The 72089-nt window shown below is 48.2% G+C and overlaps 1 protein-coding gene and 2 pseudogenes across 1 annotated transcript; all 3 read right to left on the bottom strand.

Moving 5' to 3' along the window:
- Positions 1 to 16661: 16661 nt before the first annotated feature.
- On the bottom strand, positions 16662 to 18287 carry LOC125539725 (anthocyanidin 5,3-O-glucosyltransferase pseudogene; annotated as a pseudogene).
- An 11478-nt stretch (positions 18288 to 29765) lies between these two features.
- On the bottom strand, positions 29766 to 55060 carry LOC147986727 (uncharacterized; annotated as a pseudogene).
- A 784-nt stretch (positions 55061 to 55844) lies between these two features.
- On the bottom strand, positions 55845 to 57783 carry LOC125537872 (desmethyl-deoxy-podophyllotoxin synthase-like). Its single transcript, XM_087544920.1, has 2 exons — positions 56810 to 57783; positions 55845 to 56707 (listed from the first exon to the last, which is right to left on the bottom strand). The coding sequence occupies exons 1-2, from the start codon at positions 57710 to 57712 to the stop codon at positions 56084 to 56086; spliced, it is 1527 nt and encodes a 508-aa protein (XP_087401046.1). The 5' UTR covers positions 57713 to 57783; the 3' UTR covers positions 55845 to 56083.
- Positions 57784 to 72089: the final 14306 nt, after the last annotated feature.

Genomic DNA, 72089 nt, shown 5'->3' with positions numbered 1-72089 from the left:
TAGTGCTAAGCTAACAGATGGGTCTTGTCCATCACATCATTCTCTAATGATGTGATCCCGTTCATCAAATGACGACACATGTCTATGGCTAGGAAACTTAACCATCTTTGATTAACGAGCTAGTCAAGTAGAGGCATACTAGGGACACTCTGTTTGTCTATGTATTCACACATGTATCATGTTTCCAGTTAATACAATTCTAGCATGAATAATAAACATTTATCATGATATAAGGAAATATAAATAACAACTTTATTATTGCCTCTAGGGCATATTTCCTTCAGAAACGAGGGGATGAGGAAGACGAGACGAGGTTGATCGCTGACTCGGCACCCCCACCGGGCTTTCGCGCCAAAAATGCTTCCCCTGGTGCCTCGGGCGCCCCCAGCGTGCCGGGTTCGACCTAGGTCCGCTGGCGCCAAAATTGGGTCAAATCGGTGAAAATTGGGCTTCTGGGGGCGCGATTGGGCCTTTTTTGGTGCGAGCGATAAAAAGGGCGTTGGGGCCTGTTGGGGGGGGGAGTGGAGATTCTCTAAGGCCAACTCCAATGCACAACCCCATTTCATCCGGTCGCGTCCGTCTGGATCAAAATGGACGTAGGCAGAGCTGGCTAAACGGGCCAGCCCACCATAATCGGGCCTGGCACGGCACGACCCGCCAAGGCACTATTATTAGTCGTGTCAGCCCACGTGTTGTGTTCTCCAGCCCAGGCACGGCCTTAGCTAATAAGCGGGCTGACCCATGGCACGTTTAGCACATTGGGCTGCATATTTTCAACCTGTTGGCTGTTTTTTTGCCTATTGGACTGTATTTTCGAACATATGTATATAAAAAATCTAAAATAATAATAAATAAATAAACGGGCCATGACGTGTCGGCCCGCGTGCCTAGCCTCCAAGCCCAGGCATGTCCCAAGGCATGCCGCGGGTCGTGCCGGCGTGCTCACGGGCTGGCCTGATTGGCCCGACCCATTTGGCAAACTATAGACGTAAGTCATGGCCCAATGCACGAGAGCAACCGTAAATAATGTTCATCCAGTGTCTGTCTTGACTGAAAACTTGTGCAATTTTGGGCCAGATTCGCGTACATACGGACACTGGATGAACACACGCGTGTCGCCCACCCCGACCCCACCTATTGGTTGTCTAATTGTTTCCCACCAGACTCATTTAATCCGCACGCCCAGCGTGTCTCGCAAGTCAGCCACCCAGCTGCCCCAGACGCGTCCTTTTTAATGTGGAAGACGTGGACCAGCCAGTCCACACACTTCCATCGACACGTGCCTCCTCGAGCCCCGACACCCAAACCCTAGCTCTGGCCTCCGCTTCACCACCTAACGCCGGCCGCCTCCCGCCTCCTGCCATGGTGTGGAAGTGGGTCCCCGGCAGGGGGAAGCACAACCACGAGGCTGGTTCGTCGTTCGGCGGTCGCCGCAGCTCCATCACATCCTCGACGCCCATATTCAGCATCTCCCTGCCAGCGGCCTCACCTTTCATGTGGTTGTACGTGAAGGTCGAGACTCGCTAGCGCTATCGGGAGACTAGCACGCCGATGCTGTGGAATGACGTCCATCTCCCCAACAATTGGCACCTGTCGGCAGATGCGGTGCCCGTGTTGTCGGTCCCGGTGAGCAGCCGCGCCTACCTGCCACCGGACCTTGTCAACAATGCCAGGTACACCGTTGATTGCCCGCTCTAGGACACGTGGTTTCGGGAAGATCACTGCCCGCGGCGGCAATCCTTGCCACGGGCGTGCTCTACCAGCCTCGCGCACTCCAATCTCACACCAGTCGCCCGGTCATGCGCGGGGGCACGGGCTAACACCGACGCCCTCCCCCTTGCCGTTCCCACCACCACCACCTCCCACCATGTCTGTAGAGTAGGAAGAAGAGCTGGTGAGGAGGATGCTTGAGGACTCCGTCCGGGAGAATGACCGCGCCCAATGGGAGGGCCTCGACGAGATGATGGCTCTGTCGGCCGCCAGGGACGTCGCCATCCCGGGGCTGCAGGTCAAGGAGGAGCCCATGAAGGAGGTGCATGACGAGGTGTTCAAGGAGCCACCTGCCGCAGCCTTGGTGCGCAATCAAGGAACATGGAGGAACATGGTGCCCTGCATGCCGGAGTATGTGTCTATGTGTCCTCCCGGGTGGTCGCCGAAACATGGTCACCGTCCCCGCCATGGCCAGTAGTGATGCAGGCACCTCCCGCCTGGTAGCCGCCGCAGGGGCCGCCAGCCCACCTATGGAAACCACCGCCCTACATCAACCTCATGAAGGACGACGAGGACTGAAGACAACAACGACCCTAAATCTAGGTTTTATGTTTTTTAAAGTTTTATGTTTAGTTTGAACGTGCAGCCTAAGGACTTTGTGGACGTTTATGTAATATATATATATATATATATATATATAGTTTTTAAATATTTGCAATGTCTATTTGGGTCGAAATTTAAAAGTCCAAAAGCGAACAAATTTTTTGAGATGCGGCAGCAAGTTGGGCGCATCGGCGGCTGGACGACCACATGTTCGTTTTGCTTATGCAAATGGATACAATCCAGACAAATGGGTGTCTATTTGCTCCCGTGCGTTGGAGTTGGCCTAACAAGTTTGAAATCCCACAAACCAGAAGCTAAGTTGAGGGAGATTTGTTGGCCTTTGGATCTCCGCCACGTAGGCCTCGACAAATATTTTCCACACAAAACCTTATCTCTTGTTCTGCTCCAACCGACACTTCGCTCTTAGCGCCAAATTGATGCCCGTCCAGAGTGGACGTGACATGGCAGTCCAGCCGAATAACGTTGCATTCACATCGCTTCTGCGACCGAGCAACCTGCTCTGCACCATGTTAATGTTGATTTAGCGCGTGCGTGACTGGACGGGATGATGGGATGGCTTTCTACCACATTCACATCGGTGCGACGACCGAGCAACCTGCTTTGCGCCATGTTAATGTTGGTTTAGAGCTGGCGTGACTGAAACGGGATGATGAGATGACTTCCTAACATAATCAAGTGATCTGACCGTCCATCCTCCTACCAGGCATTCACGCCATCGCGGCGAGCGAGAAGCCATCTTCGTCCGAACGTATTAAAGTCTATGCTCCACCTGTTCAGGCGCACGCTACTATTTAAAGAATGTCAACCACAACACAATCCCTACCACCTTTGATCCCCATCTTGTTCTATCCGAGCTATCGATACACCACCCATTCCCTCCCTTCCTATTCGACTGCCGCGAGTAATGTCCGGGACCCATTGTGGGTTCGCCTCCTAGGAGGGTGATGTCTGCTAGAATTACATCGGTATTTCCCCAGAGGAAGGGATGATGCAGCACAACAATGGTATGTATTTCCCTCAGTGATGAGATCAAGGTTATCGAACCAGTAGGAGAACCAAGCAACACTATGTAAACAACACCTGCACACAAATAACAAATACTCATAACCCGACGTGTTAAAGGGGTTGTCAATCCCTTCGGGTAACGGTGCCACAAATTGGCAAACAGACGTGATAAAAATATGATAGATGGGATAAATAGATCTCAAATAAAATAAATTGCACCAAGCTATTTTTGTTTTTTTATTTAATAAATCTGAAAATAAAAGCAAAGGAAAATAGATCGCAAAGGCAAATATATTAAGGAAGAGACCCGGGGTCCGTAGTTTTCACTAGTGGCTTCTCTCGAGAAAAATACCAAACGGTGGATAAATGAATTACTGTTGGGCAATTGATAGAAATTTAAATAATCATGACGATATCCAGGCAATGATCATTATATAGGCATCACGTCCAAGATTAGTAGACCGACTCCTGCCTGCATCTACTACTATTACTGCACACATCGACCGCTATCCAGCATGCATCTAGTGTGTGAAACGGAGTAATGCAATAAGAACGATGACATAATGTAGACAAGACAAGATCTATTTATGTAGAAATAGACCCTATCTTGTTATCCTTAATGGCAACGATACATACGTGTCGGTTCCCCTTCTGTCACTAGGATCAAGCACCGTAAGATCGAACCCATCACAAAGCACCTCTTCCCACTGCAAGATAAATAGATCAAGTTGGCTAAACAAAACCTAAATATCGGAGAAGAAATACGAGGCTATAAGAAATCATGCATATAAGAGATCGAAGAAGACTCAAATAACTTTCATGGATAAAAACATAGATTTGATCGTAAACTCAAAGTTCACCGGATCCCAACAAACACACTGCAAAAGAATTACATCATATGGATCTCCAAGAGACCTTTGTATTGAGAATCAAACGAGAGAGAGGAAGTCATCTAGCTACTAAGTACGGACCCAAAGGTCTACAAAAGACTACTCACGCATCATCGGAGAGGCACCAATGGGCATGATGAACCCCTCCGTGATGGTGTCTAGATTGGATCTGGTGGTTCTGGACTCTGCGGCGGCTGGAATTGATTTTCGTCGAATCCCGTAGCGTTTCTAGAATATTGGGGTATTTATAGAGTAAAGAGTCGGTTAGGGAGGCACCCGAGGTGGGCACAACCCATCAGGGCGTGCCTGGGACTCTAGGCACGGCCTGGTGGGTTGTGCTCCTCTCGGAGCACCCCCCAGGCGCTTCTCTGGCCCACTGGATGTCTTCTGGTCCAAAAAAATCCACAAAAAGTTTCGCTGCGTTTGGACTCCGTTTGGTATTGATTTCCTGCAATGTAAAAATCATGCAAAAAACAACAACTGGCACTTGGCACTATGTCAATAGGTTAGTACCAAAAAATGATATAAAATGACTATAAAATTATTATAAAACATCCAAAAATGATAATATAACATCATGGAACAATCAAAAATTATAGATATGTTGGAGACGTATCAGAGGGCTAGGAGGAGGATGCGACAATGGAAGTGGCGGAGGTGGAGAAGGCAAACGTGACAATGGAGGAGGAGGCGCCCGCGACGATGGTTGGTTTCACCATGCAACAAGCGGAGGCGCACTACACCGCATCATGGCGGACTAGGCGCTGCATGTGTCCGTGTTTCAGATGCTGATGGAGGAGCAACAATACAACCTGCAACTCCTCTTGAATAACTGGTGGGCGGAGGGCCATATCGAAGGCGAGCAGGCGTTTAATCGGGTTGTCTTGACCATAGCCGCGGAGGATCTGGGCTTTGTGGAAGAGCAGTGGACGATGCTCGGGTCCGTACACAGCGCCCACATCATTTGCAATGAGCGGTGGTAGGTTAACATTCGATCCAGCCTAATAATAAGCAATCCGCCAAAAGCAACCAAAAAATTCCTTGGTGAATTGGTCGAAAACTTGAGGCGGAGTGCAACCGCCTCTTCGACGAGATCGCGAGGGAGACGGAGGGGGAAGAGACACTTTGTTGACGGACGCGACTAATGTCAACGTTGGCACGACCGCGTCGTTTGTGCCGGCCCCTAATGACATGGGGCCAGACTGTCCGTCTCGATCATCAATCTCACCTTCACTGGCTCGATGATCAACCTCATCTCCACTGGCGACGTGTAAGGCTTGGCAAACTCCGATGAAGAGTATACTAGGTTTGAGTCCTTTTTCTATGTAAGAAAGACGCAACTATTTATGAAAACCACATGTCCGTTATTTTTTTTGGTGCACTGCATTGGATGACGCCTGTATTCTCTATTCGTCGACACATGTCCACGATCATTTGATGTGTCCATTTTATCTCGAATACGCATGAGTGTCTGTGTCATATATTGATAGGAGGGAAAGAGGGGAAGAGCCCCATTTGCAAATATTCACATGGCATTTACACAACACGATCCACCGCATAGGCTTTAGGTGGATTACTCACCGTACACTCGCCCATCTACCCCTACATCTACAGGGAAAAGGTTATGGTCAGCGTGCAGGATGCCTGCCTGCTTCCATATTACACCCTATGATTGTATCCTTCCTAGCACATGTCGCATGTCCGAACACTTTCCGTCAAACACAATCGAGTTCCGATGCTTCCACAGCTCCCAGAGGACCAATACCTGGATGGCGCGAGCAGTCTTTGTATATCTCCCAAGCTGTGTTGCCCGAGTGCTCCACGTCCGTTGGTCCTCTCCGTGTGATGGTGCAAGGCCGATCATGCCCACAATGAGGCCTACCTTTACCCACACTTCTCGCGCAAAGACACATTCGGTCAGGAGGTGGTTAATAGTTTCGGTCATCTTGGGCACATAAAGGGCAAGTGTCCTGATGTGGGAGCCCTCGCCGTGCCAGCCTGTCCGATGTCCACACTCTACCCATAAGTGCAAGCCATGTAAAGAAGCGGCACCACAAGGGGGCCTTTGATGCCCATGTGAAGCTAGCCGTGGGTGAAATGTGGTGTGTGGCAAACTTAGCCGCATATGCAAATCGGACCGAGAACTGACCGTCCTTCTCCCACGACCACATTAGTTGGTCCGGCCGCTGTGCATCCAAGTTCGTTCCGTCCACCTGTGTCCAGAGCTGCAGGAATTGGTCTAGCTCGCCCTCGTTCATGTCCGGTCCAACATCTCTTGCCCATGTTGCGTGTTGTATTGCATCCTCCACTGTTCTTATGCTCCTCACCTTCTTTGATACTTTTGCATATATCTCTGGCGCCAACTCCTCTAGTCGGTGGCCATTGCACCACCTATCCTCCCAAAATAAGGCCGTCCTGCTATCACCGAGGTGCGTTCTTACCGCCGCTTGAAATAGAGCTCTGGCCTCATGAGGTATGCTGAACTTGAACTCAGCCCAAGGTCTGGTCGCGTCTGCCCGCTAAAGCCACAGCCACTTCGCTTGGAGTGCAATATTTTTTTTCAAAACGGAGGCAAAAGATTTGCCTCATCTCATTAATTAAGAAGAGTTTTGAATTACATGACTGACCGCCCATAACAGCCCGAAACCGATAAGCCTACTCTCGCGGCATAAGAGAACTCAGGCGTTTGGCCCCTGCCAACCCCCAAAGTCTAACCTCCGACTTGATTCTAGATGTGATTACATTTGGCATGGCGGACACCATACTAAATACTCTCGCATTCCGCTCGTTCCAAATCTCCCATGAAACCAACATGACGAGAGATGCGAGACCCTTTCTCACATTGCCATTGACGCCTACCATGTGGTGCCACCAATCATTGACGCTGTTGAAGCTACTCCAGTCGGTGATGTCCACACCGGTCAAACCCATCCAAGTCTTGATCTCCATCCAAATGTGTACCATGTATCGACAGCGGAAGATGATGTGTGCAGCCGTCTTTGGCTCCCTCTTGCATAACTGGCATAGGCCGCAATTTGGCCATCCTCTCCGTTGAAGCCTGTCCGCCGTCCAAACACGGTCTTGAATGATAAGCCAAGCAAAGAATTTGTGCTTTGCCGGCGCCCAATTGTTCCACACTGCAGACTTCATTTCGATGCAGTGGAGTCGTCGAGTTGAGCTTTGTAAGCCGACGATGCCGTGTACTCACCGGAAGGCGAAAGCTTCCAAACAATCTCATCATCCACCCCCTCATCAAGGAAGACCTCTCGTAATCCAACCCGTGCTGATTGTGAGGCCAGAATTTGTGTTGATGTTGGCAATCCACTTGTTGAGATCGAAAGCCCTATGGATGGTGTCATTCTTGTGTTTGGAAATTGCAAAAATGGAGGGAGCGATGTCTTTTGGCTTGCGACCCCCAAGCCAAGGGGAGTGCCAGAAAGAGGCCTTTGCCCATTGCCAATAGTGATGGAAGTGCACTCATAAAACAACGCCATGTCCTCTTCATCGCACGGGTGCCCCAAATCAACCCAAGCTCTTTCCGCGTCCTTCCAAACCAACCAAGGCCATCTAAGCCGTAAGGCACGTGTGAATTTTTCCATGTCCAGGATGCCTAGGCCACCCATGTCCTTGGGCGTACAAACTTTCTCCCATCTTATCTTAAATTTTCCTCCAGAAACTTTATCCGTGCCTTCCCAAAGAAAAGCCCGCTGCAACTTGATGATGGACGCCATCATTCCTTTGGGCACCACAAGCGAAGTGAGGTGGTGGATGGCCTGCGAAGTGATAACTGACTTTACCCACGTGCTCCTCCCAGCCATCGTAATGTACTTTCCCTGGCCAATCATGATCTTTCCAGCAATCTTATCAAGCAAATGTTGGAAGTCCACAACCCGCAAACGATGAATGGATAGCGGAAGGCCGAGGTACTGCAAGGGGAACTGAGCTCTGACCGCTGGGAAGGCACCTAGAATCATGTCAAGGTCGATATTGGAGCATCTAATAGGGGCCACCAAACTCTTGTTAATGTTCGTAACTAGGCCGGTGACGTTTCCAAAGCTTTGAAGTATGGTGGCAAGCATATCCACATCCTCCTTGATAGGCGCCAAGAATATGGCAGCGTCGTCCGCGTATAGGGAGGTGCGAAGGCGGGCACCACGGCCACGTAATCTATGTAGGTCTCCATTCTCTGTTGCCACGTCCAAGATTTGCTGAAGGGGGTCAATAGCAAGGACAAACAGAAGAGGAGACACTGGGTCCCCCTGCCGGAGGCCCTGCCCATGTTGGATAGGATTGCCAGGAACACCGTTGAGAAGAACCCTCGATGTAGACGTCCGAATAAGGGCCGTGATCCACTCACGAAACCTCGAAGGAAAACCTCTCCTCTGTAACAGGTCGAGAAGATATTCCCATCTAATTGAATCAAAAGCCTTCTTGATGTCCAACTTGAGCAGGAGTGATGGCGTGTTTGTTCGTTGGAGTCGGCAAGCATAGTTGCGAACATACATGAAGTTGTCGTGGATGCACCGAGATTTGATGAAGGCACTCTGAGCACGGGATACGAGGATATTCATAAAAGGGGTGAGCCTCATCGCCATCACCTTGGCGACGACATGGATCAAACTGATAGGCCTAAAGTCCGTGATCGCCTCAGCCCCCTCCTTCTTTGGCAAGAGAACCACATTTGCGGAGTTGAGCCAGTGAAAGTTGTCCGCATGCAAACTCGAGAAGGCGGAGATGACCTTCATAAGATCGTCCTTTATAATTGGCCAGCAGCTCTTGAAGAATGCCCCAGTAAAGCCGTCAGGCCCGGGAGCCTTGTCGCTAGGCATAGCCTTGATGGCTGCAATCACCTCCTCGTCCGTCATCTCATCCCCAAGACTGGAAATATCACAATCTATGAAGTGGAGGAGTTGCCAATTGAAGTCTGTGGTTCTGCATGGCCCTTTGTTCAAAGCGGTGGTGAAGTGCTGGTATATAATATTCTCCTTATCCTCATGCTTCGTAACCCAACCAACCCCGTTGCTCAACTTGTGTATGAAATTCTTGCGCCTCCTCCCATTAATCTTCAAGTGAAAAAATTTGGTGTTGGCATCCCCTTCCTTCAAGTTACGGATGTGGGCACACTGCCTTTTCCTAGCCCTCTCAAGAACCGCCAAACTGATGACGCACCTCTTAAGCCGCTTACGAAGATCAAACTCCTCCGGCGAGAGGGAGCGCGACTCCTGAGCGATGTCCAATCTGAGAATAATTTGAAGTGCCATGTGAAGGTGCAGCCTTGCATTTGAGGAGAAGGATTGACTCCATTTTCTCAACCGGACAGCGGTTGACCGAAGCTTATGGAAGAGGATTTGACAAGGCTCGTAGTGGGGTGTCGAAGCAGCCCAAGCATCAGAGACAGTCTCTTGAAAACCCGGTATCTTGATCCAAAAGTTCTCGAACTTGAAGCTTCTAGGCTTTTTGGGGCCAATTATAGATGCCAACAGTATGGGACAATGGTCAGACAGGGACGAATATAAGGCATGCAAGATGTGATTTTGGAATTCAATGTCCCATTCGGCGTTGCAAAACACACTGTCAAGTTTGCTCATGGTGGGATTTTGCCGCTCATTACTCCAAGTGAAACGACGATTTTGAAGGTGAACCTCGCGTGGATCACAACCATGAAGCGTGGCGTGGAACCGGTTGATACGATTGCGGTTGACGTTCCTCTTATTCTTGTCTCTTGCACGGTAAATTTGATTAAAATCCCCATTTATAAGACACTTTCCTCCATGCCTCGGCTTGTGAGCCACAAGCTCCTCGAAAAAAAAAATTCTCTTTTTGATTGCTCTCAGTTGGGCAATATTCATCCACTTGAGATTAGTCACTCCAAGTCCACCTGCCCATCTTGGCCGGCATAGTTGATGTGTCCATTTTAACACACGGCATAGAGTTGCTCTTCATTTTCAACAATATAGTTCACGCTGGCCGGCGTCTCTGTCTGGCCGCTGCCACCGGCATTTCCACGTCGACGGCGTTGGCGTCGCCGGCTGTTGGGACGGAGCGGTCTAGATAGAGCAAAGTAGTTGAGCTTAGGCCATGACGGGCGGCGAGAGGTGATGTGGTCACGAGAAGACGAGACCGAGGCAATGGGCGGCACCACCACAACAGCAACAAGGCGACCGAGGCAAAAGCAACGCAACACCACGACAGCAACAACAGCTCGTCAGTCAACTGCTACCGCATCCACAGCTCCTACGTGAGCCAATCCATGCTGGTAGAGTACTACACTTCTTTTTCTTTCTCAATCTTCGTACGGCACGGTCTTGTCCTGCCGTCCACCTTGGGTTCATCGAGAAGGCACATCGGTCCGTCACGCACTTCGTCCTTCTTGCTGCCTACCCTGCCCTGCCCTGCAGGATGCGGCGGCAGCATGGCCGGCCGTGGCCGCGTCCAGACACGGCAGCTGCGTGGCGTGACGTTGGCGTTGTCAAGTCCGGCCAGCCGTAGCGACGCGTCGTGTGCGGCTGTGGGCACCGGCGTCGGCATGGACCCCCGTCCGCACCTTTCCTCCCGTCGCGGAATCCCCCAGGTCAGGTCCCCGGCTCCATGCGCGAGCAGGCGCAGCCACCGGAGAGAAGAGAAGCGTCCCGTCCGTGTCAAGCACAAAACAGCGGGTGCTCGTGTCGTGTACCCCTCTGCGCGCACTCGCCAGCTTTGCGGATGATGCAACTTGACATTTTTTTGGCCACGATGCAGACATGTTTGGATACAACAAAGGTTGAGACGGCCTCTGTGGTGTCCAGTTAGAGCAACGGAACAGAAACCGTATCTAAACCTGTATAATTTGAAAAAACATTTTCATGAAAAAAATTACACAAACATAGTTGATCACATACTACATAAATTTTACATGATCAACAAATTACAAACATAGTTCATACTACATACTATGTTAACTACTTCGGATCTGACAGCGGTGAGATCACGGCAAATGGACGGCGCCGTGGAGAAGGACGCTCAATCCTCCTCGCGGAGCTGCACAGGTCGATGTACTTCGCTGCTTGCTCCTCGCGGATGCGGCGCCACTCCTCGGCCTTCTCCTTGGCGGCGAGGTTTGCGGTGACCGCCTGCCGCCACTGGAGGTCTTCGAGCTCCTCGGCGTGGCGCCAATGCTCCGCCTTCTCGCGCACGCTCCGCTCGGCGATGTCGGCCAGAACAACGTCGACGTCAGCGACGTAGTCTTCTGGCCCGACGACTCCGCGGCGGCCGAGCGGAGTGGGCTCCTCGGGCTCCTCCTTCACGGGGACGAAGGCGAACTCGTCCGGCTCCTTCTTGTCCTCCGGCCACTCCCTCTTCACGGGGAGAAGGCCCACGCCGGGGGAGGAGGAGCTCCCGGCGTACGAAGACCTTGCGGAGGAGAAGGACGCGCGCCGGCGGTCATACTCCTCCGTCTCGCTTCGCTGGAAGCTCGCCGGCAGCGACATGCCGCGGTTGGTGCACTTCCGGGCCCCACACTTCCTCGCGCCGTCCGATCGGACGCACAGCTCGTGCTCCGGGTCCCTTCCACCGCCGGATTTACTACCGGAGCCGCGTCCGGAGCTCCACATTTGGCCCCACATGGCGGCTGGAGGCGGGGCGGGTGATCGCCGGCAGCGAGAAATGTGGAGAGGGGGAAGGGGAATCGCATGGCTGGACGGTAAACGAGTCGCGGAACCGCAGATATAGCGGTAAAGGCGTGAGGTTTGCAGGCCGCGGCAAAAAATTTTATGGGCCGGGTGAGTATGCGGGTACTATTCTGACCGAAAAAATTAGACCAGACCCGCGTACTTGCCGAAATGGGTCTGTGTGTTTTGCAGGATCTGCTAGAGTTGCTCTTAGTACTCCCTTCGTTCCATGGATATAAGAGTGTTTTTGATATTATAGGACGTAGGGAGTCGAAATGATGCTATTGCTGGGACGCGGGAGTGTTCCGGTTGAGTCTTGAGACTGTCTCGGGTATATGCATGATTCGCCTGAAAAAAAAAGGCTAAAACTGGTCGTCGCTGAAAACATTGCGACGACTTAATAAAACTATGCATGATTGTCTCAACAAAAATACATGAGTTTCTTTTCTATTTTCTATAAAACATTTGATGCATCTTTAGAAAAAATATACTTCGCATGAATAGATGTATTAATAATAAATTCAATAGACAAATAAGATGTTCGGCGTGTGAATTTTCTTTTGGTTCGTACAATTTGTGAGATTCATGTATGTATACCAACTTTAAAAAAAATCATGTTGCTAGTGAAATATATTCCATAGGATCACCAAAAAAATATGTAATTTGTTTCCATGTTACACAAAAATATGTTCTTTTGCCGGCATATGAAAAATATGTTTCGCTCTAATTTGAGACTTTCTTCGTGCATTTCAAACCACAATGTTCATGACTATAAATAATGTCTACATACACTAGAAAAGGTTTTTTAGCAAAAAATATTCACATATATAGAATATTAATATTCATGAACTAAAACAATTCTCGCCTACTTAAAAAGCCTTCATGTGTTTCGCAGCAGATTTTTTTTGAAAATTAAAATATAAACATACAAATTGTAGAAGATAATAAATGAAGGCTGCATTTTTTAAAAGGGCAACACATGAAGAAATGTCTAAAATCTCAAAAAGGTTCTTTTTTCAAAAAAGAAGAAATTATGAAAATAGGTGATTTTAAAATATAATAAAAATTGTCTGTTTACAAAAATGAAGGCTGCATTTTTTAAAAGGGCATGAAGAAAAAAACGGACCTTTTAGAGATTTGAAAAAAATCCCCTATATTTCGTGCATTTTTTAAATAATGTTATACAAAAGAAGCGAAGAAAAAGTAAGGAAATATATAAATGCAAATAATTTTTTCAAAGTAAAATACACATATAAGATACCCTGCAAAAAAAGTACACATAGAAGATAATAACATTATTTTAAAAAGGAAAACAACTGAAGAGTATCCCATTATTGTGATACTCTTTATTGTGCTGGCCCAACTATTCCGAGCACCTTCTTATCACTCACTTAAGTCAAGCGCTTGCCTAAAAGAACCTTAAGTGGAGCGTGAATCTGGCATCCCCTCTTTGACGTTTATTGCGCAAACTGAGGCACAAAACGCACAGGAAAGCGTTAGGATTTGCCAGTCCAATTAGTGTTACAAGAATCCTTCTCTAAATTTTGGAAACTTCTAGAAGGTTGTGTCCTAATTATTACTGGTATTGGGAACCTTCTAGAAGGTTCTTTTTGTTTTTCCCTTTTTCTGTTTTTATTTCAAAATAGTTCATAGTTTCAATGAATATTTATAAAAACTAAAAATATTAATAAGTTTTTAAAAAATGTTCAATATTTTTAAAACAGTCATCAAAAATTGGAGATCAGTAAATAAAATATTAAAATGTCTCAAATATAAAAAAGAATCGTTTTTTCAAAAAAGAAGAAATTATGAAAATAGGGGATTTTAAAATATAATAAAAATCGTCTGTTTACAAAAATGCTCTCAATTTTTCTAAAAGGGCAACCTTTCTAAAATATATTCATTTTTATTAAAAATGTTCAAGTTTTTAAAACTAAATGAAAAACTACAAAGAAAAAAAACCATGCAACCGAAGTAGACCAAAAACATAGCAATGCTCGCTTCGTTAAAACGGGCTGGCCCAGTTACGATGGCCGGTATATTTATCCTCCTATTTGACGCAGTCACGCACTTGCATCATGTGGGAGGTCCTAGCGAATCTATGTTGGACAACGCTACATCTACGTAAATTCTTTTACGTATCTTACGTACAAGTTTAGGTGGAAACGTTTGATTGGAAAAGAAAACGGAGGGGGCCCCACCCCCTGAAAATCAGGAGGGGGGGGGGGGGCGATTAGTTATGGATGAAAGGTTTTACGTAGCTTTTCATAAGTTAATATGTAGGTGTAGCATTTTTGATCTATGTTGAGGGATGTCTCGGAGGAAGACTAATGCTACACGTACGTAAGGGATCTTACGTAATTAATGTAATGGATTAAGTGGCATCTTTTGGTTGGATCAAATCAGGGAAAAGGGGCCCACTCAGTTGAAGTCGGGGGTGGGGGGGGGGGGGGGGTTGTTATTGGTTAGGGATGGAAAATCGCATAGCATTTTCGCTCGGAGTAACTACCTATTAAATGTGTATGGTCTTGATGACGAGTTGATGGTTTTTTCCATAAAGACTAAGGTGAGGTGTCTCAATTTTTCTTGTGCTTGGTGCCGTTTTTTTAATCCTTTCCCCTTTTAAGTGTTTTTTGTCTACTTTGTATATTCTTTTCAATATAGCCATACCAATTTGATATCTTGCAAAACACATTAACTGAGCAATTTTTTTGTCAAAGACTCGTTTGACCAAAACAAAATACACCTTGCTGTTTGAAATTGATATCACTAGATTTAAAAATATATTATAATATCTGAAAGGCCAAGAGTACATCGTTACATGTTCATCACCTAGTCTCGTTTGAAAAGAGACAACGTTAATGTGCTAGCTAGAGCACCATGAAATGAATTTTTACAGGAAATTTGACCATTCTTTCTCACATGGATATGTTGGTCAAAGTTTTTAAATTACAATATTAAAAGAAAATGTTTTCCATGATAAATTCAATGATATTGTTTCCACCCACACAATCCTAATATTTCTATACACATTTGTCAGTCATAGTTGGTGAAGCTCATACTTTAGGACTGCATATATTTCAAAAGGAGGTTATATTATCTTGTTAGTTTAAAACAATTTGCACAATGTCCAGTACAATAATGCGGAAGTTGTCTTTAGTTATCCTCAAACAATTTCTTTCGCAAATACCATCAATTTTATGGAGTTAAGTATGAAATTAATTACATGATTCAATACCTATTGTACATTGTCTATATTGCATTTCTGCAGAAAATGCTTTCTTTTTTCAAATCATGAAGGAGATATCCATGCATTCATTAGAAAGAAAGAAGAGTACAACGACAAAGATGTCACCGTCATTACAATGCCAAAGATGACACGACCAGCCGCACCATAAACTTAAACAACACCACCAACACCAACACCAACAACAACACCTAAAAATCCACAACACAAGCGTCGATGACCAACATGCTAGAAAACATAGACCATACACCGAATGAACTTGCGATTTCTAAAAGCAAGGATCATGACACTAGAAGTGCGATCCTTCCAGGATGACATCCACCACCAGCCCGAGGAGAATCCGCTTAGCACCGACCAAGCGTCAGGACAAACATAACATCGACAACGCGACAAGCAGAATTCCACCATGGATACAAGACGACCGAATGGAACATGGCCCACTGAAACGCAATCGACGAGCCCGCAACCACCCAGCCGCCAGAAAGAAGGAAGATCCAATAGGAGTGAGATTAACACGGTGGCATGACTTCGAAGCTAAGGACAAGAGACAGGGGAAACACCATCACTCGAAACGAGCAAGAGAATGACCAGCCCCGGCCAAACCGAGGAGAACGAGCTGATAGGGGGAGGGGTTGTTAAGATCAAGCTGGAGGGGCGGGAGGCGGAGTGTCAGACTTGAGGCGAGTCATCCAAAGCATGAAACTGCGGCGAGCGCCAATTTTTTTTTTTTGCGGGATAAATACTTGTATTACTCAAAAGTCATAGGACTACAATCATCATGCGAGATAACCAAGGTCTTCGGCTGCCCGGAACCTAGCCAGGTCATAGTTCTACCCTGGCCTCTACCAAAAGTACCTAGGCTATCACTAGCCTTATTTTGAGATCTAGACACAAGAGTAATACAAGTACGATGAAGACTCAAAAAGATGTCTAATCTCCTTCACTAGGGCTGCATAAACAGATCGATCAGTTCCCTCATATATGATCATAGACACAGCAACTTGCGCGTCCAACTCCAGCTCAATGGGAAGCTCTGATCGTTGTATAGCCAATGACAGACCCTTCATGCATGCACATAACTCCGCCTCCAGCGCTTCCCTGCATGAGTAGAGCGCCCTACACGCTGAGAAGATGATCTCCCCTTGATCATTACGAAGAATCATTCCGGCCCCGCCTCATTGCTGTTCATAAAAGATCCATCCGTATTCAGTTTTACCCAAACTTCCTTTGGTGGTGAGTAATGTGTAAAACTCAGTTACGATCACCAATTTCTTTACTGTAACCGACAAGGTGTCCATTGTTTCAAATAATAATAATTTTCATGAACATGTTTTCCATGGAGCAATGCTACATCTAAGAAAAAAATATTTACGTTTTACGTGATTAGCCAGTTAGCAAATTGTGATGGATTGGTAATAGGGGGAATGAGGGCCCACCTCCGTTGAATTCGGGGAGGAGGACCCGGTCCATTGTGTTGATTTTGCATGCAAAAAACATTCGATAAATGCAAATAAATAGTTCTCTGAAATACATGAACAGTAAAGCTTGAATAGTTCTGTTTGCAGCATTTCAAAGGTCCGCACATGAACATACATGGCACTTATTAGATGGCACTAACATTTGAAAGAAATTCTTCAATTGATGCTTCCATTGTGGTCGGCGTTTTCCCACCCTCTCGCAAGGTGCAGCAACGCTGTTCTTGACTCACCACCGTCGTCCAGCGCCTCCTTCGCTTGCCGCATTGCCGCTTGCGTCCGATGCCGGAGCTCCCGCCCATCATCGGACTCAATCAGCCACCTGACCTTCTCCGCCACCTCCTGGCCTTCCACCATTTCTTTGGCATACCCTTCCATGGCCACGGCCAGCCGCATCTCCTCGACTAAGAACACCTTGTTTGTGTGCTGCTCGGCGTACAGAGGCCATGCCAGCATCGGCACCCCCGCCATGACCGCCTCCAGCACCGAGTTCCATCCGCAGTGTGTGACGAACCCGCCCACCGCACCGTGCGCCAGCACTGCCTGCTGCGGCGCCCACGACATGACGACCAGTGCCCTCTCCTTGGTCCGGTCCAGGAAGCCTTCTGGAAAAAGCGTGTTGAGGTCGCCAGCAGGCTGGTGCTCGTCGCCGGTCGGGCGCCGGACAACCCACAAGAACCGTTGCCCACTCGTCTCCAGCCCCGCCGCCATCTGCTTGATCTGCTCAGCGCTGAACCGGCCCAAGCTGCCGAAACTGAGAAATACCACACTTGCCTTCGGCTGGCCATCGAGCCACGCGAGACACTCGTGGCGCTGCTGCGTCCCAGCCTCGTCGGGCTTGATCAGCGGCCCTATGCAGTACAGCGGCGGTGTTCGTCGCCCAGGGAGCGTGCAGAGGCCGGAGACGATGGCATCGGTGGCGCGCGGCTCCAAGGAGCGGCAGCTGTTGACGATAAGGCCCTGCGAGTTGCACAAGCGTTCGGATGCGCCGAGGAAGAACTTGCTGCTCAAGCTGTCGCGATCGAGGATAAACGCGGGCAGGTGATCTGCTGGTATCGGTGGCAATCCCGGGACGTGCAAAAGGTCACTGCCGAGGTCTCGGAAGCTCAGAGCGGTCTGCTCATGGATGACTTGCTGGTAGAGACAGAAGGCGACGCTGGCGATGCAAGTGGTGTGAAAGAAGTAGGTCGGGATGCCGAGCTCGACGCCGACGTCGAGCGCGCTGCTGCAGAAGAAATCGATGACGAGTGCTTCCGGGGCCGGGGAGGCGGACCGGAGGAAGTCACGGAGGTCCGGGTTGGAGGCGCGCGCGAGCCCGAAAAGCTGCGCCTCGAAACTCCCGGCGGGCACGTCGGAGGGGAGCGTGGCACGGGGGAGACAGTGGAAGGACAAGGACGGGCTGGCGGCCTCGATGCCGGCGAGGAAGGAACCACCGGCGCCGTGGCTATCCTCCCCGCCGAGGACGACGGTGACCTCGAGGCCCTGCACCACGAGCAGCTTGCCCAGCTCCACGGCTGGGAACAGGTGGCCCGGCATCCCCGGCGGAGCGTAGATGACAACCAGCTTCTTTGGAGTGCTAGTATTGTTTGGGGCTGCCATTCTGCAAAGTGGGAAACGACCTCTCCCCTTGCGTTTCCTGATGGCTGCTCGTCGTGCTAAAGGCGACTCGGAAGCAGATTTTTTCCCCAGCTCGCTGCTCGTCCACCCATCCAGCCGAGGCCGTGGACACACAGAGGCTCCGGACCGGCCCCATGGTGTCTGCTGCCGACCTGTCCAAACTCCAAAGAATATCAATTTGTTTTCGTATTCAGAAACAGATGATTCGACTCCGAATAGTGTGAGAGCGTATCTGGTGATACGGATTATTCGATGATACGATGCACCGGTGTATTCTGGACCACTGGATCACGTTCAGCAGGACAGAAAATGCACCATCTCACTGAGAGGGGCATTTTGGCATCGGGGAGCATATGCCCCTGGTTTTTAAAATGTGTTTTAAACGTATTTTAAAATGTCACAAAATTCAGATAAAATGTTTCGCACACACATCTCAACATTCTCCGTCTGCACAAAGTCGTTTCGCGAAAAACCGACAACTTTTTTGTCGCGTGTGAAAAAGACAAAATTCAATGTTTAAAAAGGGTTTTTTTTCATGATTTTTCACACCAGCCACAAAAATTGTCAGTTTTCTGCGAAAATTGGCATGCGCACATAGAATATCAAGATGTACGCGTCAAATTTTCTTTGGAATTTTTTGACATCTTGTAGAGCTTTGCCCCTTGGCAGGAGCATATGCTCTCACGTGCCAAAGTGGATTACCATATTTCACATGTTTGAGGAAATATAGACATCTTTATCTTCTGATTGCTTCAAGCCTCACACCCAGTTAAGTGTATATCAAGGGTGTTACTTGAATATTTCGCGATGGAGGAGCTGGGCATCACATGCACATTCAGCCTGCCCCTCCGAGCATGATCTAATGGTGAATGATATAGTGGAGCACTGTGGTCGTATCACCAGATACTTTCTCCCAATGGTGTCTCTAGCCGACCTGTCGGAGGCACAAAAGCATTGAAATCAGCTACAGTTGGATTTCCAACGGTGCGTCGGTCACCCGGGAATGAGGATATTGCTTTGTGCACCCAGAGGAATGACAAGTTTTTGACATTTTTTTACTGTTTTGATCCGTTTGTTTAAGGCTAACATGTTTTGACCCGTTTGTTTTAAGTTTAACATGGTTTGACCCAGCATCGATTTTTTTCTTTAGAATCTGACCCTTTTCAAAACGCCATCAACAATGGCGTTTTGCTTACACGGGAGATGCCACAGCCTATGGTGTTTGACTCTGGTCAACACACACCAGCGGGCGCGGATGTGGCAAAGCGAGAGTGCGAGACTAGTCACATTTTTTTTATCATTTGTTTAGTTGCTATAGAATGGGCTGGGAAAGTGAGCCAATTAATCAAATGAGCTGGTGTTTGGCCTAGCCCATTCTTTATTTCTTTGTTATAATATTTATATCCTTACTATCTCATTTAATTAAAAATATCGTTGCGGGGGTATATGAGGTGTTCTTTATAAGTGACACTTAATTATGTAAAAATTAATATATGGGTCATGTGGGAAATAAAATCAAGATTTTTTTCATATACATTTATTTGGATGCTTGTAGGACTATTATATATTTTAATAAAATTTTGGAAGGGACTATTATATATTTTAGTAAAATTTTGGGAGGGACTATTATATATTTTAATAAAAAAAATTAAGGGACTATTATATATTTTAATAAAATCTTTATAGGTCAGTGAACCTATGCCATATATCTCACATTTCATTCCCTGTCTTCTACAATATTTTAATACTTTTCATGTCATGCAAATATTATTCGTTATTGATGCTCCATTTTTTCCAAAGGCTCCATATATCCAATAGAAACACAACATATATTTTAGCTGTTAATTCGATTGTACAAAAGACATCCCTATGAACACCCAACAGTGTTGGCGTCCTCACTTGAAGATTGAGACAGCCAAAGAATGTTCCTGTTGGTACTTACTACTTCAACCTAGAGTTTCCAACACTATTTTTTTAAATGGAGGTATACCTCCGGCCTCTGCATCATGATGATGCATGTGGCCCTTTTATTAAAAATGCAAGAAGTATCATCATAAAGGTCTTACAGCTCGCAAATGGAGCAACAACATAAAAAGGGCCTAAAACAAACAACCGATACGGTGATAATAAGGACAAGCTCTCTAGCCCTCTATCCTGTTATGTGAACGCCATCCGAACCGGTTGAATATAACCCGAGCCACCATCTCCCACTGGTTGCACCCAGTAACCAAAGGCTCCCTGGAGTCCATAGGAGTGAGTAAGGACCACGTACGGATCCAAGCTGTAGCTCTGAAGATAACCTGCAAAAAAGTTAAGTTGTGTTGTCTATTAAAAATTATATCGTTTCTGCAGTTCCATATAGCCCATAGTAGCGCACATATTCCAATCCGAATACGAGCCGCCGTGATCTGTTCAACTCCAGCCAACCACATCCCAAACAAAGACGCAATATCTACCGGGGGATTAATATTAAAAGCTATATGAATCGTTCTCCATAGTAATTTGGCAAGTGGGCATTCAATGAATAAATGTTGTATTGTCTCATCTTGAGCACAAAAACAACACCGCGAGTTGCCTACCCATCGCCTCTTAATTAAGTTGTCCTTTGTGAGTATAACTTGCTTGTGGACAAACCACATAAAAATTTTAATCCGCAAAGGAACCTTAACCTTCCATATATGAAGTGACCCTGAGAGGGGTCCATAATTAATCAAATCCGTATAAAAGGATTTCACCGTAAATATTCCATTTTTAGTTAACTTCCATTGTGTAGAATCCGGCACGTCGGAGAGTCGAACTTCAATCAATCTTCGGACCAAGTGCAACCAGGTGTTGGGTTTCGTAGTAATTTCAAAAAATTTCCTACGCACACGCAAGATCATGTGATGTATAGCAACGAGAGGGGAGAGTGTTGTCTACGTACCCAACGCAGACCGATTGCGGAAGCGCTGACACAACGTAGAGGAAGTAGTCGTACGTCTTCACGATCCAACCGATCAAGCACCGAAACTACGGCACCTCCGAGTTCGAGCACACGTTCAGCTCGATGACGATGCCCGGACTCCGATCCAGCAAAGTGTCGGGGAAGAGTTTCGTCATCACGACGGCGTGGTGACGATCTTGATGAACTACAGTAGCAGGGCTTCGCCTAAACTCCGCTACAGTATTATCGAGGTATATGGTGGCAGGGGGCACCGCACACGGCTAAGGAATAGATCACGTGGATCAACTTGTGTGTCTAGAGGTGCCCCCTGCCTCCGTATATAAAGGAGTAGAGGGGGGGAGGCTGGCCGGCCAAGGAGGAGGGCGCAGGAGAGTCCTACTCCCTCTGGGAGTAGGATTCCCCCCCCCCCCCAATCCTAGTCGGAATAGGATTCGCGGAGGGGGAAAAGAGGAGGAGGGGGCCGGCCACCTCTCCTAGTCCTAATAGGACTAGGGAAAGGGGGAGGCGCGCAGCCCATCTAGGGCAGCCCCTTCTCTTTTCCACTAAGGCCCACTATGGCCCATATAGCTCCCGGGGGGTTCCGGTAACCCTCCCGGTATTCCGGTAAAATCCCGATTTCACCCGGAACACTTCCGATATCCAAACATAGGCTTCCAATATATCAATCTTTACGTCTCGACCATTTTGAGACTCCTCGTCATGTCCATGATCACATCCGGGACTCCGAACAACCTTCGGTACATCAAAATGCATAAACTCATAATATAACTGTCATCGTAACCTTAAGCGTGCGGACCCTACGGGTTCGAGAACAATGTAGACATGACCGAGACACGTCTCCGGTCAATAACCAATAGCGGGACCTGGATGCCCATATTGGCTCCTACATATTCTACGAAGATCTTTATCGGTCAGACCGCATAACAACATACGTTGTTCCCTTTATCATCGGTATGTTACTTGCCCGAGATTCGATCGTCGGTATCCAATACCTAGTTCAATCTCGTTACCGGCAAGTCTCTTTACTCGTTCCGTAATACATCATCTCGCAACTAACTCATTAGTTGTAATGCTTGCAAGGCTTATGTGATGTGCATTACCGAGAGGGCCCAAAGATACCTCTCCGACAATCGGAGTGACAAATCCTAATCTCGAAATACGCCAACCCAACATCTACCTTTGGAGACACCTGTAATGCTCCTTTATAATCACCCAGTTACATTGTGACGTTTGGTAGCACCCAAAGTGTTCCTCCGGTAAACGGGAGTTGCATAATCTCATAGTCATAGGAACATGTATAAGTCATGAAGAAAGCAATAGCAACATACTAAGCGATCGGGTGCTAAGCTAATGGAATGGGTCATGTCAATCAGATCATTCAACTAATGATGTGACCTCGTTAATCAAATAACAACTCATTGTTCATGGTCAGGAACCATAACCATCTTTGATTAACGAGCTAGTCAAGTAGAGGCATACTAGTGACACTTTGTTTGTCTATGTATTCACACATGTATTATGTTTCCGGTTAATACAATTCTAGCATGAATAATAAACATTTATCATGATTATAAGGAAATAAATAATAACTTTATTATTGCCTCTAGGGCATATTTCCTTCAGTCTCCCACTTGCACTAGAGTCAATAATCTAGATTACACTGTAATGAATCTAACACCCATGGAGCCTTGGTGCTGATCATGTTTTGCTCGTGGAAGAGGCTTAGTCAATGGGTCTGCAACATTCAGATCCGTATGTATCTTGCAAATCTCTATGTCTCCCACCTGGACTAGATCCCGGATGGAGTTGAAGCGTCTCTTGATGTGTTTGGTCCTTTTGTGAAATCTGGATTCCTTTGCCAAGGCAATTGCACCAGTATTGTCACAAAATATTTTCATTGGACCCGATGCATTAGGTATAACACCTAGATCGGATATGAACTCCTTCATCCAGACTCCTTCGTTCGCTGCTTCCGAAGCAGCTATGTACTCCGCTTCACATGTAGATCCCGCTACGACGCTTTGTTTAGAATTGCACCAACTGACAGCTCCACCGTTTAATGTAAACACGTATCCGGTTTGCGATTTAGAATCGTCCGGATCAGTGTCAAAGCTTGCATCAACGTAACCTTTTACGGTGAGCTCTTTGTCACCTCCATATACGAGAAACATATCCTTAGTCCTTTTCAGGTATTTCAGGATGTTCTTGACCGCTGTCCAGTGATCCACTCCTGGATTACTTTGGTACCTCCCTGCTAAACTTATAGCAAGGCACACATCAGGTCTGGTACACAGCATTGCATACATGATAGATCCTATGGCTGATGCATAGGGAACATCTTTCATATTCTCTCTACCTTCTGCAGTGGTCGGGCATTGAGTCTTACTCAACTTCACACCTTGTAACACAGGCAAGAACCCTTTCTTTGCTTGATCCATTTTGAACTTCTTCAAAATTTTGTCAAGGTATGTGCTTTGTGAAAGTCCAATTAAGCGTCTTGATCTATCTCTATAGATCTTAATGCCTAATATGTAAGCAGCTTCACCGAGGTCTTTCATTGAAAAACTTTTATTCAAGTATCCCTTTATGCTATCCAGAAATTCTATATCATTTCCAATCAGCAATATGTCATCCACATATAATATCAGAAATGCTACAGAGCTCCCACTCACTTTCTTGTAAATACAGGCTTCTCCGAAAGTCTGTATAAAACCAAATGCTTTGATCACACTATCAAAACGTTTATTCCAACTCCGAGAGGCTTGCACCAGTCCATAAATGGATCGCTGGAGCTTACACACTTTGTTAGCTCCCTTTGGATCGACAAAACCTTCCGGTTGCATCATATACAACTCTTCTTCCAGAAATCCATTCAGGAATGCAGTTTTGACATCCATCTGCCAAATTTCATAATCATAAAATGCGGCAATCGCTAACATGATTCGGACGAACTTAAGCATCGCTACGGGTGAGAAGGTCTCATCGTAGTCAATCCCTTGAACTTGCCGAAAACCTTTTGCGACAAGTCGAGCTTTGTAGACAGTAACATTACCATCAGCGTCAGTCTTCTTCTTAAAGATCCATTTATTTTCAATTGCTTGCCGATCATCGGGCAAGTCAACCAAAGTCCATACTTTGTTCTCATACATGGATCCCATCTCAGATTTCATGGCTTCAAGCCACTTTGCGGAATCTGGGCTCACCATCGCTTCTTCATAGTTCGTAGGTTCATCATGATCTAGTAGCATGACTTGCAGAACAGGATTACCGTACCACTCTGGTGCGGATCTTACTCTGGTTGATCTATGAGGTTCAGTAGTATCTTGATCTGAAGTTTCATGATCATTATCATTGGCTTCCTCACTAACTGGTGTAGGTGTCACTGAAACAGTTTTCTGTGATGTACTACTTTCCAGTAAGGGAGCAGGTACAGTTACCTCATCAAGTTCTACTTTCCTCCCACTCACTTCTTTCGAGAGAAACTCCTTCTCTAGAAAGGATCCATTCTTGGCAACGAATGTCTTGCCTTCGGATCTGTGATAGAAGGTGTACCCAACAGTTTCCTTTGGGTATCCTATGAAGACACATTTCTCCGATTTGGGTTCGAGCTTATCAGGTTGAAGCTTTTTCACATAAGCATCGCAGCCCCAAACTTTAAGAAACGACAACTTTGGTTTCTTGCCAAACCACAGTTCATAAGGCGTCGTCTCAACGGATTTCAAAGGTGCCCTATTTAACATGAATGCAACCGTCTCTAAAGCATAACCCCAAAACGATAGCGGTAAATCAGTAAGAGACATCATAGATCGCACCATATCTATTAAAGTACGATTACGACGTTCGGACACACAATTAGGCTGTGGTGTTCTGGGTGGCATGAGTTGCGAAACTATTCCGCATTGTTTCAAATGTAGACCAAACTCATAACTCAAATATTCTCCTCCACGATCAGATCGTAGAAACTTTATTTTCTTGTTACGATGATTTTCAACTTCACTCTGAAATTCTTTGAACTTTTCAAATGTTTCAGACTTATGTTTCATTAAGTAGATATACCCATATCTGCTTAAATCATCTGGGAAGGTGAGAAAATAACGATATCCGCCACGAGCCTCAATATTCATCAGACCACATACATCGGTATGTATGATTTCCAACAAATCCATTGCTCTCTCCATAGTACCGGAGAACGGTGTTTTAGTCATCTTGCCCATGAGGCACGGTTCGCAAGTACCAAGTGATTCATAATCAAGTGGTTCCAAAAGTCCATCAGTATGGAGTTTCTTCATGCGCTTTATACCAATATGACCTAAACGACAGTGCCACAAATAAGTTGCACTTTCATTATCAATTCTGCATCTTTTGGCTTCAACATTATGAATATGTGTATTACTACTATCGAGATTCAATAAGAATAGACCACTCTTCAAGGGTGCATGACCATAAAAGATATTACTCATATAAATAGAACAACCATTATTCTCTGATTTAAATGAATAACCGTCTCGCATTAAACAAGATCCAGATATAATGTTCATGCTCAACGCTGGCACCAAATAACAATTATTTAGGTCTAATATTAATCCCGAAGGTAGATGTAGAGGTAGCATGCCGACCGCGATCACATCGACTTTGGAACCGTTTCCCACGCGCATCGTCACCTCATCCTTTGCCAGTGCCCGCTTATTCCGTAGTCCCTGTTTTGAGTTGCAAATATTAGCAACAGAACCAGTATCAAATACCCAGGTGCTACTGCGAGCTCTAGTAAGGTACACATCAATAACATGTATATCACATATACCTTTGTTCACCTTGCCATCCTTCTTATCCGCCAAATATTTGGGGCAGTTCCGCTTCCAGTGACCAGTCTGCTTGCAGTAGAAGCACTCAGTTTCAGGCTTAGGTCCAGACTTGGGTTTCTTCTCCTGAGCAGCAACTTGTTTGCTGTTCTTCTTGAAGTTCCCTTTCTTCTTCCCTTTGCCCTTTTTCTTGAAACTAGTGGTCTTGTTAACCATCAACACTTGATGCTCCTTCTTGATTTCTACCTTCGCAGCTTTCAGCATGGCGAAGAGCTCGGGAATAGTCTTATTCATCCCTTGCATATTATAGTTCATCACGAAGCTCTTGTAGCTTGGTGGCAGTGATTGGAGAATTCTGTCAATGACGCAATCATCTGGAAGATTAACTCCCAATTGAATCAAGTGATTATTATACCCAGACATTTTGAGTATATGCTCACTGACAGAACTGTTCTCCTCCATCTTGCAGCTATAGAACTTATTGGAGACTTCATATCTCTCAATCCGGGCATTTGCTTGAAATATTAACTTCAACTCCTGGAACATCTCATATGCTCCATGACGTTCAAAACGTCTTTGAAGTCCCGATTCTAAGCCGTAAAGCATGGCACACTGAACTATCGAGTAGTCATCAGCTTTGCTCTGCCAGACGTTCATAACATCTGGTGTTGCTCCAGCAGCAGGCCTGGCACCTAGCGGTGCTTCCAGGACGTAATTCTTCTGAGCAGCAATGAGGATAATCCTCAAGTTACGGACCCAGTCCGTATAATTGCTACCATCATCTTTCAACTTTGCTTTCTCAAGGAACGCATTAAAATTCAACGGAACAACAGCACGAGCCATCTATCTACAATCAACATAAACAAGCAAGATACTATCAGGGACTAAGTTCATGATAGATTTAAGTTCAATTAATCATATTACTAAAGAACTCCCACTTAGATAGACATCCCTCTAATCTTCTAAGTGATTACGTGATCCAAATCAACTAAACCATAACCGATCATCACGTGAGATGGAGTAGTTTTCAATGGTGAACATCGTTTATGTTGATCATATCTACTATATGATTCACGCTCGACCTTTCGGTCTCCGTGTTCCGAGGCCATATCTGCATATGCTAGGCTCGTCAATTTTAACCTGAGTATTCTGCTTGTGCAAAAACTGGCTTGCACCCGTTGTAGATGGACGTAGAGCTTATCACACCCGATCATCACGTGGTGTCTGGGCACGACGAACTTTGGCAACGGTGCATACTCAGGGAGAACACTTCTTGATAATTTTAGTGAGAGATCATCTTATAATGCTACCGTCAATCAAAACAAGATAAGATGCATAAAAGGATAAACATCACATGCAATCAATTTAAGTGATATGATATGGCCATCATCATCTTGTGCTTGTGATCTCCATCTCCGAAGCACTGTCATGATCACCATCGTCACCGGCGCGACACCTTGATCTCCATCGTAGCATCGTTGTCGTCTCGCCAATCTTATGCTTCCACGACTATCACTACCGTTTAGTAATAAAGTAAAGCATTACATCGCGATTGCATTGCATACAATAAAGCGACAACCATATGGCTCCTGCCAGTTGCCGATAACTTGGTTACAAAACATGATCATCTCATACAATAAAATTCAGCATCATGCCTTGACCATATCACATCACAACATGCCCTGCAAAAACAAGTTAGACGTCCTCTACTTTGTTGTTGCAAGTTTTACGTGGCTGCTACGGGCTTAAGTAAGAACCAATCTCACCTACGCATCAAAACCACAACGATAGTTTGTCAAATAGACTCCGTTTTAACCTTCGCAAGGACCGGGCGTAGCCATACTTGGTTCAACTAAAGTTGGAGAGACAGTCGCCCGCAAGCCATCTATGTGCAAAGCACGTCGAGGGAACCGGTCTCGCGTAAGCGTACGCGTAAGGTTGGTCCGGGTCGTCTCGTCCAACAATACCGCCGAACCAAAGTATGACATGCTGGTAGGCAGTATGACTTGTATCTTCCACAACTCACTTGTGTTCTACTCATGCATATAACATCAACATAAATAACCTAGGCTCGGATACCACTGTTGGGTTTCGTAGTAATTTCAAAAAAATTCCTACGCACACGCAAGATCATGTGATGTATAGCAACGAGAGGGGAGAGTGTTGTCTACGTACCCAACGCAGACCGACTGCGGAAGCGCTGACACAACGTAGAGGAAGTAGTCGTACGTCTTCATGATCCAACCGATCAAGCACTGAAACTACGGCACCTCCGAGTTCGAGCACACGTTCAGCTCGATGACGATCCCCGGACTCCGATCCAGCAAAGTGTCGGGGAAGAGTTTCGTCAGCACGACGGCGTGGTGACGATCTTGATGAACTACAGCAGCAGGGCTTCGCCTAAACTCCGCTACAGTATTATCGAGGTATATGGTGGAAGGGGGCACCGCACACGGCTAAGGAATAGATCACGTGGATCAACTTGTGTGTCTAGAGGTGCCCCCTGCCTCCGTATATAAAGGAGTAGAGGGGGGAGGCTGGCCGGCCAAGGAGGAGGGCGCAGGAGAGTCCTACTCCCTCTGGGAGTAGGATTCCCCCCCAATCCTAGTCGGAATAGGATTCGCGGAGGGGGAAAAGAGGAGGAGGGGGCCGACCACCTCTCCTAGTCCTAATAGGACTAGGGAAAGGGGGAGGCGCGCAGCCCATCTAGGGCAGCCCCTTCTCTTTTCCACTAAGGCCCACTATGGCCCATATAGCTCCTGGGGGGTTCCGGTAACCCTCCCGGTATTCCGGTAAAATCCCGATTTCACCCGGAACACTTCCGATATCCAAACATAGGCTTCCAATATATCAATCTTTACGTCTCGACCATTTCGAGACTCCTCGTCATGTCCATGATCACATCCGGGACTCCGAACAACCTTCGGTACATCAAAATGCATAAACTCATAATATAACTGTCATCGTAACCTTAAGCGTGCGGACCCTACGGGTTCGAGAACAATGTAGACATGACCGAGACACGTCTCCGGTCAATAACCAATAGCAGGACCTGGATGCCCATATTGGCTCCTACATATTCTACGAAGATCTTTATCGGTCAGACCGCATAACAACATACGTTGTTCCCTTTATCATCGGTATGTTACTTGCCCGAGATTCGATCGTCGGTATCCAATACCTAGTTCAATCTCGTTACCGGCAAGTCTCTTTACTCGTTCCGTAATACATCATCTCGCAACTAACTCATTAGTTGTAATGCTTGCAAGGCTTATGTGATGTGCATTACCGAGAGGGCCCAGAGATACCTCTCCGACAATCGGAGTGACAAATCCTAATCTCGAAATACGCCAACCCAACATCTACCTTTGGAGACACATGTAATGCTCCTTTATAATCACCCAGTTACGTTGTGACGTTTGGTAGCACCCAAAGTGTTCCTCCGGTAAACGGGAGTTGCATAATCTCATAGTCATAGGAACATGTATAAGTCATGAAGAAAGCAATAGCAACATACTAAGCGATCGGGTGCTAAGCTAATGGAATGGGTCATGTCAATCAGATCATTCAACTAATGATGTGACCTCGTTAATCAAATAACAACTCATTGTTCATGGTCAGGAACCATAACCATCTTTGATTAACGAGCTAGTCAAGTAGAGGCATACTAGTGACACTTTGTTTGTCTATGTATTCACACATGTATTATGTTTCCGGTTAATACAATTCTAGCATGAATAATAAACATTTATCATGATTATAAGGAAATAAATAATAACTTTATTATTGCCTCTAGGGCATATTTCCTTCACCAGGCTGTCCATCTCGCACCTACTAACGTACGTCTGAACTGGATATTCAAGGGAATAGTTTGAAGGACGATACCTACGTAATCTTCCTTACGTTGCACAATATTGTAAAGGGTAGGATATTGTAAGGCCAAGGGTGTCTCTCCTAACCATGTATCCTCCCAAAATCTCGTTGACATCCCGTTGCCAACCAATAATTTGACCCTACGAAAGAACAAATCCTTCGTTCGCATAAGTCCCTTCCAGAACGGTGAATCAGTTGGTCTGATGGTAGTCTATGCTAGCGTTTTCGAGTGCAAGTACTTATTGCGCAGGATTTGAGACCACATGCCCCCCGGCTCTGTCCCTAACCTGTACAACCATTTGCTCATAAGACATTTATTCTTAATTTCCAAGTTCTTAATACCGAGACCCCCTTGGTCTTTAGGTCGACAAAGGATATCCCAACGCGCGAGACGGTATTTCCTCTTGGCCTCATCAGACTGCCAAAAGAATCGAGATCTAAAGAAATCAAGTCGCTTTCGGACCCCTTTCGGAATTTCGAAGAATGAAAGTAAAAACATTGGCATGCTCGTTAGTACTGAGTTGATCAGAACTAATTGGCCCCCATATGACATCAACTTGCCCTTCCAGCAGCTGAGTTTTTTTTCGATTCGTTCTTCAATTACTTTCCATTCTTTATTAGATAATTTACGGTGATGAATTGGAATACCCAAGTAACTGAATGGTAAGGCACCTAACTCGCATCCAAACAATTGTCTGTAAGTGTGTTCCTCGTCTTTTGCCTTCCCAAAACAGAACACCTCGCTCTTATGGAAATTGATCTTTAAGCCAGACAATTATTCGAATAGACATAAGATAAGTTTCATATTACGTGCCTTAGCCATGTCATGTTCCATGAAAAGGATAGTGTCATCAGCATATTGTAGAATGGACACCCCTCCATCAACCAGATGAGGAACTAGACCCTATACATGCCCATGTTGCTTGGCCCTGCCAATAATGACGGCCAACATATCTGCCACAATATTGAACAGAAGGGGTGACATGGAATCCCCTTATCTCAGCCCCTTATGCGTCTGGAAATAGTGACCAATGTCATCGTTCACCTTAATTCCGACACTACCCTTCTGGACTTGAGTATCCACTTGGTGCCTCCAGGTTTCACTAAAACCTTTCATGCGCATTGCCTGCTGAAGAAAAGGCCATTTTACCTTATCATAAGCCTTCTCAAAATCCACTTTTAAGATAACCCCATCTAGTTTCTTTGAGTGAATCTCATGAAGAGTTTCATGTAAGACAACTACTCCTTCGAGTATGTGTCGTCCCGGCATGAAAGCTGTCTGACTAGGTTGAATTACTGAGTGAGCAATTTGTCTCAATCTATTGGTTCCAACCTTTGTGAAGATTTTGAAACTCACATTCAGCAGGCAAATGGGTCGAAATTGTTTTATCTGGACCACCTCCCTCTTCTTCGGTAATAACGTTATTGTACCAAAATTTAGATGAAACAACTCCAAATGGCCTTCGAAAAAATCATGAAACATAGGCATAAGATCATCTTTAATGATGTGCCAACATTTCTTATAGAATTCAGCTGGAAACCCATCTAGTCCCGGTGCTTTATTCGGCTTCATTTGAATTATGGCTAAATGGACTTCTTTTTCAGTAAACGGTGCAGAGAGAACATCATTCTCCGCTGCCTGTAATTGAGGTATATCATCAATCACAGACTCATCAAGAGACACCGTGGAAGTATTGGGAGGTCCGAACAGACTTTTATAATAGTTGGAGATATACTATTTTAAATTCTCATGCCCCACTATTGTTCCCTCGTCCTGTTCCAGCTGTATGATTTTCTTCTTCCTATGTTTACCATTTGCAACCATATGGAAGAATTGTGTGTTGTCGTCCCCTTGGACAACCTTAAGCGTTTTCGCACGCAACGCCCACTTGAGCTCCTCCTCTCTCAGGAGAGCACGTAGGCCTTGCTCAGCTTCGGACTTGGTTCGATGTTCATGGACTGAGAGAAGAGTGGTTTCAGCCTTTACATCGAGTGCCTCAATGAGTTGCGTTAGACGTTCTTTTTTTGCTTATAAATCCCGCTCTCATTCCTGGCCCATCCTCTCAGAAATTGTCGTAAGTGTCTAATCTTATTTTGCCATCTATCAACATGTGTCCTTCCCATAACCGGCTTAGCCCATTCGCGTGCAATCATCTCCATAAATCCTTCTCGCTCAAACCAGCTTTGCTCGAAGGAGAAGGTATTTTTTTGCAACATGGGTAGTGTCGGTGTCAAAACCGGCGGATCTCGGGTAGGGGGTCCCGAACTGTGCGTATAGGCCGGATGGTAATAGGAGGCAAGGGACACGAAGTTTTACCCAGGTTCGGGCCCTCTTGATGGAGGTAAAACCCTACGTCCTGCTTGATTAATATTGATGATATGGGTAGTACAAGAGTAGATCTACCACGAGATCGGAGAGGCTAAACCCTAGAAGCTAGCCTATGGTATGATTGTTGTTCTGTATGTTGTCCTACGGACTAAAACCCTCCAGTTTATATAGACACCGGAGAGGGTTAGGGTTACACAAAGTCGGTTACAATGGTAGGAGATCTACATATCCATATCGCCAAGCTTGCCTTCCACGCCAAGGAAAGTCCCTTCCGGACACGGAACGAAGTCTTCAATCTTGTATCTTCATAGTCTAGGAGTCCGGCTGAAGGTATAGTCCGGCCATCCGGACACCCCCTAATCCAGGACTCCCTCAGTAGCCCCTGAACCAGGCTTCAATGACGATTAGTCCGGCGCGCAGATTGTCTCCGGCATTGCAACACTACTAGGGAAAACCTTATACACAGAAATTTAGAACAGCGCGGGTTAAAAAAGGGCGCTAGTGCTAGATAGCAGTAGCGGTTCAAAATAAACCGCGTTGCAGATATGATTCTAGCAGTAGCACATGTGCCCGTAAAAGCGCTACTACTAATATTCCCATTGCTGGAACGATGGGCTACACATAGCAGTAGCGGCCTTGCAGGAAGCGCGCTACCGCTAGGGCATGAGTAGCAGCGCGTTTCCCTGTAACAGCGCTATTGCTAATGGAAATAAAATAAAATGAAAAACAAATAGAAAAGTAAATGAAAATGAAAGAAACAGAAAAAGGAGAAAGAAAATAAAATAAAATGTAAAGCAAAATAAATGAAAAAGCGAAAAAACAGAGAAAGGCTTAGCTGTAGCGTGTGTTAGTAAGAGGCGCTGTAGCTAACGCAGCTGCATTGCGTTTCAAGGACCCCCGCTATAGAAACAGAAAAGGAAATAAAAAAGAGAGAAACTTACATATGTATAGCAGTAGCGCGTTTTGGAAAAAGCGCTATACCTACCTTAGCTATAGCGCGTTCTGCGAAACGCGCTACCGCTAGTTTTGACTTAACCAAAAAACTGTTCCCCCCCGGCCACCACTTGCCCCCCAAATCTCTCGACCCGCCCCGCCGCCGTCTCCCCGATTCGTCGTCGCCCCACTTCGCCGCCGTCTCCTGCCGACATCGACGCCCCCGGAGCCACCAGAGCCGTGCGCCGTCGACGCCATCGGAGCCGCCCCCAACGCCACGGAGCCGCGCGGCCTCATCAACGCCACCGGAGTCGCCGTCGACGCCACCGGATCCTCCCTCGCCAGAACTGCCTCCCTTGCCATCACCGGAGATGCCCCTGCCTCCCTCGCCACCACCAGAGCCATCCTCGGTAAGCCCCCACCCCTCCTCTCTCTCTCCCATGCATAGGTTAGCTAGTTTAATTATGTTAATTATCTAGGTTAGGGCAAAAATTTAGTTAGGGCTTTGACAGAGAAGTAGTTAGGTTAACTAGTTTAATTAGGCTAATTAGCTAGGCTAGTGCAAAAATTTAGTTAGGGCTTTGACAGAAAACTAGTCAGGTTAACTAGTTTGATTAGGTTAATTATCTAGGTTATTTAGGCAAGTTTTATTTTAAAGATGATCCCTTCCTAGACTTTTATTGTTGATTATATCTTTTCATTGAAGTGGTCATGTTGTTTGTGCCCAAGTGGCTTTGTTGTTTCAATGAAGCTGAGTGGCCTATATATATTTTGCGGGAATGTTGATTCATTTCCGTTCCGGCAAATTTCAGGTTCTCGATTTGTCCACTTTTTAGCAAAGGTCATGCCGAAATTTTCCGTGAATTTCGGCATGACTTGTGCTACAAACTAGGACATATCAAGTGCCCGTGTGATTTGCCGCACCAGGAAGGAGTCAACGTTCCTGCAAAACAATAGGCCTTTTTATGTCATTATTCATTTTATTAGGTCTAGAATTAATTGACTAGGTTTAATCATAGGAAACATGGCTAGCAATGATGAAGGACAGGGTTCTGGTGATTGCGACGACGCCTACCGGGCGGCAGACGAATTTTTTAGCCTTACCGATGATCAACCAATGTTATTGCTGGGCCCACCGGTGGCATCGGGGACTGAGACCGACACGCAGACCGGTGCTGAGACTGAGATCGGCGCTCAGACTCAGACAGGCATCGAGACCGGCGCTGAGACTGAGACCGGCGCTGCCTCGGGGAGCGGAGCCGGTGTAGAACCGAAAGAAAAGAGGAAACGGGTTCCTAACAAACTCAGGACTACTAGAGTGGTGGTCACGGAGGTGGACGACGGCAATTTTGAGCCAACGGCGCCCGAGGAAGCGCGTCGATGCTACGGCAATCAAATAGGCTGCATCGTACGGACAATCGCCACCATCAACGATGAGAAACTACAGAAGATAGAAAATATGAGGAGCTCCCTCCTAAAGAAGTTTCACCAGATATTCTTGTTCCCGGGCCGGAATGAGAAGGATTATAAAGATCCAGATGAGGACCCGGCAATGAAGAAGATAAACAAACATGCCATGACCAAGTTTAGCGACGCGTTGGCCGTCTAGAAAAATCGAGTGAAAGCAAGGATCATCGACAAGAAGGAACCCTACTCCGAGATTGTAAAGGATAATCCGACAATCACGGAAGAACAATTTCAAATATTCAAGGAGGCTTGCGAGGCCGAAGATGCCAAAAAAAGTCTAAGTACATGAAGGGGCTTCAAGAGAGGAACATGGGGAGCCACCACCTCGGAAGCCGTGGTTACGGCGGAAAGAGGTCCAAATGGGCCAAGGAGGACGCGGAAGCCGCGAGTCTGGGCATCCCAGACCCCTTGGCGGAGTTCACCGTCCCGCAGGAGCGTGACGTCCTCAGGGCCCGGCACCATTGGGACCCAGTGAAAAAGGTTTACGAGACAACACCGGTCATTACGGAGTTCATGAGACTGTTGGTAATTTTAGTTTCTGATCAATTCGACTGCATACGTTAGTCATATTTGTAAACGATCGTTGTGCCTTTTGCAGAGAGAGCAGCACAGGATTGCGGCCGAAAGCGACTCGCCGTCTGAGGCATTGGCGAGGCCCAAGTGGGACACTCCATTCAACCGGTCGTTCAACATATTGAAACAACAACCGGTGGATACTCGACCGTCGTATGGACGCGTGCACGGTGTCGGAGACGGCGCCACGTGGAAGAAGTACTACCGTGAGACCATGGAGGAGAGAAAGGAAAGATGGAGGTTAAATTAAGAAAACATCGACAAGAGGGTTGAGATTGCGGTTGAGAAGAAATCAACTGAGACAGTCGCAACAGCGGTAGCTGCCGCAAAACAGGTGGCTTTAGATATTTCTACTACCTTGGTTCCGGCCGTTTTCAATTGGACCAGGCAAAATCCAAAAAAAGATGCAGCGGACTTTCCCCTTGCTGACTTCTTGGCGGGGAGCAGCTCGACTAGCGTTGCACCAGCACCTGCAGCTGCACCTGCTCCCGCACCGGACGTGCTAGGCGGTGCTTCGTCTTTGGCTGAGCTCGACGCCCTCACGGTATCTGTCACACCGACCCCCTTCAATATAAATGTATAATCTCCCGTTTTCGTTGCCTTTCGGATGTCTCACGTCGCAGACTTTTCTTTGTAGGCCGACGAAACCCCGTGCACCATATTGTACACCATCGGCGACCAGAAGGTGGACGTGGGGAAGGCGACGATAATGGAGCCAAAGGAACCATTGTTCCACAGCCGACTGATCCCCCCGAACGTCTTCAAGGTTTCCGTGGCCAGTGTCAAACCAGGCCACGAGAATTTGCCTCCTCCAGTACTACTGGGGATGACGACGAGACACCGCGGCGGCTTGGTGATTGTTGCAATGCTGGGTGGGTCCTGTTGTGGCCAAAGAGTCTGCTTTGTCTGGACGCGGCCGGGAGCACACCCACGAGCACGCAGCCTCAGCAAGGTATGAACATCAACACCCCACCTACCCAATTATTGTCGGGTGTCGGGTTGGGTGATAGCGGACGGGGTAAGGAGGAGGCTCCATTAGTCGCTGATGACGTCGCCATGGATGAGGATGAGGACGATGATGGCGCTACTGAACAGTATGTCTATACTGGCGCCTCCTCAGGGTTTGAGCGTCATGAGTCGGTGCTTGAATTGCCGTCTCAACATATTATGGACGACCTTCCGGTAGTAAAGAAGTTTAGGAAGAGAGCGAGGAAAGGCAAAAAAGCTGTTTCTATGACCCAGCCGCCTCAGCAGCCTCGGCTTCAGGACCGTATAGATATCCCCGGTGCGGATAAGTGGCATATCCCCGGTCAACCAATCCTACCTGCAACAGCGCTACGTGCCAGATTCGGCGATCTAAAGAGACTTCATGACGATGTGCTGCGGGTAGAGAAAGACCTCATTGCCTCGAAAGATCCAGGATACCCACTCTACGTGGTTAACGTTCCACGGCAAATGTCGTACGTCGACAGCTTCCCCGCGGATAAGTTCTTCCTCCGATTCGATTACATATTCGATATGTTTCACGTGAAGAAGCTGGATTTTACGTTTGTCCGCCTTTATGCCTTGCACATGAACTACATCATCGGGGTTGAGCAGATATCTCATATTTGTGTCGCTGACCCGTACTACATGCACGAGGGCTTCTTGGGAGTCTGCGCAAATCACCGTGAATACACGAGGGATTACATCGTCAATTTCATGCTCGCCAATAAGGACAAGGAGGCGATTCTCGTGCCTTATCATCCCGTGTAAGTCATCCGCGCTGCTATCCTTCCTTCAATTTCAATCATTCATTTGCACGATGGAGGCTAATTAATTTGAGGACTTATTTTGCGCAGCGGCGGGCGCGCCGTCCTCATCATCCTCTACCCCCAATTCTCCCACGCTCTTTACTTGGACTCGTCGAAGAACATTCACAAAAAGGATTACACCCACATCAAGGATGCTCTCGACAGTGCTATGTTTTACTACCAAGCAAGGGGTGGAGAGGTCAGGGACAAGAAGAGAAGGGGCGGCAGGGTCGCCTTCGGCCATAAGACCGACTTCTGCTGCATCCAGCAACCGAAAGATTCTCTTAATGATGGATTCTATGTCGTACACCGCATGCTGGAGTACAGACGAGATCACCAGAACCTTCGCATGTCACCTAGATCCGGCGATGCCCATATTCTGCAATGGGCAAAGGACATAGGAGATATCGAGGATCATCGACTTCGAGCTGAGTTCTATAACATCCAGCGCGAACTTGCCCAAATCATCATGAAGGAGGTCGTCGGAAAAACAGGGATGTTCTACGGAGAAGGACAAATGTCGCGGGAAGACGTCCGAACATGGATAGCCTCTCAGCGTCTCGACCCGAAGCCTTTCACTAGGCTCGGGGACTATCTCCCTGACTTGGATGGATGGAACGACATGTTGGAGTGATTGTCGATATATGACAATGTGTCCGTTTAGTCCATACTTTATGTATGACAAAACTTTGAGTTATGCATGGTGAAACTTTATTTGTGATGTAATTAAACCGTCCTCCTCCTCGACTAGCGAAAATCACTCTAGTTAGGGCATTTTGGGGTACGATGAACTTTGTTATTTATGCTTATGATATGTTGTTTTTATTTTTGCCAAGTCTGTCTCTTTCTGTTGCTCAACTACATATGTTGCATATCATCGACTCATGTGATGATGTAGGTGCATAGATCATAGATGGCGAAGAAGTGTTATGCCAGGAGTATATATATGACAAGTGGCCGGAGTGTCAGGCCCTTCCGGTTTCCGAGCGACAGGCAGTAGTTAGTTTAGAGGTTCACGCTAATGCGAAAGAGGGATACGAACTCATGTTCTCAAAGTGATAGCTCTTCTCGCGTATATCATTGTTTAGATGGATGACGATGTATATGCATATCATTCGAGACTTGTATCGCTATTTTCGAGATGATGACGAGAGACCACTTTGTGTTGGATGATGATTATGATGATGACATGATTTGATGAGACTAATTGTATGTATATGCTATGATTACATTTGTATGTGTATGATATGCTAAAGATTATTGTATAAAGCCTATTCAAATACAAAACAAATACAAAACAAATATGCAGGAAAAAAACTAATAAATAAACTAGTAGTAGCGAGGGGGGAAATTTAGCAGTAGCGCCGCATTGTCAGTAGCGCGTCCCAGCAAACAGCGCTGCAGATAATATCAGTAGCGCTCTTTCCCAAAGAGCGCTACAGCTATTCATGTATAGCAGTAGCGTGGGACAACCGGCGCTACTGCTATACGTTAGCTGTAGGGCCTTATTAGTAGCGCCGGTGCCCGCGCTACTGAGAGGCCCAAAACCCTCGCTGCTGGTAGGCTTTTCCCTAGTAGTGCAAGGCGGGTTCCTCCTCCAAGTACTTCATAGAAGATTTTGAACACAAAGATAGTGTCCGACTCTGCAAAATAAGTTTCCACATATTGCCATAGAGAGAATAATATTTACACAAATCTAACCTGCTGACGTATTCCGTAGTGTGACATCGCACCACGGCCAAGCCTTTATTCGAATCGTTTTATTGTCCCACCTCAGCGTGTCATGCGAGGCGGTTTCCTTGGCACGTCTCGGCGAAGCAGAGATCGTGTCCCCTTATTCTGGGATTCTCATCAATACGGGCGTGGGTAACCCAACTATGCCATTGATTACGACGCTTGGAGATAAGCGAGTTTTACCAAGCTGGTGGGGACACGTAGTTGCGTCCACCCATATAAGGGGATAAGGATCCACCTTTTCACCTACGCCTTCTTCCTCCTTTGCCTATACATTTTCGCGCACTCGAGCTCCAGCGCCCAAGTCCGCACTCCCCACCTCAACCTTCTCCAGCCATGTCCGGAGCGGGAGGTAAGTGGATGGTCTCCTCCGTCACGGAGGGACACATCAAAAAACTGAGGAAGGCCGGATACTTGTCTAACGACATCGCGTGCCGGCTTCCCGAAGAGGGGCAGCTCCTCCCCACCCCAAGGCCCCATGAGAGGGTAGTGTTCCTTCCCCACTTCCTCCGCGGACTGGGCTTTCCTATCCACCCATTCGTCCGGGGACTCATGTTCTACTATGGCCTGGATTTCCATGATCTGGCCCCAAACTTCATCCTCAACATCTCGGCGTTTATCGTCATGTGCAAGGCTTTCCTCCGCATCCGCCCCCATTTCGGCCTATGGCTCAAGACTTTCAATGTCAAGCCGAAGGTGGTGCGCGGCAACCAGTCGGAGTGCGGCGGCGCCATGGTGGGCAAGATGACCAACATCTTATGGCTCGAGGGCTCCTTTGTGGAGACCCTGAAGGGGTGGCAATCGGGGTGGTTTTACATCACCGAGCCGTGCGACCCTGAGTGGGTCACAGCCCCCGAGTTCCGGTCCGGATCCCCAGGCGGCTCACGTCCTGGAAAGAGACAGGCCTGTCGTGGGGCAGCAAAGGAGAGGTGACTGGACTGCAAACATGCATCCAAACCCTGGTGAACAAGCAGCTCAAGCTTGTCAACGTAGTCCAGGTTATGCTCATCCGCCGGATCCTCCCGTGTCAACAACGGGCCTTCAACCTGTGGGAGTTCAACCCGGCGCAGCACCGAACTCTGAGCAGGCTCTTCGACACGACGTACGAAGATGCCTGGAAGGTGCTTTTCAAGGGCGCCGAGGCTCCCGCATCCGCTACCGAGGATCGCGGATTCAGCGCGCAGCGTCATGCTAGCGCGGTAAGTTGTTTGTACCTTTTACAGGGTATTAGTTTTTCATAGTTTAACTCTATGCGGGATCTAAGCTCCCTTACCTTTGACAGGATTGGCAGGCGAAGTCCGGACAGATCGACTGTCCGGCTCCTTTGCCCGAAGACCCAGCCGATGCCCGCTTGGCGAAGCTGCTGGTTCCGGCACCCTATGTGGTGCCGGAGAAGAAGGCCACGGAGAAGGCCACAGGGACTCGAAAAAGTGCCTGGCGCCATGAGGTGTCGGGTTCATCATCCGACGGCTCCAACGCGCATTCCTCCCGTGAAGACGAGGAGGAGGAAGAAGAGACCTCTCCTCCTCCAGCGGGGGGAGAGAAGAAAAGGAAGGCCGCCCTCACTGGGGAGGCCGAAGGGTCCAAGAAGGGGAAAATCCTTCCTCCGGACTACTCCACCAACGCCGACGACGGCGGAGAGGAGTGGCCGCTCAGGGCCAAGCCCCTGGCGAAATCGTAAGTATCCGGATACCAGAGTAATTCATAGTATTCCTTTATTGCACAGCTTTCCCTTATGTCGAATATGATTATGCAGCTTACCCAAAGACCGGCTCGACGCGTTGTCGAGCGGTTCACTGGACTCGTCGGATGTGAATTCGCTTCCGACGGTTACCTCCCCCCACCCAACGGACGACGCCGAAGTGTTGTCCCAACAGGTTCCAAGCCAGGAGGAGGTGGTCCTGGAGGCGCCGCAAGGCGACCTCCCGGACTCCAGGAGTAAAGGGGATAAAACCCCCCAGGGCTCCAAGTCCGGCTCTAGGCCGGACACCGCTCCGGAACCTTCAAAGGTTCCAGAGTACGGCGGGCGACCTCCTTCCAAGAGGAGCAAGCCCACCGTGCCGGTGACCCCCGTCCAACCGGAGGCGCCGGACAATCTGTTGGAGGTGCTCAAAGGCGCCTCCATCGACGAGGAGCACCGCACCATTATGAGTGCGGTGGTCCAGAAGGTCCACTCCGCCAAGAGCGGACTGACTGAAGCTTGTGCTAGCCTTTTAACAGGCTTTGAGGTAAGTAAAGAATGTGTAAATAATATTACCGCATAGACAGTAGCCCCTGATGCTCTGTTTGGCGTTCGGGAAGAAAAGCCGAATAGAGGATCAAATAAAATTCACAAGAGTCTAACAAAAAGGAGTAAATATGCGTATGTAGGCTTCTCTGCTGGCGTCCGCCGCACTGACTGCGGAAGTGGATACACTAAAGCAGAACCTCGAGCAGTCCGAGCAAGAGCTCGGGCGTGCCAAGAAGCAGCTTGAGGACAAGGAAGGTAAGAAATACCTTGTTTAAATATATAAAAAAAGGTGCAATTGCAAAAAATGACAGGATTATCGTGGCTATTGTAGGGGCCACGTCTGAGGTGGCGACCCTTAAGCAAGCGCTGTTCGAGGCCGGGAAGAGGGCGGCCATGGAGCGCACCGAGCGGGAGAAGTATGAGGCCCAGGTTGGCAAGGTGCGGCAAGAGCTCCAGGCACTCATGAAAAAACATGAGAGTTTGGAGCTTGACTCAAAGACGCGAGCGTCCGAGCTCGCGGTGGCTATTGAAAATGCCAAGTCTGCCATGGCCGAATCCCAGAAGACCCTCCAGGAGTTGGATGCGGTGAAAAAGATAGCGGCGGGTAAGGCATTCTTTATGCAAAGCAAACACATAAACGTGAGTTACTTGTTACTTACCCGAATCCGGGGCTCTTCAGGAGCATTCGCAGATCTTCCCCGTAGCGTGTCCGATGCCGCCGCATTCTATCGAGCCGAGGAGGGCAGCTCGACAGAGAAGGTGTTCTGGTCTCAGTATGCTGAGGCCGGACACCCCGTGCCCCTGAGCGACCAGCTGAAGCAACTGGTCGAGCTCCACAAGGCGGCCGAACAGGCCATGAAGGGCCTCATAGTTCGGCTGTGGCCTGGAGAGGCTCTGCCTGGGAGCTATTTCGGGCTGGTGCGGCGGCTGGTGGGGGCCTGCCCAAGGCTCAAAGTCATCAAGCGCTCCGTCTGCATTGAAGGTGCCCGTAGGGCCCTTGCCCGTGCTAAGGTGCACTGGGGCAAGCTGGATGCTGAGAAGCTTGTGAAGGACGGGCCACCGCCGGGAAAAGAGCATCGCAAGCCCGAGAATTATTATAAGGATGTTCTGAAGGGTGCCCGCCTTATGGCGGATGAATGTTCCAAGGATGTAATTTTTGAGTAAAACTCGCTTGTTTTGTCCTGTGCACTGAAAATTTGTTCATATGCGCTAAGCAATGCTGTTGGAATTTAAAATATTACCTTCTGTGCGGCTGTTTATCAATTCTGAGAGATGGCGAGTTGTCGGCTTCTGCCCCCGTGCCGCTAGTGCTGGGGTATTCGGGGATAAACCTGAGCGCTCTTTTCCCATGTTTGTGTCCTTCGAGGGAGGCGCTCAGCACAATGAACAAGGCAATCAGACTATAATGCGTGAACACTCTCACTTAGCCATATAATTCTATAATTTTAAATTTTGGCGAAGCCCCTGGTATTCGGAAGACCGAGTTCGGGGCGCTATCCACGCCTTGTCCGGACAGAGCCGACTCCTCGCTCTAAGCGGCATAAGTCTTTAGGGACTCGAAAAACCTCTCGCTTCATCATGACTGACGGTGTCCTGGACTAGGGGGTACTCACCACGTCGTCTCCCGATCTATTAGATTGGGCCAAGGACCCCCATGGCCGTATACTCGTGGGCCAGTTCGGACGGCTGCCGCATACAAGGAAGATTCCACAAGACTTGGCGATCAAGACAAGGACTTCTCCCCACCGGCGTATTCAGTTAGGACTCTTGTTATCCTAGGCCTCCGGTACATTATATAAACCGAGGCCAGGCTAGTCGATAGACATACAATATATACAACAATCATACCATAGGCTAGCTTCTAGGGCTTAGCCTCCTTGATCTCGTGGTAGATCTACTCTTGTACTACCCATATCATCAATATTAATCAAGCAGGATGTAGGGTTTTACCTCCATCAAGAGGGCCCGAACCTGGGTAAAACATCGTGTTCCCTGCCTCCTGTTACCATCCGGCCTAGACGCACAGTTCGGGACCCCCTACCCGAGATCCGCCGGTTTTGACACCGACATTGGTGCTTTCATTGAGAGTTCCACTGTGTGATCGACAAAAGGATCGATGGCTCGCCTGCATATCAACTGCGACTTCGGCATCTTCGTCATCAGCTCGACTGGTCACCTTGGTTCGACCAAGAATTGCGCCCCGTGTTTGGATCACCATGTCTGGACGAGGGCCTTCATCAAACATCAACTCCGATCTCTATCAAGATCACGGAGGAATCATCTATGGAGCTCGGGGGCTCAACGTCAACATTGCCCTCAAGCGACCGTGCTGTTTTTCCAAACAGCGAACGCGTATCCGCCGCCACCGCCTGCTCGAGCATCGCTTTAACGATCGCTTCGGTGGAATTGTGCGGAATCGAGTCTACAACAACCCTGGAAAATTTCGTCGAGTTCCGATGGAGAAATCTCTGGCAATCTATGATATACCGGAGCCCTGTCAAATCTGGACGGGAATCTGGATGAGTTTAGGGCGTGGTGTCCAGCTTCTAGCTCGGACGTCCTTTGAAAGATCCAACCGTTGATTGGCTGCGGAATTCCTATATCTACCACCTCTCCAAATTTCAGCTCGATCCGACCGTCCAAACTTCGGGAACCTTCCGATTAGTGCATCACTTTTCGGATCTGTTTTCTGCGCGAAAACGAATCCGACCCTAGTTCGTCTTTTTTATGAACAGGATTTCGGACATCCCTTTTGAAGGAAGTTTTGTATGGGGTATTGTGTTTCGTTCCCGAACACATCCCACTAACTTTAAGATCTTTTGAACATGATCTTCAACATCATGCTGGTGTCAAATCAGTCTGACAATATTATTCCACGGCTGCCGACCTGCGCTAGACACGTCGTCACTTTAGCCGAGCTCAACTTCTTCGGATCATCATCTCGGCAAGCCGAACAAGAGTCCGGCATCGCGAAGGATAAATCATCATCAACATCGCCGCCCCCACGGATTACACGGAGCGGGCATACCGGCATCGCCGCACGGTCGCTTCATCAAGCCGGCATCAACCACGTCACGACCTGCATCGACAGGGCCGCACTATTGCTTCTTCAAGCTGGTGTCCGTCACGCCGACCTGCTTCGACTCATCGGCTGACGTCGAGGCTTCGACATCTCGGCTGGACCGGGGGCCTCGCCATCTCTTCATCAACCTACTCTGGACACTCCGGCGTCACTAGCCGACCAGCTCCGTCACGATAGCTGGACCGAGGGCTTTGCCTCGGCGAGTCAACCTTTACCAGCATTGCCATGCCGTCGTTTTATCGCCCATCAGGCAATGGGTGTGCGGAGCGAGTCCCAATTTTGGGAATCACCTTCCTTCGGATTGCTACAACAAATAAACCAGGTGCTATTAATCCCAGTATTTTTTGCTTGTTTGGGTTCATATTTCCCAAGGAATTATTACTCTGGTTTGTCCATGATATGTACACAGGTCTATCAAATGGTGACCGCATTAATGACGGTCGCGTGGTGGTTCGATCAGTTTCCGTACATAGTCCGGCGAACGCCGCATCCGAAGCTCGGACTGACCTGTGAATTCAGGCTTTGCCACGCCTTTACTACATCACGCCGACGCCCTGCATCGACATTGACTTCGGCGCCAGGCCATATTTCTTCTATTCCTCACTTTGCATAAATTATTTATTATGCAACACATTTTTTAATTATCATTATTACTATTATCTCCGGTTTGCACTATTTTTTGTGTACAAGAAAATGATCCGGGGACTTCGGCGTCACTCTGCTGGTCTGCATTGACCGTGCTATGTCACCACTTCAGCGTGTCGAGCTCTCCGCTCCGCCACCTCAGGACCAGCTTGGGGGATGGAACCTTGCCCCGCATCAAGCTCGGACCGCGTCATCAATACCGAACACATTAACCAGCTAAGTCGCTTTCATGCTCAAAGCTTTAATTTCTAACTTGTGTTCGGTTCGACCAAGCATTATACCTTTTTGGAAAAAAGTTGCTTGTAAAAAATTTCCTTGTCCAAACTTTGTTTGTGACACACAAATTCAAGGACCCAATTCACTTGGGGGCTTCATTTATGAAGCTTTTCCTCTTGCATATGATTATACTTGTACGGCTTCGTTCCTTGTTCGTGTATTATGCCACAATATGCACCATATTGACTTAAGCGATTTGCAAGCTGGGTTGCCTCGCTCCTGTGTTTACCCCTACGTTCCCGATTGTTCGTCTAGGGAGTAAAGGGAGCACCTCTGCGATTGTCACGATCAGGTCAACCGAGCCGGACCTCAGACTGGGTGAAGCCGAAAGCTAGCGCTCTTATAGTTTTCAATGATGGTCGACACACAACGAAACTCATGAGTACAAAAAATCTATTGCACAAGTCTCATAATAACAATGAGCACCGAAGAAAGGTATCGGTGGGGGTACTATTTTCTTCGAAGATGCTTCTTACACTTCACAATAATATAGCCTAAGTTCCCTGAGCGCGCTTTGTCTGTTACAGCCTTATGGCCTGATTGCCTGGTTATTGGAAACACCGTCGATATTCTCGACCGATGGAGTACATAACACTTTCCGGTCCTTGATCGAAGAGGGAGAAGCTGACGGTCGGTTAAGACGCGTTTAAAGTTCGGTTGAACATAGATATGATATAAGTACTTCGGTACATGCAATCATTCTTCTACCCAAGTCACTTGGGGGCTCTTAAGTTTATTTGAGCCGTTTTATAATAAGTGTTCTTCTTCTTAGTCGTTGCAAAGTTTTATTATTATTATTTATCACTCCTTTTTCGACACGAGTGCGGGGTCACTAGCCGGGGAGCCTAATTTCTCTCTCAAAGCCGCTAGAGTTTAGTTTGCTAAACTGGCCTGATGAGAAGTACTCTGCCCTCGGGATAGGAAGTTGAAGCCGTAGGCTAACCCGCTCGAAGTATTGAGATAGGATGTATCATGTTAAAGCACGACAGAAGCACTTCTTTTTTCTCAGACCAACTTTCGGTTTGGCACCGAACACTTGATATTGTTCGGACGTCATGTTTTTACTGACGTTTCTTGGTTTTCCAAGCTTTTTGGCACTTTTAAACTATTTGTGCTTTTCTAGCATTAGTCTCGCAGTGCAACGCCGGACACCTTTAGGGATTCGGCAAAAACATTCTCAGATATTGCTATATATGCATCGGTTTTGAATTGTGTCTTCGGTCAATAGTTGGGTTGCCCGGCTCCTGCACTTGCTTCCTACGTTCCGTTTTGTTCGGCTAGGCGTGCAAAGGGAGAACCACTGCGATTGTGCTTCCAGCTCACATGGTTAAGCACCTTAGTGGAGAAAGCCGAAAACTGACTGTCACAATAAGCGTAAACTGGTCAGTGATTCGATGACTATGACGGGCCAGTCATAACATTGGCCGAAGTGTTTACGGCTTGACCTCGACTGTCGCCGAACACTACCGGGGGCTATTAACTGGCCTCCCAAACTAAATCCTCGATATTTTGCTCTTACATTCGAGCTGAGGTTTCATGATCATGCTTATCATGACAACCCAAAGAAAGGAACCGATAGCGGGACTATTTTCTTTGGAAGACATTTCTTCTGTTAAACAGTAATATAACTCTCTGCGTACCTTTGTTTATAAAATTGTATGGCCAGATTGCCTTGTTTGTTGTAAATCTTTGCCCTCATAAAGGTTTTATAAAGTAGGACAAACACTCCTCGGCTACTGGCCGAGGAGGTGGAAGCCGACGGTCGGTCAACAAAGTTTTGTACAATGCGGATCTGAGCATTAATGACGTAAAGTACTTGGATACATAGAGTCATTACACATAATTTGTGATTTTACTATGGATATTGATCCTTAATTCGGCCACCCGTGCCCGCATTAAGGCTCGGGGGCTACTGGGCTTCGGGCTTATTATTTACAAATATTAAAGGGGCACATCGATCCCCTGATCTGGTGTTGCCACCCGACCAGTGTCTCGGGGGCTACTACATTTCTTGTCCAATGCAGAAAATTTTATGTGCAATATAGTTTCCGAGGAGATTTTGATTCTCAGGTTGGTCGGCCGCACCCAACCTGAGTCTTGAGGACTAAGCACGCCGCTTTTGTGTCCCGAAGTATTCTGCCGAGCTAGGACTTGATCCTCAGGCCGATTTTGCAAATCAACCTGAGTCTCAGCGGCTACTGGGATCAGCGGTCTTATGTCATCCTTCATGTGCATCTCGGGTTTTAGACCGATACACACCTTGAGGGCTACTGGCTATATATCTCGGTAGAGAATAAATTGCACCAATAAAAAATACTAACAAAAAATCGGCCCATAGTCGGGGTGGTGCACCACCTCGGAAGCAGTCCGGCATAAAGCTCGGGCGCTAGTGGCTGGCTCCATAGAGGGCATTTCCGACATTAAGCTCGGCTAAACTCCTTCAACTTTTTTGAACCAAGGTGATATGACACCTCGGATATAGTCCAGCATTGGAGCCTGGACACAATCCGGCGTTGGAGCTCGGATATATTTCGGCGTTGGAGTTCGGATACATAGTCCGGCGTTGGAGCTCGGATACATTCTGGCGCTAGAACTGGGAAGCGGTCCGGCGTTGGTGCTCGGCTGCAAAAGATACCTCGAATGCAGTCCGGTGTTGGAGCTCGGACGCAAGAGGACCCTGCCTCCCGGGAACAACTTCAAACCCGAGGTGTGGCATAAAAATAAACAAGGCATTGATAAAGGCCGGAAACTTAAAGGGGCTCCTCGAATACCCGACGTGTAAACTCGTCGAATGCATTTCGGCGATCCTCAAGATCGAAGATAAAGAAGATTTGTTGAACCAGTTTTCAAGACCGGCAACCGAAGATGAAGAACGGTTCGGAAGAATCGAGGAGCGTCCCTAACTTGAAGACCGGTTCAGGGGGCTACTGACGGTGTCCTGGACTAGGGGGTGTTCACCACGTCGTCTCCCGATCTATTAGATTGGGCCAAGGACCCCCGTGGCCGTATACTCGTGGGCCAGTTCAGACGGCTGCCGCATACAAGGAAGATTCCACAAGACTTGGCGATCAAGACAAGGACTTCTCCCCACCGGCGTATTCAGCTAGGACTCTTGTTATCCTAGGCCTCCGGTACATTATATAAACCGAGGCCAGGCTAGTCGATAGACATACAATATATACAACAATCATACCATAGGCTAGCTTCTAGGGTTTAGCCTCCTTGATCTCGTGGTAGATCTACTCTTGTACTACCCATATCATCAATATTAATCAAGCAGGACGTAGGGTTTTACCTCCATCAAGAGGGCCCGAACCTGGGTAAAACATCGTGTTCCCTGCCTCCTGTTACCATCCGGCCTAGACGCACAGTTTGGGACCCCCTACCCGAGATCCGCCGGTTTTGACACCGACAATGACAGTCAGTTTTAGCTTTCTCTACTGAGGTGCTCGACCCAGCTCAATTGGGGCACAATCGCAGTAGTTCTCCTAGTACTACCTTAGCCGACATAGCGGAACGTAAGACACCAAAACATAGGAGCCGGGCAAACCCAACTATTGACCCAAGACATGATTCGGAGCCGATGCATATAATGCTATAAGTTCGGGGTGCCGCACTTGTTAAAGTGTTCGGACTTCTCACACCATATTGAGGGGTACTAAAGCCCCTGGCGTATTTTGGCCGTACCAAAGTGTACGGGGGCAACATGTCATTAAGGAACATATATTTGTAAAAAAAAAGAGTAATGCAAAAATAGATAAAAGCTATGCATTGTTTATTAAAAAGGGCTGCGATCAAAGCAGAACGTTACAAATAATGCGATAAGAAAAAGGTTGGACTATTTATCATGTCCGTTCCAGGGGCAGGCTATGGAATGGTATGCGAAACAGGTATACTGCTCGTGATAGAGACCACCTGGGAGTTCCGTAATGCGGCATGGCTTGTCTGCTTCCCTGGTTCTTGCATCGTTTTTGCGGCAAGTGAACTGTCGAATAGGCCTTCCAAAGAATGGAGTCCTGAAAGTAAGAGAAAATTAAAAAATCGGCAGCCCCTGGTGCGGTTTAAGCCGTGTTTCGGGCGTGCCGTGATGGTGCCCCTCCCCCTGTACCCATGGTATTTCTAAAGCGTAGTTATGTACGTGAAGCACTGGTGCCGCATTTTTGCGAGGGCTGGGGTTGGGGCCGCATTACTACGCTTGCTCAGAACATGCCAGGCAATCTTGTTGTAGGTTACTCCGGGCGTGCTTGACGGTGTCCTGACGTTTAATGGCCGGACTGGAGAACTGCCTGGAGAGGCTGCCTTGTACTTCTGCTGCAAGGGCCACCGTGTGCTCCTCCGTTCGAGGGAGCGTTCGGTGTTTCCATTGACCGTAATTACTCCTCGAGGGCCTGGCATCTTGAGCTTAAGGTATGCGTAGTGCGGTACCGCATTGAACTTGGCGAATGCGGTTTGCCCGAGCAGTGCGTGATAGCCACTTCGGAATGGGACTATGTCGAAGATTAACTCCTCGCTTCGGAAATTATCCGGAGATCCGAAGACCACTTCAAGTGTGACTGAGCCTGTACAGTTGGCCTCTACACCTGGTATTACGCCTTTAAAGGTCGTTTTGGTGGGCTTAATCCTCGAGGGATCTATGCCCATTTTTCGCACTGTATCCTGGTAAAGCAGGTTCAGGCTGCTGCCGCCGTCCATAAGGACTCTAGTGAGATGAAATCCGTCAATAATTGGGTCTGGAACCAATGCGGCGAATCCGCCATGATGGGTGCTAGTGAGATGGTCCCTTCGATCAAAGGTTATCGGGCAGGAGGACCATGGGTTGAACTTTGGGGCGACTGGCTCTACCGCGTATACGTCCCTTAACGCGCGCTTCCGCTCCCTCTTGGGGATGTGGGTTGCGTATATCATGTTCATCGTCCGCACTTGTGGGGGAAAACCCTTCTGTCCACTGTTGTTCGGCGGCCGGGGCTCTTCGTCGTAATCGCTATGCAGCCCCTTGTCTTTATTTTCGGCATTTAACTTGCCTGCCTGCTTGAACACCCAACAATCCCTGTTGGTGTGATTGGCCGGCTTTTCAGGGGTGCCATGTATCTGGCACAAGCGGTCGAGTATTCGGTCCAAACTGGACGGCCCCCTAGGATTTCTTTTGAATGGCTTTTTCCGCTGACCGGATTTATAGCCTCTGAATCCGGCATTAACTGCCGTATCCTCAGCATTGTCGCCGTTAATGCGTCGCTTCTGCTTGTTCGACGCGACCTGCCACTACTGTCCCTGGTATCCGAATTACCAGGGTTCTTGGTCATATTGTTGCTACGAGCAAGCCAGCTGTCTTCTCCCGTGCAAAAGCGGGTCATGAGTATCGTGAGTGCTGCCATAGATTTCGGCTTTTCCTGTCCAAGGTGCCGGGCAAGCCACTCGTCACGGATATTGTGCTTGAAGGCTACTAGGGCCTCTGCATCTGGACAGTCGACTATTTGATTTTTCTTTGTTAGGAACCGTGTCCAGAATTGCCTGGCCGATTCCTCTGGCTGCTGAATTACGTGGCTTAGGTCATCGGCGTCTGGTGGTCGCACATAAGTGCCCTGGAAATTATCGAGGAATGCAGCTTCCAGGTCCTCCCAACAACTGATTGATCCTGCTGGCAAGCTGTTAAGCCAATGCTGAGCTGGTCCTTTAAGCTTGAGTGGGAGGTATTTGATGGCGTGGAGATCATCGCCGCGGGCCATGTGGATATGAAGGAGATAATCCTCGATCCATACCGCAGGATCTGTTGTGCCATCGTATGATTAGATGTTTACGGGTTTGAAACCCTCAGGGATTTGATGATCCATTACTTCGTCTGTGAAGCATAGTGGGTGTGCGGCGCCTCTGTACTGGGCTATATCACGACGTAGCTCTGATGAGCTTTGTCTACTGTGTTCGGCCCTACCGGATTTGTGTCCGGCGTGACGGTTATCGTCTCGAGTCGTGGGGTGCCCACGCGATCCGTAGATCGATCTTGTTTGCCTTGCCTTGTCCTCCAACATATCTCGCAGGTCTGGCGCATTTTCCCGTGCCTTGGTACGGGGTGCGGCTTGAGTGGAGGGCCGAGAGGCCTCTCTATCGCGGCCACCTCAAGTGCTGGTGATGTAGGTTTAAGTGCTTCCTCCTCTAATCGGGATAGCAACCTGCTCTTTGGGTAGCTCTTGGAGGGGCGTTCGAGTTTATGCTCTTCGGTCACAAGGAGTTCAGTCCATCTGTCGACTAGCAAATCTTGATCAGCTCTAACCTGTTGCTGTTTTTTCTTGAGGCTTCTTGCCGTGGCCATAAGCCTGCGTTGAAAACGCTCTTGCTCGACGGGATCCTCTGGTACGACGAATTCGTCATCGTCGAGGCTTGCCTCGTCTTCGGAGGGAGGCATATAATTATCGTCCTCGACCTCTCTGTCTGCCGCTCTCTCATGAGGGCTGGCTTCTCCATCCTCCTATGCTGAATCTTGCTGGAGGGGGTTTTCTTCGGCACTCTCCGGAGTATTATTATCTCCCGTGCTGGAATCACCGTATTTGCTTTGGCGGGATTTTGAGCGGCGCCGCTGATGCCGGCGCTTAGGCTGTTTCTTGGAGGGGTCATCCTCCGCTGTTCCATCGCCATCTCCTTCTTTTGGGATGTCCACCATGTATATGTCATATGACGAGGTGGCTTTCCAGGGCCCAATAGGCGCTGGTTCTTCATCGTCTCCTGCATCGGTGTCCATACCGTCGATGTCTTCGGAGTCGAAGTCCAGCATGTCGGTTAAATCATCGACAGTGGCTACAAAGTGGGTGGTGGGTGGGCTTTGAATTTCTTCATCGTCCGTATCCCAACCTTGCTGACCGTAGTCCGACCAGGGCTCTCCTGATAAAGAGAGAGACTTTAGTGTCTTCAGAATATCGCCGAAAGGCGAGTGCTGAAAGATGTCCGCGGCAGTAAACTCCATGATCGGCGCCCAATCGGATTCGATCGGCAGGGGCGCGGAGGGTTCGGAGTCCGGAGAGGAGTCCGACTCCTTGGAGTCACGAGTCTCGCGGAGTGCGGGGCTGGTGTTCGGCTCGATCGCCGTTGGGATCGCAGCCCCCGAGGCGGCGTCCAACCACCCATCCTCGATCGGCGCAGTTGGCTCCGAATTAAGGGTCGAAGCGATGCGGGTGCGGCCTCCAGGGCACTGTTCGGCGGCAGAGCTAGATCATGCTCGTCGTGACAGTGCGGCGCGCTCGACAGTGGCTCGAATCCGTCGAAGATCAAGTCCCCGCGGATGTCAGCCGTGTAGTTTAAACTTCCAAATCTGACCTGACGGCCAGGGGCATAGCTTTCGATCTGCTCCAGATGGCCAAGTTAATTGGCCCGCAGTGTGAAGCCGCCGAAAACGAAGATCTGTCCGGGGAGGAAGGTCTCACCCTGGACTGCATCGCTATTGATGATCGTAGGAGCCATCAAGCCTAACGGCGACGACACAGAGGAACTCTCAATGAAAGAACCAATGTCGGTGTCAAAACCGGCGGATCTCGGGTAGGGGGTCCCGAACTGTGCGTCTAGGCCGGATGGTAACAGGAGGCAAGGGACACGAAGTTTTACCCAGGTTCGGGCCCTCTTGATGGAGGTAAAACCCTACATCCTGCTTGATTAATATTGATGATATGGGTAGTACAAGAGTAGATCTACCACGAGATCGGAGAGGCTAAACCCTAGAAGCTAGCCTATGGTATGATTGTTGTTCTGTATGTTGTCCTACGGACTAAAACCCTCCGGTTTATATAGACACCGGAGAGGGTTAGGGTTACACAAAGTCGGTTACAATGGTAGGAGATCTACATATCCGTATCGCCAAGCTTGCCTTCCACGCGAAAGAAAGCCCCTTCCGGACACGGGACGAAGTCTTCAATCTTGTATCTTCGTAGTCCAGGAGTCCGGCTGAAGGTATAGTCCGGCCATCCGGACACCCCCTAATCTAGGACTCCCTCAGGTAGCCTCTCCCGAATCTAAGAAGAGTGGTGTATGATCCGAGATCGCTCTTTGCATCGCATGAACCGACACCAACGGATATTTTTGTTCCCATTCCACACTAGCAAGTACCCTGTCCAGCTTTTCATAAGTGGGAACAGGTAGCGAGTTGGCCCATGTGAACTGTCTACCGGTGAGCTCAATTTCTCCCTGATTGAGGCTCTCGATAATCATGTTAAACATCATAGACCACCGTCCGTCGAAATTGTCATTATTCTTTTCTTCTCTTCTCCGGATTATATTAAAATCCCCCCGACCAGTAGTGGCAGATTTTCGTCTCCACAAATCCGCACTAAATCGGCAAGAAAATCAGGTTTAAATTCAGGTTGCGCTGCCCCATAAACCGCAACTAGCGACCATCGGAACCCGTCCAATTTCGATCTCACCCTGAATTTAACTGAAAAGTCTCCCTGCACTACATTAAGTACCTCGAGCGTCTCGCACCGTACTCCTAGTAAAATCCCGCCGGATCTTCCTCTAGGTGGTAAGATGTGCCAATCAAAATCGATATCACTGGAGAGGGTTTGAAGGAATTGGGATGTGAAATTATCTCGTCCAGTTTCCAAAAGTGCTATAAAATCTAGATGATGCTCTAATGTTGTCTCTGCTAAGAATCTCTGTTTAGCCAAGTCTACTAGACCTCTGCTATTTCAAAAGAGTCCTTTCATAAGTCATCATGAAATTTTTTCTTAAGCTTAACTCTAGCACTTCTGCGTATCGCCGAAGTAGGATAAATTTTCCGCTTCCAGGGTCGTTTGGGCTTCTCCCCAACACCCTGTGGAACGATATTATCATCAATAACAGAAACTGCCTCCTCTGTCAAGAGAGGCGCTACTGCATCTGTGTTCTCAACTTCCTCCTCATCTTCAGTATTGACACTAGGCAAAAGGTTGTTGCAGATATTTGCAAGATCAGTAATTCCTAAACTATTCATGTCATTGTCATTCATAGGTTGGATAGAGGCAAGATTACGAATGATCTCAGAAGCCCTCTCCGCTTCCATGTCTAGAAGATCATTGACGGATTTGATGACCTCGGTATCATTTGATCCCAAAGAAAAGCCTAAGTCGTTTGCCTTATCAACTAACTCATACTCAGAAAAATGTAAAATTGAACAACGTATATCAAATGACATACCTGCAGTAGTCTCGGCATGACGAAGCATGGCAGCCCTCTTGGCCCGCGCTAGCTGAAAGTCATCCGCATCCGGCTGTCCCTGGATCCGGTTGCTGACACGCCTGCCAGCCGACACCGGATCCGTAATCCCACCAAAAGCGATGAGCTCCTCCGTGGTCCTCTCGCGCGGGGTGCGGTCAGGACTCCTACGCCCCTCTCGTAACGTCGGTGAAGGAGGAAGAGGCGTGATGGAGGGAACTGCCGGTGTGGGTGACAAGGGGACAGAGGACCTTGGAGCCGCCTGCTCACAAATCTCGTCCCCCTTATCACCCGTGGTAGTCGTCGTACCTCGGCCGCCCTGCTCGGTGCCAAGCTGCAGAGGGGTTACAACACGGGACTCCTGCCCGCATCTCACCCCCAACTCGACCGGAGACGTGGAATTGGGAAGCGCGCCGTGGATCTCCTTTCCAGGCGCCCCTCCCGCCGGCGAAAGGTCCGGCAGTGGTATGTGGGTGTGGTGGACCTCCTGCCCAGGGTCTCCCAAAACCGCGGCCATCCCAACAGAACCCACCATCGCCCCGGAAGTAGGCTCCATGGTCATCACCTTGCCGACTAAACTCGGCACTGGTGGAAGCTCAAGCTCTATCGGGTCATCTGTCTCGACCCTAGTGCTCCATAACCGGCTAGGTGCGGACCTCGATACAAAAGAACCAAAATGAAGCGTGTTCATCGGAGTGGTGGACGGGGGCGTCTCTTTGGTAGAACTGTCTACCTTATCAGAATATGTAGCAGGCCCCTTGTCCGACTCCGGCATAGTGTCATCGGGCCCCTTCTCCTGGTCCCCGGGTGCGCCGCCCCCCTCCGTAGTATCCATGTCTTGTGTGCCATCTCCAGCCTCTGAAACTGCAGTATCCTCAATCTCAAGCTCTAAGAGGTAAGTAACTCCAGCATGTGTCCATCTGACTACATCTGGTATGTGCTCAACGCTCACAACACTGACCAAAAGCCTCGCCACGTTTTGTGCGCGAGTGAAAGGCATATCCACCTTTTCTGTCTTACCAATCAAACCACCCAAACTCCAAGCAATCAGAAAATGTTTTGCATATTTGACTAAGAAATAACAATTCTGTTCTGTAATATATGTGATTCTTAGGCATGAGCATGGTCTATTATATGGAACTTTGACTATTTTTATTTGTACACATATGTTTCAGAAAATATAGAAAATTTATGCCATGAAAGAAAACTCCATCGAAAATATGTTGGTAACATTTTCATCTTAGGAACCTATATATTCTTTCCATGTGAAAATATAGGACATATTTTGCACCCACAAACGTTTTCCTATTATATACCTGTAAAAAGGAAAGACGATGTTCCTTCTATACTGGTGATAGATGTCCAGAAGGTCTTTCTATTGCCTATATGCATCCGTTAAATATATAATTATAGGTGATGTGGCTGCTTTCAATGCACCTTTTATTTGCTCGGGTGGTGTAAAAACTATTGTTCAAGAAAGCACTTGTCTGACATTGGTATTTTGATAAGCCGAAGTTCAAAGTTCAGTAGACCATATACCTTCTCTCCAAGTTTGTTGCATATCCCTACAAAACAAAAATGTCTTGGTTCCCTATAATACCAAACGTGTTTGCAAACTAAAGAACAATCAACAAAAGCCAACAATTTACAAAAGGAATGATTACATATGTTCTATATTCTTGTATCTAATCTCCTACCTGGTTAATTATATCGTTCTCTATATAAATAATGCAAAGCCTTATATTCCATTTGAAGGAGTACTTACTTTGAACCATGTGGGAAATTAGGGCCCTTAAATACTGATAAAAAAAGATGTGACTAGATCTCAGTCGACCGAGTCTCAGTCAAATGACATAGTATAAGAAGAAAAAATAAAAAAAATGTACAAATCTCCATGCAAAAACAAAAAAAATATAACATCCACAGAGACATAACGAAGCCACAGTCAAACGGAGACTTGACAAAAAAAAAGAGGTTTGCGCTACCTACTAATGCCTGCTGATTAGGAGAACCTGGCTAGCCACTAGTCTAGTGGTAAGGGCACTCGGACCACCGGAACAAGCAGAAGGTCACGACGCAGCCTCACGGTGACTCCCATCTCCTCCGTCATGTCGAGCTCCCCGGCCTCCGCCCCTCCCGGCGGTTCCCAGTCGAAATGGTACAGCAGCCCGGCGAGAGCGAGCTCAACGTTGGCCAAGCCGAACGACATCCCGGGGCACATCCGCCGGCCCGCCCCGAACGGCGTGTACTCCATGTCTGCCTCCTTGAAGTCGATCTCGCCGCGGTCGAACTTCTCCGGTATGAACTCCTCGGCGGCGTCCCAGTGGGCAGGGTCTCTGCTGATGGCCCAGGCGTTGACGAGCACCATGGTCCCCTTGGGCACGTCGAAGCCCAAGACCTGACAGTCGTTCATGCACTCCCGCGGAAGCAGCAGCGGCGCCGGAGGGTGCAGCCGGAGCACCTCCTTGATCACCAGGCGCATGTAGTTGAGGCCGCCTAGGGAGTCCTCTGTCACCTTGGGTTGTCCGGCGAGGGCTCGCCGAACCTCGTCTTGCGCCTTCCGCATCACCCTGGGGTTCTTCAAGAGCTCGGCCATGGTCCAGATCAGCGTGGTTGCCGACGTGTCACTGCCCCCGGCGAGCATGTCCTGTAGGAGTATGGCACGATACATGCATGATAACGACTTTTATTTCATGGACCGATGGAAGAAAATGCGTGGATTCCGTGAGTGTGGTGCTTCATTACGTACCCCGACGGCCGACTTGATGTTGTCAATGGACATGGGGAACTGCAGGTGGCCTTCCCGCTGGATCCTCAGGAGCACGTCGAGCAAGTCCTCCTTGTCGTCATCGGCTGCTCTGTTCTCCTGGTGCTCCTGGACGACGGCGTCCATGAACGCGGCACCTTCTTCCTGGTGCCGCTTCATCCGGCCCGGCATCCGGCTGACGAGCATGGCGAGGTGCGACGACGGGTAGAGGTCCGGCAAGCTCATCCTGGCGAACAGCCTGATCCCGCACTCCAGCATCACCAGGAACTTATCCCGGTCCTTGAACCTGCTCCCGATGATGGCGCGCACCGCCGAGTCGGCCGCGTACGCCGACAGCCGCTGGCTGAGGTTCACCGGGGTAGACGACGCGGCGGCCGCCGCCACCGCCTGGAGCAGCCGGCCGGCCTCCTCCTCGCGCACGGGCCGGAAGGACTGGACGCGCCGGGCGCTCAGCAGCTCGACGGTGCAGATCTTGCGGATCTGGCGCCACTTGTCGCCATACGGCGCGAAGACGATCCCCTCTGCTCCCTCGGGGATGGAGAGACGGATCATGCGGCTGATGGGGCGCGTGGCGAAGTCGACGTCGCGCGCCACCATGACCTCGCGCGCGGCGTCCGCTGAGGAGGCGACCACGATGGGGAGGCCGCCGAGGCGGAGCAGCAGGAGAGGGCCGTGGCGTCGCGCCAGGTCGCGCATGGCGCGGTGCGGCAGATCACCCACGAGGTGGTGGAGGTGGCCGATGACCGGAAGTGCCCACGGAGACGGAGGCAGCAGGCGGGCGCCCTCGCGGTGCCGGCGTCGGCGCACCGCGCGGTTGAGGCATAGGAGAGGGACGACAATGGCCAGGAGAGGGAGGAGGAGCTGGTAGAGCTGCAAGGACTCCATGCTTTGAGCGGTAGCTCCAGTTTCAGAACGGCACAGTTCAGAGTAACACTGACGGCGCCGCCTGCATTGCATCCCCCCCGCTTACAATAATGCCGTCGCTTGAAACAGAGCCAAAACCATTGTATAGTATAGGTGTCTTTGTGTTTGTCCATATCCTCGCACACTTACCGCTGTCTGCCCGCCCTCCGAAGGTAGGAGATCTGAGGCTTTGCATTCTCTGCAGGCATTCTCAGGTGACGCCTACGAGATGATAGTGTTAGGTATTGCTGTAATTCATTAGGATTGCCGTGATAGGATCGTAAGACTACGCATTAGAATATTACCACCAATCAATGGATGTAGATATTGGTTTGACGATGTGAACTCCCGTGCCTACTTAATGCACGCGTATGCATGCTCGGTGTAGATGGTTGCAGCGGATAGCGGCGTCCCTTGAAGATGATCTCCTGTGGTGCAACGCTCCCTCAAATCGGTTAGGATTTAGGGATGTGGGGATCAAAGTAAACCATGGGTGAACTAGTCTAGCGTAGGTGTTGACGACTTCCATCTAATACATGTGTGCTGATGACAGAGAAACAAAACCACTTGTTGGTTAGGGCGCCCCCGATTAGGGCGCATTCGTGACATGAGAGTGATCAAGGTTGGTGTCCCCCCCCCCCCCCCCCCCACAAATCCCCTAATGTTATCTTTTATCCTCTCAGCCTATTAGCCTATTGAGCCTTTAGATCAATTTCAACATTCTTCTCCTTGATCATTAGAGTCAATAAAATTTACCAAATTTTCATAGAAATAATGTATCAAAGTAAGGTGTTACAATAGCCAATGAAATGTCATTAAATATCAATCCTTATAGCACACGTCCTATCTTGAAATGTAAATACATTACTTTATGGGTAGTGGTTCATATTAGGGATCCCATAATTCCAAGATCACGAGACCTCCAATAATCACATACTTGTCGTACTGATATGTTTAACATTAATAGTTTGATCATGGATTCTATATTTCACAACATGATACTTTATGTCAATGTGCTTGGCAGCAACACTTGACTTGTTGTTGTTGCACGCATAGAAAACCGTGGGTTCATTATTGCAGTACACTGTCAGTGGTTTGGAAAATTATGTCTGATACGTCTCCAACATATCTGAAATTTTTGAAGTGTTTGTGTTATATTTGCATCATTTACTAATATTTTGGCATAATATTTATTTAACTAACATATTAATCCAGTGTTAAAGGACAGTTCCTTTTTTCTACTATTTTTGGAAATATAGGTCAAAACTCTACGGAGCCGGAACGCGTTGATTTTTTTTGTGAATTACTTTTGGGAATTGTCGGAATTTTGGGCGAAGGAATCGACACAGAAAACATGCCCGAAGGCCCCACAAGGGCAGGGGCGCGGCCACCCCCTGGTCGTGCCATGGGCCCTTGTGGGAAATACCTAAGTCGGTTGGGGCCATTCTTTCGCCACAAGAAAGCTAATTTCTGGAAAAAATAATTGTGTAAAAAATTCAGCCCGATCAGAGTTACGGATCTTCGGCTATAAAGGAATGGATGCCCGGCTATAGAAAGGGTTCCAGAAAGTGGCGAAAACAAAGAGAGGTATCCAATCTTGGAGGGGTTCTCGCCCTCCGGGAGCCGTGGAGGCCAAGGACCAAAGGGGGAATTCTCTCCCCATCTGTGGGAGAGGCCAAGGAAGAGCAAGAAAGAGAGGGCCTCTCTACCCCCCCCCCCTCTCTCTCTCTCTCGGTGGTGCTGGAGCACCGCCGGGGGAACCACCATCATGGGGACCATCTCCATCAACTTTACTGTCTTCAGCACCTCCATCGCCTTCCTCCCTTTTTATTCAGCAGTCCATTGTCCCGCATCCCGCTGTAATCCCCTTTGGACATGGTTTTTGATGCTATATATTATTATCCGATAACTTTCCACATTGCTATTATGTCGGAGTAGATTATTTTTTCAATGGGTTAATTGGTGACCATGATTGATTTGAGTTGCATGTTCTATTTTGTTGTTGTCCTTTGGCGCCTATCATATGAGCGCACGTATATGTATTACAATACAATATGTGATTTATTGCTTATGGTAGGTTGCGGGAGGGATAGAGACCTAAACCCCAGTTCGTGAGTCGTTGCATATGGGATGAAGGGGGCAATTTATCTTGATGTCATGGTTGAGTTTACCTTAATGAACTTGTTAGTATTTCCAGATGCTTGCTAATACTTCCAATCGTAAGTGCATAAAAGTCCGAGAAAGGGATAGTATGTTAGCAGAGGCCTCGCCAACATATAAAACTGCAATGACGACTGTTAATCAATTGCCTAGTGACCTCCTAGTGACACGGAAATTCATTTTGACTCATACTCTCATAGTGACATGCACATCCTACAACTACTTTTCCACACTCGCTATATTTACTTTATTATTCTTTATTTAAAGAACACCTAACTTTTATTTCCGCGTTCTTTATTATTTTGTAAACCTATCTCATTACACCCGCAAAGTAGGTTTACTCTTTGTTTCTAGCTAAAGCGAACGTTTAGTGTGTGTAGAGTTGTATCAGTAGTTGATATAACTTGAGAGAATATTAGTTCTACCTTTAGCTCCTCATTGCGTTTGACACTCTTACTTATCAAAAATGATACAAACTGATCATTTACACTTGTGGGTTATCAATGTCTACCACTTTAAGTCCGGGAATGACATTCTCTAGCCATACCTGGCCTCATAACATGCTATAAATTACGCCTGCATAGTAGATGAGGCTGTTATCGTTTTATTGGATCTTTTCCACGATATAGCTCCTCCGGTGAGTGTGAATATATAACCTGACGTCGATTTCTTACGATCCACACACCTAGAAAGATCAGAGTGTGAATAACTAAGAGCATCTCCAAAAGCCGCCCAACGCGCTCCGCGCTAAAAACCAATTTGCAGCATGCCGATCGCCTGATTTGGTGCTGCGGGCAGCGCTGGTTCCAGCAGCCGCAGTAAAATGCAGCGCGCACATAGCTCCAGCAGCGCGCAAAAATACAGCGCGCGAGAGCAACCGGCGCATGCCATATGTTGCATTTTGGACACAAAATGAATTTCAAACATCGCGAAACAAACACATGCAATATTTAAGTCACACGAACAAGTTGATGACTAAAAGTTCATGTCCACAAGTTCAAATTCATGCCCACAACATCATCCAATCAAGTTCAAAATGCAAACCAAGTTCATGACACAAACGAAAGGCACATCAACAATCAAGCCTCGTCCTCATCTTTATCCTCATCTTCCAAACGAAAGGCACACCCCGCAGCCGCCTGATCGACAAATCCAAGTCACTCTACAGGTACACCATCATCTTTATTAGTTGTTCAATCATCTTGCATAATTTGGGTTTCTTATTAATCCCCAATACATTCTTCCTTCCTACCCATTCAATTTATTCATGTACCAAATTCATGGTGTTTGGATTTAACTGGAAGAAGTGATACAACAACACCGGATAGCTTATTCACGTTCTCCACAATCTGGATACAACAACGAAGAACACTTGATTTTTTGTTGTTGATGAATGATGCATGAGCTAGTCATGTGAAGGAAATATGCCCTAGAGGCAATAATAAAGTTATTATTTATTTCCTCATATCATGATAAATGTTTATTATTCATGCTATAATTGTATTAACCAGAAACATAATACATGTGTGAATACATAGACAAACATAGTGTCACTAGTCTGCCTCTACTTGACTAGCTCGTTGATCAAAGATGGTTGAAGTTTCCTAGCCATAGACATGAGTTGTCATTTGATCAACGGGATCACATCATTAGGAGAATGATGTGATTGACATGACCCATTCTGTTATCTTAGCACTTGATCGTTTAGTTTACTGCTATTGCTTTCTTCATGACTTATACATGTTCCTATGACTATGAGATTATGCAACTCCCGATTACCGGAAGAACACTTTGTGTGCTACCAACCGTCACAACGTAACTGGGTGATTATAAAGGTGCTCTACAGGTGTCTCCGATGGTGTTCGTTGAGTTGGCATAGATCGAGAATAGGATTTGTCACTCCGATTGTCGGAGAGGTATCCCTAGGCCCTCTCGGTAATGCACATCACTATAAGCCTTGCAAGCAATGTGACTAATGAGTTAGTTACGGGATGATGCATTACGGAACGACTAAAAGACTTGCCGGTAACGAGATGGAACTAGGTATTGAGATACCGACGATCGAATCTCGGGCAAGTAACATACCGATGACAAAGGGAACAACGTATGTTGTTATGCGGTTTGACCGATAAAGATCTTCGTAGAATATGTAGGAACCAATATGAGCATCCAGGTTCCGCTATTGGTTATTGACCAGAGACATGTCTCGATCATGTCTACATAGTTCTCGAACCCGTAGGGTCCGCACGCTTAAAGTTCTGTGACGATCGGTATTATGAGTTTTTGTGTTTTGATGTACTGAAGGTAGTTCGGAGCCCCGGATATGATAACGGACATGACGAGGAGTCTTGAAATGGCCGAGACGTAAAGATCGATATATTGGACGACTATGTTCGGGCACCAGAAGTGTTTCGGGAGGTTTCGGGCATATACCGGAGTACCAAGGGGTTACCGGAACCCCCCGGGGAGTATATTGGGCCTAATGGGCCTTAGTGGGAGAAGAGGAGGGGCGGCCAGGGCAGTCGCGCCCGCCTCCCCCTCTAGTCCAAATTGGACAAGGGGGGGGGGGCGGCGCCCCCTTTCCTTCTCTTCTTCTCTCCCTTCCTCTCCTACTCCTACTCCTACTTGGAAGCGGGAGTCCTACTCCCAGTGGGAGTAGGACTCCTCATGGGGTGCGCCAAGGAGGCCGCCCCCTCCCCATCCTCCACTCCTTTATATACGGGAAGGGGGGCACCCCTTGGATACACAACAATTGATGATTGATCTTTTAGCCGTGTGCAGTGCCCCCTCCACCATAATCCACCTCGGTCATGTCGTAGCGGTGCTTAGGCGAAGCCCTGCGTTGGTAGCTTCATAAACACCATCACCACGCCGTCGTGCTGACGAAGCTCTTCCCGGAAGCTCTACTGGATCATGAGTTCGTGGGACGTCACCGAGCTGAACGTGTGCTGAACGCGGAGGTGCCGTACGTTCGGTACTGAGGATCGGTCAATCGTGAAGATGTACGACTACATCAACCGCGTTGTCATATCGCTTCCGCTTACGGTCTATGAGGGTGTGTAGACGACACTCTCCCCTCTCATTGCTATGCATCACCATGATCTTGCGTGTGCGTAGGATATTTTTTTGAAATTACTACGTTCCCCAACAATGGCATCCGAGCCAGGTTTATGCATAGATGTTATATGCACGAGTAGAACACAAGTGAGTTGTGGGTGATACAAGTCATACTGCTTACCAGCATGTCATACTTTGGTTCAGCGGTATTGTTGGATGAAGCGGCCTGGACCGACATTACAGGTACGCTTACGCGAGACTGGTTCTACCGACGTGCTTTGCACATAGTGTCTGGCGGATGTCAGTTTCTCCAACTTTAGTTGAACCGAGTGTGACTACGCCTGGTCCTTGTTGAAGGTTAAAACAACACTAACTTGACGAACTATCATTGTGGTTTTGATGCGTAGGTAAGAACGGTTCTTGCTCAGCCCATAACAACCACGTAAAAGGTAAGTAGAGGACGTCTAACTTGTTTTTACAGGGCATGTTTGATGTGATATAGTCAAGGCATGATGCTATATTTTATTGTATGAGATGATCATGTTTTGTAACGGAGTTATCGGCAACTGGCAGGAGCCATATGGTTGTCGCTTTATTGTATGAAATGCAATCGCCATATAATTGCTTTACTTTACACTACTAGGAAAAGGCCTACTAATGGCGCACCAGTTTTGCCTACTAATGGCGCACTACTAGTGCGCCATTAGTATCACGCCACTAGTATTTCTTACTAATGGCGCACCACGCAGTGCGTCATTAGTATAGAACACCATGCGCCATTAGTATGCCTCCCAGGGGCCATATTTAACCATGTGCTTTGGCATACTAATGGCGCACTGTTGGGTGATGCGCCATTAGTGTACTTTGACATACTAATGGCGCACTCTGTAGTGATGCGCCATTAGTATGAATATTAGGTTTTTTTCTACTTTTCTGATTTTTGCACAGGTTATAAAACATATTATTTGACAGAATATAGACAGCAGCACACAGCAACAGCAGATTCATCGAATACAATAGAAGATTAGTCTCCGAATACAATTCATCATATTAGTCTCCGAATTCAAAAGACCGAACAAAGATAAAACATTACAAGTCTCGAGACCGCGGGTATCGAGTTTGTCTTCACATTACAAGTCGATATCGATCATCTAAACTACCATCACATAGAAGAGAGCTGCGGTCATCACGATGAGCATCATCGCGATGAAACTGGTCTTCATCCGGTTCCTCCAACGCTCCCTCCTCTCTCCCGCTAGATAGTGGGCGTATCTAGATTCCGCCTCCGCCCTAGTGGTGTACCCTTTGTAACTGTTACCGCTGAAACGGTGAACCTGTCTCTGACACTCCTCCCAGTCGTCGTAGACTCCGGGAACCTTACCCTTGTACACGACATACGACGGCATCTCTATGCACAAGCCAAACAACAGACAATACATACATAAGCAATATATAAGTATGCAACAAAAGGATCGGAAGAGAAAAGCAAGACATTAATAGCACGATTCATGGTCCTTCTAATAAATAGCATCAATTACATCTAAGTTGAACGACTGTCCAAACCAAAGAGACATACAATTCATTAAAGTTTAATTACAACATGAGCCAATCAATGTTTCAGAACTACACATCACTACTTTCGACCCGACTCATGGGACAGGAGCGTGGATGAAGCCGCCGTCTGTCGTGATGGTCATGAAATCGTGGGCGTTGTCAGCCTGCATTTGTAGCGTTCCGTCTATCTCACTGTTGGACGGTTGATATCTGAGGAAGAACTGCCCCGAGGTATGAAGGACATCTTGATGGATGATGTCCGCAAACTTCGACTGGATGCGAAAGAATTCTTGTCTGATGTCCGCGTCCTGGATTGCCGACAAGCTCGCGGCCCAATCTTTGAGATTATCTGGTAGCAGAAGGTGATGAAGGTCCCTTACGATCGCCCGCATGTGATGGAGGGCGTAGTAGGAATCCTTCTGACCGCCAGGTGGCTGCTTGACGCAGCAGAACGTTGTATTGTGGGCGAACATGTGCTTACCGTACTTACGAACTGCCCTGGTGAAGGTGCCTCCAGATTTGGCGTAGCCGGGGAGAACATCATCAAGAACTTTCTTGATATTTGTGTAGTCAATCTCGGAGTCACGGTTCGGGTCGAAATACGTGGCCATGGAATATTTCGGGCTTAAGAGGATGAGTGTGCAATGTGTGTCACTGAACAGAACACGGAATGTTAGAAAAAAAGAACGATCGAAATCTAAGAAATCATATGTTACGGGGCGGTTAAGGGATGACTTACTCGGGAAAGTAAGCCACAAGGAAGTTATCCTTATCTGGGTTTGCCAGAATGACGCCTTCGAGGTGTGAACTCGCCACTTGGCGGTCCCCAGCGCTGCTCAAGAGCTTGGCACGCATGTAGAAGGGGTCGACTATCACGATGTCCGGGGTCTTGTCTCTAATGATCCGCATCTCCATATTCAGCGAAAACAACCGAACGAAGGTGTAGTGCAGCGGATGAAGGTTAAACATAGCAAAGATGTCATCAAACCACAGGACGATCGTACCCCCGATGTCGCCATCCACAAAGCCCTTGCCCTCTGGCACCTTGGCCACGAAAACCGGGTATGCCACATCATTCTCTCTGAGACGCCGCTTCTCCAAAGAAAGAACACTGTCGTGCAGACTCCGCATAGTACCGATTGCAGCATTGAGCATATTTGTCGGTAGCATTGCCCTACCCGCCACATGCACCCTCCTCGAGATATCCTTAGGTGAAGGTGGCCCGTCCTGAGCACGGATCGTACTCGGTGCCGGCTGGCTCGCACCGACGCCCTTTTTAATCTCCCGTTTCCGGCTCTTCTTCTTGATCTGCTGTAATGGGACCGAGTTCTGCTCACAGAGCGCCTTCTTGAGCGTGTTGGGGCTGATAATATTTCGCACCTCAGCTATCTGAGGCTCGGTGAAGGCGGTAGCCGGAGGCATCTCCTGAGAACTGAACGCCAGACGACGCCTATTGCAACTGGGTTTCTCTGCCGTACTAGCTAGATCGCGGTCGTCTTGGTTGGTTTTCTTGAGAAGGAGGCCCGCAGAACTCGTCACCGTACCCATGTTCGGCAAAGTACTTATCGACGTTGGCAAATGTATCGTCGTCGTTGTCGTCGTCGTCCGGATCCTATGCCATATGCATGTCCGGATCCGGTGCCATAGGGATGTCCGGCATGTTCGGTAGCGTTGCGGCATTCTTGCCATGGCTTGGCGCCGGCACGACTGCGGTCTTGTCTGTGGGGTGGTGTCCCCCGCCCCCAAATGAATCTAGCTCTTCGGCCAAAGCAGGGGCCAGCTTACGCAGGCGCTGAGGGTCATCTCATCTTTTTCATCGGCCCCAGCGGGTTGAATCGGAGGTAACAGCTCATCATAGCCTGGCAGCACCCGAACCACTTCAACCCCATACACTGTGGGTGGCATAGGATTACCGTGGAACACGAGGTTGCCCGGTTGAACGATTCTGCCCTTGGCGACATCGACCAACTCGCCGCCCACAAAGTGCAGGAGAGTGCAAGGAACATCGGCGGCGCCCTACGAAAACATGTAGGGCGTCAGGGATGCCCAGTAAAAGGCAAGGAGATGAAGTCATCGGCCGAGAGGCTTAGTTACCGTGATGCCGTCGAGCTCGGCTAATGTCGAGGCATCGCCAACGGCGGGCGTGCAACTGACGGAGGGGCCGCTTGCTGGCGAGGTGCCGGCCGGCGTACACCCGGGTGCATTAAGCTCCAATGCCCGTGCCGGCGCCGGAGACACGAATACCACCTTCGCCGGAGACACCAATGGCACCGCCGGAGACACCAATGGCGCCACCTGCGCGCTGTGCGAGTTGCTAGCCGTGAAGCTGGGAACCGGGGAGGCCCCTGTTGGCCGCCCACAATCCACGTCGTCAGCCCATGAATCAACGTAGGCACCATGGCATTGAGCTTCGTTCCCAGTTGTTGTTCCACTTGCTCTTGGACAAGCTCCAGAATCCGCGCCACTTGTGCCTTGAGTGCTTCAACCTCGCGCGACTGGCTTTCCGAGCTAGTCTTTTTCTCCTTTCGCCCACCAGCGGTATAGTATGACAACCATTTTGTGGACAAGCCTTTGCCGGCCACACAACCAGCTGACGTCGGCTTACTGAGCTTATCCTTGTTTTTCATTACGTTCAACGCCCTATTCAAAGGGGTGTCGAAAGGGGAGCTCTGAGACGACCCCGCGCTACTGCTTTCTTTGTCCTGTAGAAGGAACGTGAACCATTTAGAAATATTGGGGATTAATTAGAATGCAACCATATGGAGCTAATTACGCGGGGGTGTATTCCTTACCAGAACAAGCTCAAGCGCCTTGGTCTTCGGATTCGTGGTAAGCTCCTTTGTTACCGGGTCCTCCTTGTACCGGGCCCTGAGAAAGTTCCTGGTCTGCTTGTCACGGTATTTCTCGAAGCGGGGCGGTAGGCCTTGCTCGGCACGCTCCGCGTCCTCCTTGTCCCATATAGGCTCCGCCACTCTGTAACCGCCGGGACCGAGTTGGTGGACCCCTAAGTTCAACTGCCGCATTTCTTTTCCCCACTGACTTGATTTGGAGGTTGCGGGGCTCTCGCACTTGATCTTGAACTCCTTGTAGTCATCTTCGCTCATCAAAGGATATTTCGCCTTGATCTTCTCATAACTATCACCTTTTCAATCATTGCCTTCACCGTGCTTTTCCAAGTAGACAGGGCCGTGCTCATCCTCGTGAGGGCGGCACCGTTCACTTTATTCCCTGAGAGGCGTGTGTTTGCAAACTCAGTGGGGAACTTGTATCGTTCGTGCAGCTTCGTGAAGAGGAGGCTGCGCAAATTCCCTCGGTCCTTATGCCTTAGGTTCTCGGTGTTGATCGAGACAGTGCTCTGGAGAATGCACCCGAGCTGAACCGAGTACCCCTTGACTACGTGTTTGGGCACCATCAGATGCCCGTCGGAGTTCACTTCAGTAAATTCCTCCCTGACGGTGCCGAGCACGCTCGGGCGCCGGTCCTTCCGTTGCCTCTTCGGTTGGCTGCCATCTGTGCGTGCGCCACCATCATCAGTGGTGGCATCTGCTGCGCCATCATCAGTGGTGTCATCCCCGACGCCACTAGGGGTTGTGTAGTCAGGATCGGTGTCTTTCGCGGCGTCCTCATAGCGGTGAGGTTCTTCCTCCAGCTCCTGGGACATCTCCCAGAATTGCTTGCCGCCCGAACCGCCGGCCTCATCGTTGTGGGCCATGTTTCGCTCTAAATAGGAAAAAAGTTTGGTCAAAAAGTTGGTTATTGTCAAGGAACAAGATCATGGTCTCATCATTTAGGGTTTGTCGACACCGAGGCATCCTAAAAGCTAAGCTTTTATCATTTAGGGTTTGTCGACGCCGAGGCACCCTAAGAGCCTAAGCGTACATCATTTAGGTTCTCATCGACACCGAGGCACCCTATAGAAGCCAAGTTAAGTTTTCATCATTTAGGGTTTATCGATGCCGAGGCACCCTAGGTTGGGCCTAATCACTTGGCACTAATCACTTGGCTCTATTGCCACCTATGTTGGGTTTATCATCTAGGGTTTATCGATGCTAAGGAGAATTCTAAGTTGGGCCTAATCACTTGGCTCTATTGCCACCTATGGTTTAATGCAGCAAGAATGGCGGGGTAGTTGATCCTACTTAACTAAGTACTAAGATACCCCTGCCCATGCATTAGTCGCAAGTACCCCATATGTCCTATTTTTAGCAAAGTCATGCTAAAATTCACGAAAAATTCGGCATGACCTTTGCTGAAAATAGGACACATGGAGTACCCGAATTTGCCGGAACGGAAGTTAATCGACATTCCGGCAAACTCAAGGGCCTCTCGGGGTACCTGCAAATTCATCATGACATAATGGTCGGAGACAAAACCCAGCAAACTAGCAAGATGATCATCATCTTTGCAAGTCATTACTTGTCAAATACAAAAGAAGGAACAATTTATTTGTGACATAGTTGGCCCATACAGAAGAAGCAACACCCTGCACTAGCCTAAAAAAAAGTGAAGTTTCACCCATATAAGAACAACTTTATAAAATCAGAGAAGTTGCTATGTTTTCTCTACTGCTAGGAAAAACATCACTCATTGGAAATGAAAATCTTAGTACCAACATTTTGAACTTTGAAATGAAATACAGTAGTAGTATTAGTAGTATATGGAGTAGTATCTTGTCTAGTAGTAGTATTAGTTGTATATGGAGTAGCAAGTTTTGCCTTAGAGACCGCAAAAGCTATGTTTTTTCTCAATTCAGATAGCTAAGTGGAAAACCACATCAAGTTCTGTTTTAATACTCTATTTCTCAATGCATGCAATTGATTTCATCTGGACTACATCATAGAACCACCAATAAAGGACACTGAAAAAATATATAGAGAAGCATACGGTTCCTATCCTTGAGTAGCATGATTAGAGATGAGTAGATCTCCTAAAGGTGTCCTAAGCACCTGCTGTTACTCTTGGAAGCAATGCAAACATGTAAAAGTTATTACTGTTGACAATACTACTCAAATATCCAACTATCAGGACACAAGGCATGATAATCCATCTAATCTAATGAAATCTGAACTCAACCTGATCATGGTTCATGCCCTCAGACACATCAGCGCCTCAAGAATGCCATGACAAAAATGAAAAGGACCAAGACAATCACCACACAAGTGAAGAGAGAACTCGGGGCCTCTTTGACAAAAATGAAAAGGACCAATACAATGAAAAGGACCAGTGAGATGAAAAAACTAAGGTAAGGGGGGACATCAAAACGTAGAAGTGCATAACACAAGCTCACCGACATAGACACACATAACAGCCGCACAATAGCATAGACATTAAACATGTGCAGAGATCACAATCAACAAAGGTTTCCATCAGGTGTATTTCAGACTATTATTCCCATCCCGAGAAAGCATCGACTTCAGAATATCCCCTTTTCAAAGAATGTGTTCTGTGATGAAAGCACTAGCGAATCATGTTAAAGCTAACCCCTACTTTTGACCCTCAACTATAACAACCGCATGCAGTACAGAGAAGTGTTGATGCAGGCATCAAACATTATAATGCCGCAGGGCAAGGTCTCAAGTTACATGATCAGTTGTGCTTGACTGAAAATTTTGACAGGAAAATTTTGACTGAAATTATGACTAGAGTAACAAAGGCATAACAGTAGAAATTACAGGTGTAGATTGCTCTATTCAACAAACTTCCTATCAGTCCAACAATGTTTCTGAATCTAAACTTTTTCAGTTAATAGAACCTAAACCTGACAATGTTCAGTTAACAGAAAGGGGGGGAGGGAGGGGAACCGGTGCAGCTCACCGAGAGGAAGACGATGGCGAGCTCGTGCGGGGCCGGGGTTGACGAGGTGACGCGGATTGACGGTGAGGCCGCGGTGCCGGAGGTGGAAGAAGGCGCAGACGCCGTAGACGGTGGAGGCGTTGGTGTCGTAGAGGCGCCGGAGACCTTGCCCTGCGAGACAGAGAAGGGGCCGTTAGCCCCAGCGTAGGCGGGGGGCAAGGGGAGGAGCAGGGGGAAGGGGAGGAGGAGGGTTGGGGGGGGGGGGGAAAGGTGCTGCGTCACTGCTCGGCGCCGACGGCGAGGAGGAAGGCAAAGACGTTGATGGTCGGGGCGGCGGGGGTGGGGGCGCGGGGGCGGTGGGGGTGGAGTCCGGCGGGGGTGGGGGCGCGGGGGCGGCGGGGGCGGCGGGGGTGGGGGCACGGGGGCGGCGGGGGTGGAGTCCGGCGGGGGTCGGGGCGGTGGCGTCATGGGTCTGGCGAGGGAGTGAGGGACGAAAGGGGATCTGGCGAGGTAGAGGGAGGACTTAGCTATAGGGGGGAAGCTTACTAATGGCGCACCACCCGTCGGTGCGCCATTAGAAATCTTTTTTTAGATAGCAATGGCGCACCCACCGCCGGTGTGCCATTAGAAATCTTTTTTTAGATAGCAATGGCGCACCACCAGGCCGGTGCGCCATTAGTATATTTATTACTATTATTTTTTAATAAATGAATATGAATATGAAACCATAATATCTTTTTATAAAAACAGTAATAATTGTTGTTTAACAACAATTGTAGTCTACAATTTTTTATTATTATTTTTTAGAAAATGAATATGAATATGAAACAGTAATATTTTTTTATAAAAACAGTAATAATTTTTTAAAAAATATCATCAAATTTGTTATTTGAAAATATCATCGCCGGCGGTGGAGCGGGGGAGGGTGCGGGGGGTGCTCGTCGGCGGCGGTGGAGCGGGGGAGGGTGCGGTGGGTCGTCGGCGGCGGTGGAGCTAGCGGGGGAGGGTGCGGGTGGAATCGAGATCGAGATGGAGGGTGCGGGGGGTGCTCGTCGGCGGTGGTGGAGCAGGGGAGGGTGCGGTGGGTCGTCGGCGGCGGTAGAGCTAGCGAGGGAGGGTGCAGGTGGAATCGAGATCGAGGTGGAGGGGGATCGAGATCGAGTGTCCTCATGAATTCAAAAAGTGCCAATGAAATTTAAAAATATTCATGATATCAAAAAGTGCCCATGAAATACAATCGAGAAATGAAGACTACGATTTAAATACAATCGATCTTAGCTAGCTATCTGTTCCCAATCTTCTTGCCCTTCTTTTTCGCAAATGGAGTTCTTCTGTGGAACGAACGTCCTTTAGGTAGGGTGGTCCTGCTTCTTCTTGTGGTGTATGCTGCTACTTCATCGTCGTCGTCATGTTCGATCTTCGGGTCACCGTACTTGTCGAAGTCTTGCTCATTGGCTACTCCATCCATTACGATGATCTTCCTTTTGCCTCTCCTCACGACAACACGACTGGGCGTTGACGGGTCGGTAATGAAGAAGCATTGGTCCACTTGGGAAGCCAGTACCCATGGCTCATTTTCGCGGTGATGTTTGCGCCCGCGGTCTTGGATTTGGCTTCGGGTATAACCATGGTGGTGAAATACCGGTCTTCTTTTAGGACGCTCTTGGCCCATCTGACACGGAACATCGGGACCTTCTCTCCAGCATAGCTCAGCTCCCAGATCTCCTCGATCCTTCCGTAGTATCTGTCCTTGTCGTTACCGGTGTAGGATTCCATCGTTACCCCGGAGTTCTAA

This window comes from Triticum urartu, chromosome 2A (assembly GCF_056163025.1).
Source record: "Triticum urartu cultivar PI428250 chromosome 2A, HENAU_Tu73, whole genome shotgun sequence".
Classification (NCBI taxonomy): domain Eukaryota; kingdom Viridiplantae; phylum Streptophyta; class Magnoliopsida; order Poales; family Poaceae; genus Triticum; species Triticum urartu.
Note: the sequence above shows the minus strand (reverse complement) of the source record. Positions and strands in the feature narration are given on the sequence as shown.

Coding starts and splice junctions, on each gene's coding strand:
- LOC125537872 (XM_087544920.1), bottom strand. CDS start 57,712: ATGGAGTCCTTGCAGCTCTACCAGCTCCTCCTCCCTCTCCTGGCCATT. Junction 56,708..56,809: donor ACATCAAGTCGGCCGTCGGG/GTACGTAATGAA, acceptor ATACTCCTACAG/GACATGCTCGCCGGGGGCAG.